Genomic DNA, 72,089 nt, shown 5'->3' on the forward strand with positions numbered 1-72,089 from the left:
ATCTTCTTTTAAGGAAAGTAGAATTGTAAAACCACCCGACAAGATCGTCGAGTGGGGGAGGTAAAAAAAAAGATAAGAGGAAGGTGGTTCCCCCATTTGCAAAACCTCTTTCACATTATCTTCGCAGGGGGGTGAGGATAAACCTTGCCCCCCATGATCGATGGGTAGGGTGAGGTTTATTCTCACCCATCATGAGGGCCCTATAAAAAGCCATCATAGTAAGCATTTCACTGCTCGATACATAGAGCGAGGGAGCATGAGGAGAGGGGAAAAAATGAGAAAGAGTTACAAAGAGAAGGGGAGGGGCTTACCGAAGCTCCTCGTCGACAACCACTCATGTTGTCGAGAGAGAGAGATGGTCGGCTCTAGCTGCCGACCCTCTGCAATAAAGGGAGAAATAGTCAGAAGGGGTTGTGCCCCTTTTGCCCTATACCAGTGACCAATTGGGTTAGTTTGGGTGTGACCCAGACCGAACCAAGCAGTCTCGGTCACACCCAGACTGAACCAAGTAAAAAAAAGAAGACCAAATCGGTTCAGACCTAATCAGTTTGACTTGGTCGTACCGAATCAGACTGACTAAGTCAGATCAAATCAGTTTGGGTGTGAACCAGACCGAATCGGGTTTGATCAGAACCGACTTGGTCTAGTTTAGTCCGAACAAGTCTAGACAATTGTTTTAGACTCGACTTAGTTGACCAAACCAGTTCTTATCGAATTGGATCGAGTCGGGTCTGACAGGGTCTTGATTCCCTGTTTGGATCTGGTCTGATCTGGACCAAACTGAATATGGGTCCAACTTGATCCAGTCGGTCTAAACCAATCCAAATTAAATTGGATCTAGACAAAATTTAGGTTTGGATCTTGTCTGACAAATCTGGATTTAGATAAGAATTGGATCTATTTCAGATCAGTGTTGTATCCAGATTAGATATAGTTCTAACTGAATAGATCAGTTTTGGATCCAAATCAAAATTGAGTCTAGATCCAGTTTGATAGTTATGGATCTAGATCAGAGCTGGATCCAGATCAACTCATAGCTGGATGAATCGGTTTTAGATCCAAATTAGAACTAGATCTAGATCTAGTTTGATAGTTTTGAACCCAGATCAGAACTGGGTCTGGATCCAGTCTGACAGTTTTAGATCCAGATCAAAACTGGATCAGGATCCAGTTTGTGATAAATTATAAATTTTGAGAATCCAATCAAGTTTTTAAACCAAACCCAGATGGGTTGAGACTAGGTTCAGTAAACCTAGTACTCTAAACTTAAACCAAACATGTTTTAACCTAGGACGTGTCAGGTCAAATCATAATAGTTGAAATAACCAAATTACCCCTAGGTGTACCCAATATCTAATTAAGTAAAATGATGATAATGTTGTACTCTGAACTCATAATTGAGTGTGGTTTGGTATGTTGGACTCATGTCGTAGAGGGGAATCTCTTTTTTCTCTGGTTTTGGTCAAATCAAGGGCATAAAAATTAAGGTATGATAAGTCAAGTTGAGAGAAGTATTTTGATAATTTTGTTAAAATATAAAGAAGGTATGTGTATTAATATGAACATGTTGTTGTGATGATCATATTCTATTATTATAGTCTCTTGAAACTCGATTGCGATCAGAGTACATCATTCATATTTGAGGTAAGAGATATTATAAGTAATCTTAGTTGTGAACAAACCATATTGCATTGCATGTTATTATTAACATTATATATTAGCATGTTTAGAAATGTTTACGGTGGTTTGGACATATTCGGCGAAGGCCTAATGATGCTCCAGTTAGAAGGTTGGAGAAATGGGAAAATATATTAGTTAAAAGAGGTCGGGGTAGGCCTAGGAAGACTTGGATGGAGATGATAGGAAAGGATATGAATGCTTTGAACCTCACCGAGGACATGGCATTGGATAGAAATGATTGGAGGAAAAGGATTCATGTGGAAGACCCGAAATAAATTTCTTTTTTGGTTCATATCGCTGACCCCAATTGTTTTGGGATGAAGGCGTAGTTGTTGTTGTTGTTGTTGTTGTAGCATGTTTAGAAATGTAGCGCTTGAATATGAACATGATATGCATAAAATGACCATGAAAGAGATTATTGTAATGAGATGATTATATGCACATGTTACTCATGATATATCATGCATATTAAAAAGAGATTATTTTTGTGATAGCATATCTATGTTATAATCTGCAAATAGCATGCATTGTGATTAGACTTGAGTCCCTTTAATCTAGTCATGCCATGTAAATTTTACATTGAGATTATCATGCATAACCCCTTAAATCTTGAAAGTAGCGACCTGTGGAAAGAACTACATGGTTCGTTGCAAGAGTGCAGCTACCATGAAGAGTGAGCCATCGGTGATTTAATGATGTAGAGACTCTACCTTGTTGCATGCTTTGTATGATACAAAATATGAACCCTAATGTCATTCTGAGATTGAGAGTGAGATACGTCATGATTATTTCACGATATTAATCATGGAAGAATGAGTGAAACACGAGCTTGAAAATAAGGTTCAAAGTAATAAACTTAAAATATGACTTAGGATTATATTCATACAATATCTGGGTCTCTAGACAACCATGGATAGTTGAAAGCCAATATGATTAGGATGTAGAATGAACCATGTCGAGTTTGAGTTTGAGCCTGACCTTCCAGCTAGCTACCGGTGGGGTCTTCCTTGTTGTTTCACTGCAATGACTGGTGATTCAGAAATCACTGAGAGTGTATGGTTCATAGTCTAGCCAACAATGTATTATTGGGTGTTCTACGCCGATTGTTGTGCCTATAAACGACTATGACTAGTATAGCCAACCTAGTGTTATAATTTTGTGTGAGTGAGTGTTTAATTGAGAGAGTTAAGATAGAAAATTAAAACATACAAACTTTGTGTAGTGTGTCGAAAGCTAAACTCAAACTAGGGGCTTAGAGCCCACTAAAATTGTAAGTTAAAGTCATTATTTGCTTATAAATATTTTTTACTGAGTTATAGACTTACCCCTTCTATAATTATAACCGTAAGTTCTAGGCACACTAGCACAGATTTGACGTGATCGGCTACTCCGACTTTGCAACAGAGTACTTATTAGTTTACTTTCTTGTCATTGAATACTTACATAATCATTATTTTCGTATATTGTGAATGATGAACTTTGTGAAAGAAATTAAGTTATTAGAAAAAGAAAAAAAAAATTAGCCATGTTTTCTCTATGTGAACACTGTATACTTTCTTTCTGGGAAGTAATACCAACTGGACTTAGACTCTCGAGGTCCCAGATCAGGGTGTTATACATCACTAGCTGGTAAAATCACTCGTACTTTTCTCTGGTTTCACTAGCCTTTAGAAAATGTTGTGACTGTGATTTACAATAAGAGGATCTTGAGAAAATCCAAGAATCACAGGGTATTGCAAACATGTTACACTCATGTGTCCAAAGAAATGAAAGAAGTTGGGATAACCTATAATTTCTTAATAAAAATTTTCAAATCATCGCATTATTCAAATAAATATTTCAGTGTTTGATTCCATGAATTGTTTCTCTTATTATTATGTGCGGAAAGGAGCCGTATGAGATGAAAATCTAGTTATGAAACTAAGATAGTGCTTCCAAACAGTAGTTAGGACCCCTATGGGATCAGATCCCCATTATACCACACGCAATCTGATCTTGGTTTATCCGGTTCTGCTTTTAAATATTCACTTGGTTCTAGAAAATATCTATTCAAATTAATATAAACTCTTCTTAGACCAAACCAGGTTCTGGTTTTGGCATGGTCTAACAACCCTTAACCAAAGCATATAGCCTATGTCGCAAAGACATGAATACGACCTAGGAAGAAGCTTTCGGTAACTACCAACAAGGTGGATCCTAGCCGTCTAACGAATGCATCTACATGGCTAGGATCATATGTACGAACGGGTGAGAGAATGTTGATATTTAGGACATCATTCAACTCGAGGACTAGGATGTAACATATGATGTGCAGCATTATGTATCAGAGGACACGGTCCATTTTCCCTACTTGGATGAGGGCCATGAATATTGCCATACTTTCATCAAAAGGGCGGGGTTTTTCCCTTGGCCTAGGCCACCCCCCTAAAAATAAAAATGCAGCAACTTGTGGTATGACTTAGAGCTGTCAATGGGTCGGATCAGGTCAGGGCTGACAGGACCGGCGGGTACAACTAATAACTGGGTTCGGGTTTTGTCGGGTCATGAAAATAGAATCTAAGACTCAGACCTGAATATTTTTGGAAACTTGGTATATATCAAATACTCGGGTCAGGTACCTGGCAAAAATCATGAGCCAACCTGAGAATTCAGGTTCGGGTTGGGTCAGGTACCAAATACAAACTGGTCCTGTTGACAGCTCTAGGTATAAGACGTATCATAACATGAAATCTCCTTATTTGCAGCCCATTATTTACTATAGTTAGGCAGTGTCATCTTTGTCGTGAAATTGTGAAGAAACATCTTTAAATACTGCATACATTTCTATCTCACAGGCTTAATTAGTTTGAAACTGGGTTGAGTAGCCCTAGGTCTTGACTTGCTTATGACCAGCTCACTCTAACATGAAAACTTGGCTTGAGCTTAGCACTTGGATCTAGTTTTCACGCTTAAGCAATCTTTAATTACAGTTTGTGGATTAACTAGTATTCTATGGGAGAACCAACTTACCTTATTATCCCAACTGATGATATGTAGCCTATTATTTCGGGGGTAATGTTTGCTACCCTCGAGGGTAATGAACCCTTCAATGAAAAAACGCAATATTTTTAGGGAAACTTTCAAATACCCACCAAAGTTTTTATTTGGGTTAATCAAATGACCCCAATTTAATTATCATTAATTAATTTGGCTATAATTTTTTTTTTAAATACCCACAATACCCATATGTTTTGCCATATGAAAAGCCTTACCTATTTTGCTTGGCAGCTGCAGGGTCGGCTTTCCATGCGATGGTGGCTGGTTGTCTCTCTGTTTTCTTCCATCCTGGTTCAGCTTACACAGTATACATGGCATTTGCCAACGCACTATTGAAAGTATTCAGTATTCATCCCAGAAAAGATGACATTGGAAAAAAAATGCTAGCATTGAGGGAAGGTTTATCTCCAGAGGCGGCGAAGATCATGAGAGAGCAGGGGCTGATTTATGCAGACCCTCGGTTGAGATTAGAAACAACAGTAGTTGTGGCCCTTTTCATAGCACAAGTGCCCCCACCATCTAAGAATGGCAAAAGCCAGAGTGGCAGCAGCATCCTTGGCACTTGATGATTGAGAGCTTACACAGAAATTAAGTTTCATCTTCAAATTTTAATTGAATTATCTCCTTGAATAAAAAATTATATGCCTCTCTTTTTCCCTTTAAGACGCTACTGAAATATACTAACCCATAGGATTATATAACAATGGTCCTCTTGGGAATAATCTGCATAGCTTTCCAAACCCAAAGCCTGTGTATGTTAATGGATCCAATACTTCATCAAATTAAGAGTTAACATTGGCCTTCTCTAAGCTATCAGGGCAATTAATGCGGTTTCTATTTTTCTCCATAATTAGCTGAATTCCTTCAGTAAGAGTGGATGTGGCTTTCTTATCTAGCAATTGTATCCAACAATTAACCACGAGATGGAACTAATATATGTAATATTTTTGTAGAAGTTCATGCACAACCTTACTTGATCAACCGAGCCAGAAGGGTTAACTCAAGCCCCATAATGTGAGATATGATAAGATTAACAGGGCACATCATACTAGAAATCAATCGAGATCTTGCAATAAAAAAACTTTATTATCATTGATATTATTACCATATTTTCTATTATTATTATAATTACACATGATTATGAGTTCAAGATCCCTCCATTAAAATGCTACAACTACTAACTAATATTTTTTTAATACGCAACTGCTAAGTAATAATGAAAGAATATATATGGGGTATATATGTAATACAATTGATTGTACCTAAAGTCTAATTAGAGTCTCACAAGTCACAATACATGTTTTGACTTGATCAAACCTCGTAGATGTGTAAAGCATAATTGATTTAGTGGAGATCAACACTTGGATCATGTTTTTTCAATGAAAAATGTGTTTTTGAGTCAAGAAAAATCTGTGCATTTACAACCATCTACTTTTGCATCACCAGAAAAACCTGTAAACAGTTCAGATTCCGGCAATCCAAAAGCCAGTTCCTACTAAAAAATAACATATAGTTCACATCCATAAGTGCAATTTGGATTAAAAAAAATGTGCCAACACATTTGTACATAAAAGTGATTGTAGCAAGCTTTAACCTATATGTGTTTGGTACAATTTTTAGAACATTTAAAAAAAAAATCTATTGTAAATCTAATCTTACAAATATGATCTACATAGTTTAGTAGGAAATAGATTTTGGATGCTGCGTTTGCAACAAGCAAGTTGGTTTTCCCAAGGGTTTCAAAAAATCAACGGGCACACAATCTACCAAAATATCATGAATGAAAACATCATATTTTATTTAAAAAAATATGATCCAAGGTGCAATCCCGAGCAAACAAATCATGCTAAACACATCTAAGTCGGTTAAAACAGGTAGGTTTTAGTATATGAGGTAAAAGGTTGGTAGCTAAATGGAATTCCGGGGTTGAATAAAATTGCTGGATGGTTAGATCGCACAATCATAAACAATGGTTCTCAGGTTCAAACTTCAAACCACATGGGGGTTCATCTCCTAGTTTGCCTCTCAAAAAAATGCTAAATGAATTTTTCTGGTGATCAACGACTGGCATAAAAATTAAAACAACAAACGGATCGATACAAAATCATGATGATAATAAAAGTCAAATAAGCATCATACGCATGTCTGTGTGTGTGTGTGCGTGCGTGGGGTTGTGCATGCTCATGCATGCATAAGCCTACTTGTCATGTTTGCAGTGATAATAACAAATCAAATACTAATTGCTATTAAGATATAAAAAATGATAACTGTATTATTGACAAATCAGTGTCATAGTTATCACTCTCCTGCTGAATTAGACCCTCCTGATTAGAGAAAGGGATAAAATTTCAGAATTGACCACAGGACAGAAGCTAGTGTATGTTAACTTGGCTTTTCTTTTTCTTTTCTTTTTTTATGATGAAGAACCTGCCTAGGAACGGGGATCACTTAATGGGCCCTACTCCTGGATAGTAAACACCGGGTGAGTGCCCTAGCCAGCAAAGAACATCCACCAGGAAAGCTAACAGTATGTAAAGCACATGGTTTCTTGAAATGGGGATGTGCAACAATCCATCATCCAAGAACAGATGATAGTGGTTGTTCTTTGCCATCAAGATTCATTGATTAGTTGCCAGATTATATATAGTAAATGTAAGCAAGAAAACTGTAGTAATTTCTATTGTAAAACTCTGGCCTATTATACTGTATAGCCAGGAAAGAAGAATAGCATGCCTAATCAAGAGGCTAACATAACTATTGCACAAAATTTCACATATGCAACATGAAAGAAGATAACATCCAGACATTTGGTTACTCACTGAGGAACTTCTAAGGTTGGTCCCCCCTTTCTCCTCCTAGCAGGCTTCTTCATATTCACAGAATCTTCTAGATCTGTTTCACTGTTCGTCAACATATGCTCTTCCTCAACTTTGGAATTTGTTGAACTTAATTGCCTCCTTAACCGCAATACCTCGCCCTTCATTGATGCAAGCTCTTCTTCAAGCCTCTTGGCTCTCTTTGCTAACTGCTCTTTCTCCTTCCCAAATCTTACAAGAACATTGTGGGTGTTTTCTGCATTCTCCTGAGCTTCTTTGGCCAATAGCTTCTGTTCACGTAGAGACTTGTATAACAGTTCCTTTTCTGCTTCTAGACTATCAGCTCTGGATCTGAACATCTCTACTTCCTTAGAGAGCAATAACGCATTCTTATTCATTTCGTCGAGAGATTTGGCAGCCTCCTCCAAGTCCCTTTCTACACTTCTTCTTGCCTCATTGTCTTCTGACATTTGTTTTTTGAATGCCTCGAGCTCTCTGTTCAATAAAGAGACCAACTTCCTTTCTTCTTTCAAATCTTGAGCATTAACTTCTGCTTTTTTATATATTTCAATCAGTTCTTTCTCCAAGTTTTCACGTGTCTCCTTGATGAACTTCAACTCATCATACAGACATTTGAGTTCTTCTTTGCTTTTCTCTAGATCATCTTTAACTGATTTAAATTCATGAGACAGAGTTTTTGAAGTTGATTGTTCCTCTTCCAACTTTCTCTGAAAACTTTCTTGCACTTCTGAAAATTCAGACTGAATCCTTGTAATCTCTGAGGCAAGGTCTTGGGATGCCTTTTTAGAACTTTTGAGATCTTTCACCAACTTCTCTCTTTCATGCAAAGAAGCCTGCAAGTTTTGTTGGCTTGCTTGAAATTCATGCTGCAAGTTCTTATATCCACCATCCTTTTTATGCAACGTAGCTCTTAAGCCATCCCTTTGCTGTGTCAAGTTTTTGATCAAATCATCATTTTCCTTTGCTTCACAGAAGCATCGCTCAAGTCTCTCTTTCAGCTCTTGCAGCAGTCTCTCTTTCTCAGATGCAAGCTCAGAATCACAAGCTGCCTTTTTTTCCGAAGATGACTTGAAATTATTATACTCTTTTTCTAGAACAGATGCTTTTTTACTCAAATCATTTCTTTCAGCAACTACCACTTCAATTCTTTTGTTCAAATCATCTAACTCTGACTTACTCATGACCAATTCCTCTCGAGATTTCAAGAGGTCCTGTCTCAACCCTTGTATTTCAGAGCTAGCTTCCTCAAGAGATATTTTGGCTTGCCCACAAACAGACACCAATTCTTCATATTTCCGTTCCTTTTCTGCAAGAGACAACTTGATGTTGTTGATATTGGTCGCCTTCTCATTCACTTCAGAACTTAGCAAATTTATTTTTTCATTTAGTACATATATTAAATCTTGTTTCTCCCTTAAATTGGAATCGAGTTCCATTTTATCTTTTCTTGTTTGTTCAAGGTTAGTATCAAGTCTCTCCATCTGCAATTTCAGTTCTTCGACAGCGTTCTTCTCAAGTTGCAGTTCCTGCTGTAAGCATAACACTGTGTTACCTGCAGAAGCCAATTGTTGTGAAAGGGACAACTGCTCTTCCTTGGCTTTTCTGATTTGCTTTAGTCTTTCCTCCTGTTCAGCCAGCACCTTTTTCTCAACGGACTCCTTTAGCAAATTTATAGCAGCTTCTTTCTCATTGAGGTTGGTCTTCAACTGTATGTTAGAGTAGAAATTTCAGTAATACTCCATCTTATCTCAGAATATATTGAAAGAAGAACGATCTTCTGAAATTGAAAATGTTGCTTACAGTTTCAATGGTTGATTCTATGGCCATCTTATCCTTCCAAGACAATGTATATAATGCACCAAGTACACCAGAGCCAATGATTCCAAGTTCATTTAGAATAGAAATGACAGTGCTTGTTTGCTTCTCTTGTTGATCCACCTTCTGGCATGAAAGTAATTGTTGTTGTAAAAACTAGTAATGGCTATGGGATACTTGTGTTATTTTTATCAAGCAAAGCGCAATGGAAGTCCGAACCTCTTCTGTAACATCTTGAGAAAGTATATTCTTGACATCTGGATTTTGAGATAGTGAAACCTGAGGCACTTTATCTTCTTGTGCTTCTGGAGACCACAAGATATTTAAAATTAGAAAACTTAAAAAATTCGAAACCTGCGGTGAAACCATGATTAGTGTATTGAAGGATTCCCTCTTTACCTGGCTTTTGAGGAAATGAAATCGGAGGCATGCCATCTTCTTGTCTATCTGGAGTCCAGAACATAAATGTCAGACAACTTAGAAAATTTATACACAATAGTAAAAGTTTGAAAATCATGATTCTCATATTGAAATATTCCATCCACACCTGGCGTTTGAGGAATTGGAATTGAAACATCAGGCATGCTATCTTCCTCTCTGTCTGAATTCCACAGCATACATTTAGTTAGCAAACATACAAAATTAAAGCATGGAATAAATACAATGCTTTCAAGCAACCATGTTCAAGGTTAATATATTAAAACACAATAGCACTGGAAAAAAATAGATATTGTTAAATGATCAGTTTGTCAGAGAAAATAATGATAGAACACTTTATTTTGCAAAGGGAGACAATGTGTCCAATGCATATAACCCTGTAAATACTGCATCATACATAAGACTTACAGGAATAGACATACGAGCCAGGTGCTAAAAGCCCATGCTACAGTAAACTATTTAGTGTGTGTGTGTGTGTGTGCACGCACATGTGCATGCCTGTAATGTCCTAACCTGATGCACTGCGATCTTTGGGCACTTGACGACCCTCAGCTCGTGACCTACGACCAACAGCCCTCGTGACTGCACTCCCATTTGCTTTGTAAGTAACTGACAAAATTAAGGTCAGAATGTCAGATAAATCATAAAATACTCAGAACTTCATTAAAAAAATCAGATTGCCTGTTACTTTATACAACAACAACAACTACGCCTTCATCCCAAAACAATTGGGGTCGGCGATATGAACCAACAAAGAAAATCATTATGGGTCTTCCACATGAATCCTTCTCCTCCATTCATTTCTATCCAATGCCATGTCCTCGGTGAGGTTCAAAGCATTCATATCCTTTCTTATCACCTCCATCCATGTCTTCCTAGGCCTACCCCGACCTCTTTTAACTAATATATTTTCCCATTTCTCCATCCTTCTAACTGGAGCATCATTAGGCCTTCGTCGAATATGTCCAAACCACCGTAAACGATTCTCTCTCATCTTATTTTCAATGGGTGGGCATAAATCTTGCTTACTACCTAGCAGATTATCAACTCAGTATTTCACATAGATATCCAGTGCAATATCATCCAATAACTGTAGGGACAAAAATATTACAATATGCATCAGGTGATATAGATCTTATTAGGATTCCGTGAAGCCCACAATTAAAATCCAAGGGAAACTGGAAATTCAGATCATTTTATAAGAGGTTAGAAATTCGAAAGCCTAGTCATATTAATTTCAAGAATAGAATATTGGACTTACCAATAGCTCAGTGTGCTTATGTCACCAAATAAATCAAAGAATGTGTGCAAGAGCTAAAAAGTCATATAGGTTGGACCAACGTAATTTCAGATATCATGTGAATATCAAGTACACTTGGGAGGGGAGACCATTCATTTTGACATGCTTTGGGGAGATATGAAAGGCTGTGTACTTCCCAACACTTGGTCTTCAAAAAACTTTAAAGAAAGACTTTTTATTCATTATTCTCCTCACAATTTCTAAAGAATGTAAAGTTGGATGTGCATGTGAAATGGTTCTTATTTGGAATCCCTTTAGTGTTACATCTATTTTCAGAAGATCTCTGATGACATTCTGCAATGTATTCAACAGCTTTTTTCTAGTGAACACGTATTTCATCAAATTTTCCTTGTTCTTTAAACCAGCAAGGCAGAAACAATCTCTTCATCTAATTGTAGAAAGAAGCATGATTCCAGTGACCTGAAACAACCATATACTGATCTGCAACCAAGTAAACCTTCAAATGTCATAGGATACTGAAGTAACTCATGGATTACTAGAAATACAAAAACCATAGGAATCATCAACAAGCAATACAGATGCTCTTTCTTTAAGAATGAGCTAGCCCCACAATTAAATTGAACAAATATAACAAAATTGGGAAAAAGAGAAAAAAAAGCCTAGTCACGGGAAATTAGATAATCAACATGTACGCTATCCGTGATCAACTTTAAAAATTACAAAAGTAAAAAGCAAAAGACAAAGAAAAGGAAGTCCAACAACAATTCTGAACAATAAAAACAAACAGATTTTCAGAAAATGTCAAAAAAGAAAACGTACGTTTCTCTAATAAAGAATCAGATAAACCAAAAGAAACAAAAACCAGCGTCCATCATTCTCATGACAAATGAAACCCAAGAATGATAAAGACTAATAAAACAAGAAACAATATCACTAGCTTCCCAGAGAAACTCAATTCTCAACAAGAAATCAGCTAAAAAGAAAACCTCCCAAAACCCACAAAGCCCACAAAATATTACACCCTGAGAAAACCATATAGGCCATGAAACCCAAGAATTACAAAGACTATTCAAACAAAAGAAATCACCAGCTTCTCACAAAAACTCAATTCACAACAAGAAATTAGAGAAAAAGAGAACCACCCAAAACCCACGAGGCCCATAAATTACACTCTGAGAAAACCATAGAGGCCATGAAACTCAAGAATCACAAAGACCAACGAAACAAAACAGATAAGTAGCGTCTCAAAGAAACTCAATTCCCAACAAGAAATTACCAAAAAAGAAAACCACCCAAAACCCACAAAATCGCATGATATCACGCCCTGAGAAAACCATATATGTGACATGAAACAGGGACAGAAACAACAAAAAGAAAGGAATGAAACCCACTAACCATTCACCAAGGAGCCTTCAATGGCATTGGCTCTAGACTGAAGGAATGGGATTGCTGAGAGACCCAAAAGTAGAACAACCCTCCTGTTCAAGAAGATGCTGTTGCTGTTCCCATCTTTACCAGCGTCACCGTGATGGTTGTTTCTTGTGGGTTTCACACAATCCATCACAATAGTGGGCCTTCTTGAGTGAGTTTTAGGGGTGGTGAGGGAGAAGTTTGGAAATGGAGAGAGCTGCAAGGAGCTCGCATTGAGGAACCCCATCACTCCTCCCTCCCTTAGCACCTAATAGAGAGAATAGAAACTGAACCAAAAGACTAGAAACAATCAACAGGACTCATTTCTAAAAACAATTGAAGTTGGGAATATGGTGGAAGCCACCCCATTTTACCATTTTATTGTCGGGGTTTAAATCACCCAGATGTAAAGGAGTATTTGCGGAAGTGCCATTTACATTTTTCTTTTTTTTTTCCTGATTATGTAGTTCATGTTAACAGGTTTATACTTTATATGGTAATGGAAGAAATGATATCAGGTGCAATGTGATTGCACATTTTTATGTGCCGCTTCAACTGATCACCTATGATCTGCTGTTGAGCTCTACAGCTGACAGGCTGTACCTCAAAGATGCCGTGGTCAGGTGCAGCAGGGTGCAATCACATTGCACCTGATCTTCTTTAATTGGGATAGGATTAATGATGATTGATGATGATAATGATGGTAAAACTTCACGAGTACACTGTTATTATTTTACTTTGTGGACCTGATAATTATATAGTCAACATGACACCTACTGGCCTGAGCAGAAATGTCCAAACCATAGCAGTCGTTTCTCTATGCTAATAAAAAAGTCATTTTTCATGATCGCTGCATGCCTACCATGCAGTGGTGCCGCATATAATGTGAAGTCTAAAGAAAATGTGGTTTATGTTATAGGTTGGATAAGATTTTTTTTCCTTATAATTGGATATGTACCATGATAAGGAACTCATGTCCAAATGATCTTTTTACAATCATATCATAAATCTCATTATTAAGGAAAATTATGCAAAGTAAAATATCATGATATATTGAAAAACTTTGTTTTTTATCTATAAAATATATTTTATATAATATATAAAGCAAACCAAAATTTATAATACAAAAAAATACAAAAAGGTTGCTTTTATTGCAATAACATTTTGATAAAAAAAATACACTATCTTAAAAACAGACAATATTGTGAAAATGTCACATTTTCTTCATGATTATATTGTCTTTTGAAGATATCAAGATAAAGTCTTGATATTTTCAAAACACTTGTAGCATACTTCATCCCGATAGCAGATCAGGTGCAATATGATTGCGCACTTTTGGTATGCTGATCACCCACCATCTTGGTTCACACTCTAGTTCTCATATTTCCTGTTCTCAGTTTTTGTTTTTTGGTAGATGACATAATATCTAGTTAAAAAACCACTACATTTTTCATTTTTTTGTACATTAAAACCCTACAAATGTGATCTACATTGTTTGTTCAGCAGAAAATGACTTTTGGATAACGTGAATATGACTTGTGAGCATGTTTTCCAAGAGCTTTAGGAAACAATGACCACTGGAAAATGTAACAGGTCATTTAAGTCCACCCTTTTCTACTATTGAAAACCACACACACACACACACACATATATATATATATATATATATATATATAGAGAGAGAGAGAGAGGAGGATGAGGAGGTTAATGTTACGACAATGAAGCCGTACATGATACTTCAAGTACAAGGTTTTGATGATGAACAAGTGAATCAACTGCATTTCATCTAAGGCAATGAAGAAAGATGACAATCATTGAAGAATTTGATGAAGAATCTTTAAAGACTAGTGTGCAAATGTTAAATTCATTAAAAGTCTTAGATTCTTGTAAGAGCCTTACTTAGAGTGCATATTTCGGTTGCATTTCAACTAAAAAGTCTTTAGAAAAACTTTTATAAAAGAACCCTTCATGAAAATCTTTTTAGAAAACTCTTTATTTAATTTTTCGTGTTTATTAGTCGACCAATAGACTCACCAGTCGACTAATCCTTTCGCGCCAAATTTTCTAAGCCAAATATCATTTTTGTCAAATTAGTCAACCGGACATAATGTCTGTTTTCTGGAAATTTAGCAGCAGTCGACTAATGATTTTATCAGTCGACCGAACAGAACATGTATTTTCAGAAAAAATTAGCAGCAGTCGACTGAAAGGTTTTTCAGTCTACTGATGATATTATCAGTCGACTAATTTTTTCTCTAGTCGACTAAGTTTCAAAACTTCAGATTTTCAAACGGCTTGATAAACATATTAGTCGACCGCCGATAACTGTCAGTCTACTAATAGTTAATTATCAGTTGACTAATTATTGTTCCAGTCGACTAATTTTGTCATTTTTCCTAAAACTTTTAAAAGGCGTGCCTTTTCATTTTTCAAACATTTTGATTATTCAAAATGGACTGTTTTGACACCCTTTCATACCCTCAACGTATGGAATCTTTCAACTATAAATATGAGTGCATTCTATACTAAAAAACAATCAATTTGAATGCAATTACATTGAATTACTCTTTGCTTTTTACTCATATTCATTTTCTTACTCACTTGATATTTTTCACTTCAGTTTTTCACTCAAATTCCTTTGAGAGACAGTGGATTCGTGAGTAGAGTATTCCAACAACCTCAAAAGTCAATTGCATCTCATTTGCATTCATAAGAAGGGCTCATAGGTTATTTTGTAAGTTGATTACTTATTCCATTTTTTTTGTAAAAGGAAGGACTCCTTGGTTTAAAGGAGTTGTTTGCTTTCAGTAGGTGTGTTACTGAAAGTGAGACCAGATTTGGTTTGTATGATCTTGTAGTTACACAAGGTTGATAGTGGAAATCTCAAGCGGGTTTTGCTTGGAGACTAGATGTAGGTCAGGAAAGACCGAACCAGGATAAATTATTGTGTTCTTTGTGTGATTGCTTTGTGAATTTTCAAAATCTGTCAAAATTCTGAAGATATTATTTAAAAGCACTATTCACCCCCCTCTAGTGCTCGTTGCCTCGATCCTACTGCACTTTCATTTGGTATCAAAGCAGGTTTGCTATTATTTTAATTTGACCATCATCTAGCATGGCAACAACATCATCTCAACACAAAAAAGGATGTTCCTCTGTTCGTCCTCCTCTCTTCGACGGAACAAACCATGGATACTGGAAAGTGAGAATGACAATATTCTTACAATCCATGGATCTCAAAATTTGTAAAGTTATTTCAGAAAAGTACCAAATGCCATCAACTGATTTGAGTCAATGGACCGATGAAGAAAAGAAGACTGTTTCACTTAATGCCAAAGTTATGAATGCATTGTATTGTGTTGTTGACAAGATAGAGTTCAATCGTATCTCTCAATGTTCTACAACAAATGAAATCTGACATACTCTTCTCGTGACTCACGAAGGTACGTCAAAGGTAAAGGAATCTAAAATTGCTTCTTTAGTTCATAAATTTGAATTGTTTAAAATGAAGCAAAATGAATCTATATCGGACATGGTAACAAGAATGATCGATATCACTAACACTCTAAAATCCCTTGGAAAAGAATATTCACAAGTGGATTTAGTCAGAAAAATCCTAAGGTGTTTAACTCCTGAATGAGAGAGAAAAACCACAGCTATTGAGGAAGCAAATGATTTAAACACTCTCATTCTTGAAGATTTGATCGGTAACTTAATGACATATGAAGTCCAACTTCAAGACAGACAAGAAGAAGAACCCACGAAGAAATCTCTTGCTTTTAAGGCTACTTTTGACTCTGAAAATTCAGAAGAAGATGAAGATATTGCCCTCATCACAAGGCAATTCAAAAGATTCATAAAAAGAGAAGATTTTAAAGAAAGGTAAAGAAAGTGGATTCTTCCAATCCTAATGAAGTCAAGTGCTTTAACTGCAAAAAGGCAGGACACATCAAGAAAAATTGTCTTCTTCTCAAAATCAAGCCCAAGGACCAATTTAAGAAGAAAAAGACATTTCATGCATGTTGGGACGATAGTGACTCCTCTTCCGATGAAGAAGTCGCCAACATGTGCTTTGTAGCACAAGAAGACTCGGTAAGTCAATTTGAGTATGATAATTTATTAGAAGCATTTAATGATTTATATGCTAAATTTAAGAATCTAAATTCTAAAAACAAAGAGTTAAATACTGTAAATTCAACTTTTGACTCTCAAAACAAAGTGTTACTTCAAGAGATAGAAGATCTCAAGAAGGAAAACTCTTGTCAAACATTTGAGATAAAAGAAATTGGAATTAGAACCAATCTCTTACAAAAAGAAATAACTAGTCTAAAAGAAAAATCAAATGATCTTTTTTCTATAGTGACCAAATTAAAAAATGGTCAAGAGAATCTAGAAAGACTTCTTGGTTCTCAAAGATGCCCGGTTAATAAAACTGAATTGGGATATAGCTTCTTTGATACTCAAAATAGACCAAACTATGTGGTGAAGAATCAAAGACAATATTCTCAACCATTTGTTCAAAGAACTAAATTTTCTAGTTATAATAGAAATGCATCTAATCATGGAGCTTATAATGCTTATAAGCCTAGACATGATTACTCTAGAAATGCTATATCTTTTTATCAATGAAAACCAAAATTCAAATGGATATGGGTTCCTAAGACTAACTCTTATGGACCCATAAATAGAAAAGAGTCAAATGCTTTGTCTTCTAATTTTGTTGTAAGTACACAAAATAAGGAGCAAATGGATATTGAACAACGGTTGTTCCAAACATATGACTGGAAGGCCGGAGTTATTTTTCACCCTTCAAAGTAAGGATAGAGGAACCATCACCTTTGGTGACAATAACAAGGAAAAAGTAATCGGTATTAGTAACATTGGTAATCCAAAATTTCCCTTGATAGAAAATGTTCTTTTAGTAGATGGTTTAATGCATAATTTATTATCCATTAGTCAATTATGTGATAAAGGTTTTCTTGTTTCTTTTGAACATGATTTATGCTTAATTTCTGATTTTCAATCTAAAAAGATCATTTTTAAAGGTAACAGAAGGAACAATGTGTATGAACTTTATCTAGATGAGTTACCCACTTTTAATGAAAAATGTCTTATTATTTCAAATGAAATTCAATGGTTATGGCACAAGAGACTTGGACATGTTAACTTTAAAATTATTTCCAAGTTATCCAAGAATGATCTTATTAGAGGCCTACCTAGAATACCATATAAGAAGGATCACTTATGTGATGCTTGCCAAATGGGTAAAGAAATCAAGAGTTCTTTTAAAGCAAAAGATATAGTTTCAACAAAACGTCCTCTTGAACTTTTACATTTAGATCTATTTGGACCATCTAGAATTCAAAGTTTGAATGATAGCAAGTATGCTTTTGTTATAGTAGATGATTATTCTCGATTTACATGGGTAATTTTTCTAAAAAGCAAAAATGATGCTTTTTCTGAATTTTTCAAACTTTGTAGAAGAATTACAAATGAAAAATCTACATCTATTATTAAAATTCGTAGTGATCATGGCGGTGAATTTGAAAATGAATCTTTTCTAAAGTATTGTGATTTACATGGTATATCTCACAACTTTGCTTTTCCTAGAACGGCTCCACAAAATGGAGTTGTTGAAAGAAAGAATAGAACTTTGCAAGAATGTGCTAGAACCATGCTTCAAGATAAAAATTTACCAAAATACTTTTGGGCTGAAGCAATAAATACAACATGTTACGTTTTAAACCGTGTTCTTATTCGACTAATCTTACATAAAACATGTTTTAAATTGTATTATAATCGTATACCAAAGATCTCATATTTTAAAATTTTTGGTAGTAAATGCTTCTTGTTAAATACCAAAGATAATCTTGATAAGTTTGATTCAAAATCAGATGAATTAATATTTTTTGGATATTCTTCTAGAAGTAAAGCTTATTATGTTTTTAATAAAAGAACATCTTCCATTGAAAAATCTTTACATGTTGCATTTGATGAGAATTGTGAACAGGTTATTCCTCTAAGCGAAGGAGAAGAAGTAATACTTCAAGAAGAACCTTTGATAGAGAGTACTTCTCAAGAAAATGTTCCTCTTCAACCGGTTTGGAAAGAAGTTCACAATCATCCACATGAACAAGTTATTGGAGAAATAAAGAGTGGTGTCCAAACTAGAAGGCAATTACAATATATTGCAAATATTGCTTTCATATCTAAAACAGAACCAAAGAATATCAATGGGGCTTGTAATGATGAATTTTGGCTTTTGGCCATGTCTAAAGAACTTAACCAATTTACTAGGAATGATGTATGGGATCTAGTTGATAGACCAAAGGATCATCTAGTAATTGGAATAAGATGTGTCTTCCAAAATAAGCTGGACGAAAATGGCGAAGTCATTCGAAACAAAGCAAGGCTAGTAGCACAAGGCTATAATCAAGAAGAAGGCATAGATTTTGATGAAATCTATGCACCAGTGGCTCAATTGGAGTCAATTCAAATGATGCTTGCTTTTGCTAGTTACATGAATTTTAAGTTATATCAAATTGATGTTGAGTGCATTCTTAAATGGATACATCAATGAAGAAGTTTATGTAGAACAACCTCCAGGCTTAGAAAATGAGAAATATCTAGAAAAAGTCTACAAATTAAAAAGAGCTTTGTACGGACTTAAACAAGCACCAAGAGCGTGGAATGAAAGACTACGAAATTTTCTAGAACAATCTGGTTTTTCCATTGGTCGGGTAGACTCCACTTTATTTGTTAAAAATCTTAATTTAGATATTCTTATTATGCAAATTTATGTTGATGACATAATATTTGGTTCTACTAATGATTCTCTTTGTAAAGAATTTGCTAAATCTATACAGGAAGAGTTTGAAATGAGTTTGATGGGCGAATTAAACTACTTCCTTGGACTTCAAATAAAGCAAACTGAAGAAGAAATCTTCATCAACCAGACTAAGTATACAAAAGAACTTCTCAAGAGATTTGGGATGGACTCATCGAAATCAAGAAGAAATCCTATGAGTACAACTACTTCTCTTGATAAAGATGAAAATGGTAAAAATGTAGATACTAAGCTCTACAGAGGTATGATCAGATCTCTATTATACTTAACTGCTAGTCGACCTGATATAATGTTTAGTGTTTGTATATGTGCTAGATTTCAAGCTAATCCAAAAGAATCTCATTTAACTGCAGTAAAACAAATTCTTTGTTACTTGAAAGATACTTTCGATTTTAGTTTGTTTTACCCAAAATCATCTTCCTTTGATTTAGTTTCATATAGTGATGCAGATTTTGCAGGAAGTAAATCTGATCGCAAGAGTACTAGCGGAACTTGTCATTTCTTAGGGAATTCCTTAGTCTCTTGGTTTAGTAAAAAACAAAATTTAGTGTCACTCTCAACAACTGAAGCAGAATATATAGCGGCTAGTTTAGCGTGTTCACAAGTACTATGGATTAAACAGACCTTAAAAGATTTTGGTTTGAATTACTCCACAACAACTATTTATTGTGATAACACTAGTGCTATAAATCTTTCGAAAAATCTTGTTCAGCACTCAAGGACTAAGCATATTGAAGTTAGACATCATTTCTTAAGAGATTATGCGTTAAAAAGAGATATTTCGTTAAATTTTATATCCACTAATAAACAACATGCCGATATCTTCACTAAACCACTTAAAAATAAAGATTTTATGAGAATTAGGAGAGAACTAGGCATTTGCTTATTTTTAGATTTATAAAATGCTAATTTTTTGAACAAAATCTCAAAATCACACCTTATTAGTCGACCGATAAACTTTTAGTCGACTGATGTTTTAAAAAAAAAATTTACTAAAGGAATCGCACCTTATTAGTCGACCGATAAAATTTTAGTTGACTGATATTTTTTTTTAAAATTTCAACTGAAGGGACCCGATACCCCTTAGATTTTTTTTACACTCATTTTTTTTTAAAAAGGGCAGCATTTCATTTTTACGCTCATTCGTTTTCCCTTTTCTTAAACAAAACTCTCTCTCTCTCTTCCGAAAATCCCTCGGAGTGCGGGTCGCACCCCTCCTCGCTGGAATCCTCTTGCCGTGACAAGGTGCCTCTTCAGCCAACGCCGCTTGTGGCAGCCTCTTCTCACCTGCCGTCATCCACAACGTCATCTTCTGTTTCTGTAGCAGACAAACTCCTCCTCGCCTCTTCACTCTTGCTTAAAATCTGTGGAAACTCGACATCCCTTTTGATGGGTTGTTACTGCCGATTGTTTTGTCCACTATCAACGACCTTGATCGTAGAAGGCACAGTGTCTGCATTGCACAAAGTGTTTCTGTTGCATTGGTTCTCCGCCACGACGCCAGACAACATCTTCCTCCCGCCAGACATCATTTTTAAAGCATTTGGAAGCTGACATCAACACCATCTCCAATTGTTCCTCTCAACGACTGTGTTGATCAATCACTCTCTGCAACTACGAATTTTTCTTTGACAGATGAATCTGTTTCGTTCCTTATCAACCATGCCTCGTCAGAAGACTGCATCCGCATAAGGTTCTCCTCCAACTACACCACAAGCACGTCATGGATTTTCTCTCAGACTACTCAGAAATCCTCTTTTATATGATACTTTTGGATCGATTTCTGCACTTCCTATTTTACTAGGCTGAAATGTCCTGTTTCACCTATTTTCTTGTTACAAAATCAGAGAATTATTCCCAGGCATTTCCCACCTTTTGACGCTGGTGCAGACCCTTTTCATTATCCTTTACTGATCCACTTGTTTTACACAAATTTACAAATTGATCATGAAACTGGATTTCTTTCCTCTCTTGTTCGCGATGTTGAAATTGAGTTTGATTCTAAAGTGCTTGGACAAATCCTAGATATACCACCTTCAGACACTCTTTTTAATACTATTGAACTTAATGATGAAAGAATTTTTGAACAAATTCTTCTTCCAGGTGCACCTCATTGTCCTTCTTTCAAAAATACCAATCTTCAAACTCGTGCACGCATTGCTGGATGAATTCTTGCCCACAATGTTTCACCTAAAACTGGTTCTTTTGATTACTATTCCATAGATCTATCTACGGCTATTTATGTCTTATTTATAAATATTTTGGTAAATTGGGCCAACGTGTATTTTACGAATTTGTGGAAATAAAAACCTTTTCTTTCGTATGAATGTCTTCTTACTCGTATTTTCAGATATTTTAAAGTACCCTTAACCAATGAAAAATATATTGAACAAAAGAAGTTCTTTGATCAAACTATTTTTAAACGTATGAAAATCAAATATCTGCCTCCTTTAAACTTTGATCAAACTGAACCATCTGAACCATCAATCTCTGAACCTTCACCATCTTCTATGACACCTTCATCTCAAGCAAAACGAAAGAAATTCTCTACTAGTTAAGACAATGATGAAGTTTTGCAGCGAATAGAAGCTTTGGAGCTGCATCAACACACTTTTCGTGAAGATGTGACTCAACAACTTTCTTCAATTCAGAAAGATATTGTTGAACTAAAGGAGATGATAATGCAACACTTCTCTTGATCTTTGATTAATGTCCTTACTAAACTTTGTTACTTTATGGGTTGTAATATTTTGAACTTGAATTTGCATTTTGCTTATGCTACTTCTGCCCTTACTCTTTTTTATTATGACAAAGGGGAAAAAAAAGACAGAAATTACATGAGAAATTGCATCACATGAAAATGAGAAAAAGATAGAACTTGCATGAGAAATTAGGAGAAAATGATAGAAGTTGCATGAGAAATTAAGAGAAAAAGATAGAAATTGCATATTGCATCATGACATGGAAATTACATCATGTGAAAACATTGAAAATTGCATTTATGAAAAAATTTTAAAAATGCATGAAGTAATGATGGAAATGCAAACCAATCAATATGTGATATATGTGCTTTGAATGTACTAACTTTTAATATTTTGCATCATATTGATAGGGGGAGTAAAATCTCCATCTATGCATCTAAATGCTCCATCTTTGATTAGTTTGTCATCATCAAAAAGGGGGAGATTGTTACGACAATGAAGTTGTACATGATACTTAAAGTACAAAGTTTTGATGATGAACAAGTGAATCAACTACATTTCAGCTAAGGCAATGAAGAAAGATGACAATCATTGAAGAATTCGATGAAGAGTCTTTAAAGACTAGTGTGCAAATGTTAAATTCATTAAAAGTCTTAGATTCTTGTAAGAGCCTTATTTAGAGTGCATATTTCGGTTGCATTTCACCTAAAAAGTCTTTAGAAAAACTTTTCTAAAAGAACCCTTCATGAATTTTTTTTTAGAAAACTCTTTATTTAATTTTTCGTGTTTATTAGTCGACCAATAAACTCACCAGTCGACTAATCCTTTCGCGCCAAATTTTCTAAACAAAATATCATTTTTGTCAAATTAGTCGACCAAAGGTTTTATTAGTCGACCGGACAGAATGTCTGTTTTCTGAAAATTTAGCAGCAGTCGACTAATGATTTTATCAGTCGACCGAACAGAACATGTATTTTCAGAAAAATTTAGCAGCAGTCGACTGAAAGGTTTTTCAGTCTACTGATGATATTATCAGTCGACTAATTTTTTCTCTAGTCAACTAAGTTTCAAAACTTCAGATTTTTAAACGGCTTGATAAACATATTAGTCGACCGACGATAACTGTCAGTCTACTAATAGTTAATTATCAGTCGACTAACTACTGTTCCAGTCGACTAATTTTGCCATTTTTTCTGAAACTTTTAAAAGGCGTGTCTTTTCATTTTTCAAACATTTTGATCGTTTAAAATGAACTATTTTGACACCCTTTCATACCCTCAACGTACAAAATCTTTCAACTATAAATATGAGTGCATTCTATACTAAAAAACAATCAATTTGAATGCAATTACATTGAATTACTCTTTGCTTTTCACTCATATTCATTTTCTCACTCACTTGATATTTTTCACTTCAGCTTTTCACTCAAATTCCTTTGAGAGACGGTGAATTCGTGAGTAGAGTATTCCAACAACCTCAAAAGCCAATTGCATCTCATTTGCATTCATAAGAAGGGCTCATAGGTTGTTTTGTAAGTTGATTACTTATTTCATTTTTCTTGTAAAATGAAGAACTCCTTGGTTTAAAGGAGTTGTTTGCTTTCAGTAGGTGTGTTACTGAAAGTGGGACCAGATTTGGTCTGTATGATCTTATAATTACACAAGGTTGATAGTGGAAATCTCAAGCGAGTTTTGCTTGGAGACTGGATGTAGGTCGGGAAAGACCGAACCAGGATAAATTATTGTGTTCTTTGTGTGATTGCTTTGTGAATTTTCAAAATCCGTCAAAATTCCGAAGATGTTATTTAAAAGCACTATTCACCCCCCCTCTAATGCTCCTTGCCTCGATCCTACTACACTTTCAGTTAAGACTAGAGGTGGGCAACCGACCCGATCGGAAGTCAACCTAGCTCATCGTGGGCCAAGTTTGGGCCATAATTTTAGGCATGGATCCATTAGGTACTGGGCCGAAACCCGACCCGTTATATAAGTGGGACTGGCCCAACCCAACTCGTCGACTACCGGGCGGGCCCGATGGACTTGAGTTATTTATTAATTTATTTAATAATATAAATTTTTTATAATTTAACTATTACATTTAATTTATTTTTTGTTAATTTAAAAATGGATAACTATTATTAGTTATTAATTTTATTTTGTATTTAATTTAATTTTTTAATATTCTAAAAATTATTATATTAATTTTATTAAAAACTCACCTACAAATGAGTTTGGACTGGGCAGAACTCGACTTGCTTTACATTGACCCATTGGGCTAATGGGCCATGCCACGGGCTTCTTTTCAAACTTGGGCCCGTTAAGAACCTGGCCGGCCCCATGCCCACCCCTAGCTAAGACCAATTAAAAACACTTTATTCATCGGTTAGATCATATGTATGATGGCAATGTAATTTGCCGAGGATTTTAAGGGCAAACACCAGCGAGGGATCCAATGTAACAGTTGGACCGAGGATCATTAAGTCTCAAGGGTCTCGGGTTCCAAATATCTCACTGTGCACCATCCCATGTTGGTGTGAATAAAAAAATCAAATTATATATATATATATATATATATATATATATATATATATATATAGAGAGAGAGAGAGAGAGAGAGAGAGAGAGAGAGAGAGAGAGAGAGAGAGCTATCATGTTTTCCTTATCCATTGCCTGCGTAGTTCCAAAGAGTTGGATTCTCTAAACTGACATGTTTGGGCCTTACCCAATAATTATACGTGACAAAAGTTTAAAACAGGAAAACAACAGCCAAAATATCGTGATAAATTGAAATTTTGTGATTTTCTTGTGTTTTTATGAAAAAATATCGGTGAAATAAATAACTTAAGAAATAGGAGCAAATGCATGAAAAAAGCAACAAAAATAAAATAAAAATACATAAAAAAAGAAAACAACAGATTTTTTTCTTTGAAATATCCAATAAAAACATATATAATAAAAAAAATTCATGATATTTTTCATTAAAATGATATTATCATGATATTTTGGCAGTTTAAAACATCAACAAGAATATCATGTTTCTCTCACGATATATTCAAAATATCATCAATATTTATCACTTATAAACCGTATCCATACACAATTCTTTTTCTCTTTTCCATTGATGGGAATATCTCTTTCTGGCCTCATTAATTACAAAAGTACCACATTCATAAAATTGTTTGAAAATTAAATTTTAGGTTATTTTTTTGGAGAATTATGCCTCCATATAGTAGACTGGCAAAAATCTGTGAAAACTGGTAAGGAAATTTATTAACACCTTATAAGTAGCAATAGCACATATTGGCAAATTCTTTTCAAGTATTCCCCTTGTCCACAGAGGTAGTTTTCTGTTGATTTTGACAGTGGCAAGGATGCACACATGGGATATTAACCTTGCCACATCAATCAACTTAAACACCTTAAGCTGGCCCACCTTGCCAGGTGTGTGGAGCCCTTGTTTGCATGGCCCGCTTCTTAATATTGTTACTACTAGGACTTCATATCCAAGCCCACAAGGGTTCGACTCACTTGGTAGGGGCGCGCAACTTATGAATGTCACCAAGTTGACTACATCACAAGTTTGAAACCTACTGGTGGCATCCCTTGCTGCAAGGTTGAAGCTGAGTGTATTTTCGGGTGGTCAGAGGGATGTCAAGAGTTTTAGCAACCAGAGGCCAGTCAATATAGTGTCAGTGATGAGGTTTTTTTTTTTCCGGTGGGGTATCCAAAAAAAAAAAAACATCAAATCCAAGGGGCAAACTTTTGCTGAAGATTCTCTATATCTATTCATGCAAAAGAAAAGATAAATACAAATTTAGGAACGAAGGGTGTAAACGGATCAAATCAATCAGATTTCTTTTATAAACTCCACCATTTTCTTATCTAGAAAAAGTCATCTTGGATTGCAATATAAATGTATTGAGATTTTCATTTTTTTTTTGTATGAATCTAAGTTTATCGTGATATGGAACGGAACCACGTTCTATGCATTTTTTCATCCCTAGCAATTGAATCGTTGACATAGAAGTTTCATTTAGAAAAGAAATTTAATTTTATTGAAATTATATTTGAAAAATCAACAAAATATTTAAAAACAATTAAATTTATGGAGCAACACATTCTTTATTTTATAAATCACTCTGACGTGGTTGTCTATGTATCCAAATCTCAAGAGGTCATTTACAAGAAAAACATGATTACTTTGAAGGTATGAACTTCCATTAGCAGCTATGGATGAGGTTCCTTCGAAGTGGATCCAACTTTTGTTTCAACCATCTACTCCAAATCTATTTGACCCATGTTACTTTGAAGGTATCTCACATGATTTTGGATGGTTTGGAAAGAATGCTCATGGTTTCAGCATGCATGATGGGGTACATCTTGCTTGGATTGGTCCGTCTAAAGAAAAACAGTGATATCTGGTTCCATATTGTGAACCCATAGCCCACAAGGTAGATTGAAAAAAGTGCAAGTGAGATTCAGACTTGAGAGTAAGTCTTCTCCAACCCGAGAAGAATGATGCATGAGCGGAGTAGCTACAATCCAGGTTCATAAGAGACCCATTTTGATCCAGTTTAGTTTAGGGTGATTTGAGTTTGTTTATTTAGATTTTGATAAATCCTATTAGAAATAGGGTTTCTCGTATTCACTATAAGTATGTATTATAGGGATTGTTAAGGGAGGTTGGATGATTGATATTCTTATTTCTATTGAATTTTATGCATTGTTTTCAGTATTTTCCATTGTTTTGCTTTAGTAGCATAAATACGTAGGAGTAGCTGGTAACATAGTTTTGCTCGTAAATCAAGCCCTCTCAATTTGCATAATGTGATCTTGGTTTATGATAGAATGGTAAGTCAAGGAATTGCCCCTAGCATTCAAGCATTCTGCCTAATTCTTCGTGAGTGTTCCTTCTTTCCATAGTGCTGCAAGGAGCAGAAGTCCACGGTAGAATCGTGAAAATGGGGTTCGAATCAGATAGGATTTCGAGGAACAATCTGATGAATATGTATGCGAGATTTGGTGAAGTCATCCAAGCTCGCCAAATGTTTGGCAGAAGTACTGAGAGAGATGTTGTTTCATGGAATATTATGTTGTCCTGCTATATTCGGTTGGGTTGCACATAGGAAGGACTGAAGCTCTTTCGGTTGATGGAGATTAAACCTGATAAGGTGACCATGGTCACTGTGCTTTCTGCTTGCGTGAGATTGAATGATTTGAAGATGGGAGAAAGCGGACACCAGTATATTGAGGAGAGTGGTTTGAAGATTTGTGGGAGTCTTCTTAACAGTTTGTTGGATATGTATGCAAAGTGGGAAAATCAGTACTGTCCGCCAACTCTTTGAAGACAATAAGGCAAAGGCTGATGTGGTCGCATGGACCACACTGGTTAGTGGATATGCAAAATGTGGGCAGATAGAGACTGCAAGGAGGCTGTTTGAAGATACGCCAAAGAAGAATGTGATCTCTTGGACTACAATCATTGCTTGTTATGTTCAGGGTAGTGGATTTGATGAAGCTTTGGATATGTACTGCAAAATACAAGTTGCAAATGTTGAACCTGACAAAGTTACTTTAGTGACAGTGCTTTTAGCATGTGCCCATGTTGGCAATGTAGAACTAGGCAGATCAATCCATGGATCCATCGTTAAAAGAGGCCTTGAACTGGATGGGTTCCTTGGGAATACTTTGATAGACATGTATGCTAAATGCGGGTTATTGTCTAGTGTACATGATGTTTTCTGCAGCTTAACATGCCAAAATGTTGTTTCTTAGAAGGCCTTGATCAGTGGATATGTGGAATGTGGAAGCATAGCAAAGGCAAGAATGCTGTTTGATGAGATGCCTGAGAAGGATGTGATCTCTTGGAACACTATGATCACCTGCTATGCTAAATTTACCATGATAAAGGAAGCCATGTCTTTGAGAACGGTGTGATATCTTAGAACAACATGATCACCTACTATGCTAAATCGAACATGATAAAGGAAGTCATGGCATTGTTCCATGAGATGCAGGACAGAGGGATGACACCAGATAAGATCACCATGGTTGGTTTATTAATTATCATCTTGTTCTCAAATTGGAGCACTGAATTATGGGAAATGGATTCATATATATATATATATATATTGAAAAGAGTAACATGAAGCTGGATAATGTCTTGGACACTGCTCTAATTGACATGTATTCCAAGTGTGGAAGCGTAGAGAGAGCTGCAGTGGTGTTTGCAAAGATATCAGAGAAGAACGTCCATGCATGGCCTGCTATTATTGCAGCATATTCAATACATGGAAATGCCAAACTGTCAATCAATCTCTTTTCTGATATGGAAGCATCAGGGACAAAACCTGTTCATGTAACATTCATTTCTCTTTTATCTGCATGTAGTCATGGTGATCTAGTCATTGAGGGTTTCCACTATTTCCATAGAATGAAAATGGTGTACAAGATTGAGCCCAGAATCCAACACTATGGTTGTATTGTTGATCTTCTTGGTAGATCAGGGTGGTTAGCTGAGGCAGAAGAATTTATCGAGGCTATGCCTATTGAAGCAGACATTTCCATATTGGGATCATTGATGAGTGCTTGTAGGATTCATCGGAATGTCCAATTAGCCGAGTGTCTGGCTCAGCGTCTTTTGAAACTGGGCCCACAAACCCAATCTACCTATGTTCTTCTTTCAAACATGTATGCAGAACAAGAAAGATGGGAAGATGTCAGCAGGGTTAGAGTAATGATGAAGGAAGCAGGGCGCCACTAAGGTTCCAGGATGTAGCTTGATTGAAATTGATGGTGCTGTACATCAATTCACTGCAGGGGATCGACACCATCCATGTTCAGAAGATATCTATTCTCTGATGGTATGAATAAAAAAAAGATTCAATCATCTCTTGATACAGATGAAAATGGATCTATGGTCTCTCACCACAGTGAGAAGCTAGCTGTTGCATTTGGACTCATCAACAAGAGTGTGACATTCATTCAGGTTGTGAATAACATCCGAATATGAGAGGATTGCCATTCTTTCATGAAACTAGTATCACTCATATATGACCGACAAATTATCATCAGAGACAACTATAGGTTTCACCATTTCAGCGATGGTTCATGTTCATGCAGAGATTATTGTTGAAACTGAAGAAGCTTCCCAGTTGTAGTTCTTTTCAGTTGATCAATGAGAAGCAGTTGTTTACTAACACATGGGAATGAGTGGTATTTGTTCGTTACATGCATGACAACTTTGGATGTTTGGCATACTGGAGGCTTTTGGTTCTCTGTATAGTGTATCATTCCATATTAGCGATACACTCCAAATTAGCGCACTGTAAGTAATAGAGCCTATAGGATACCCTCCAATTTAATGTGAATTGCCTTGTAGAATAAATTGAACGATGCCAAAATTTCAATCTCTTTACCATGATCACTCTTATAAACGTGGCGTTCTTATGATTTGCAGCATTTAGAAGTGCAAAATGATATGTTGACCTAGAACAAGGTTCGAGGAGTTCATCGAATACACACGTCAATCATGTGAAGTCATTCCTCTTCAAGCTTGCATAATATATACAGAAAACATCATCGTCAGTTTGCTCTGCATGACAGGAATTCTATTTGCTTTGTAAGCAACTGCATCTAACCAGATACATCATAAGCCTATTTTGAACTGTTTCAGAAAAGACTCTTTGAACCTAAAGATACCATCAGCAGAGGTGGGAAAAATCCATCAAATGCTTTGGTTTGTGAACTTGCGGTATTGCCACACAGTTCTTCAGCCTATCCAGGGAATGCACAAAGACTACCAAAAGCAAGCATTCTATGTAAAACTGAAACCTTAGCATCATGAACAGGGAAGACCGGAAGAGTGTTTTGTTTGTTTTCTTTCAAGAGTTTCTTGTATGTAAAACTGAAACTTTAGTATCATGAACAGGGAAGAGTGTTTTGTTTGTTTTCTTTCAAGAGTTAATCAAAGGGCAATTAGGCAAGTTAATGTGACAAGCATTCGAGGCATACACCATCTAGAGTGTCATTACCTAACAGAACACAAGAAGGTACATCTTGATGTGTAAAAAGATTAACACAAGTTATCAATCAACCGAAGCCGAAACTCTGGCTACTGGCACCTTGCTACTCAACTCCATGGTTTAGCTCAACGATGAGTTACTGCTGTGACATTTAATTGGAGCTGATTAACCGATTGATACACACACGTGCAAGCATTTGGCCAGATAAAGCATCTTGTTCTTGAATCTAAGATTACATGTAATTTTTGTTACACTATATATATATATATATATATATATATATATAGAGAGAGAGAGAGAGAGAGAGAGAGAGAGAGAGAGATGCCAGTAATGCAAGTGCGTCATCCAATTCTGAATGCCTGGAAGCACAAAGTGGAGGGTAACAAAAATTGTCAGTTCTGAACATTATTAGTCATTTCTTTTTATAAAAATGATTTAACAAACATTAGGGCAAAAAATGAGGAGATGCTTAGACGTGTAGCAAAGTAGCATTTTTTCAATAATTAGAGTTCAGGGCTTATACATAGTCTCCAACTTAAAACATAGAAGGGGAACCGACAAAACTAAAAAAAAATATGCAAAGGAACCCTAGAGCCTGCTACCACCTTTTCTCTAGAACCATCCTCACGGCATAAAGGATGCTTATCCGTTTTAAACATGCGCAGTAAACAACAAAAAATGTACATAATGATCATCCGTGGCTGCCAGGGATAAACGTATACAGCTCTTTATGAACAGACAATCAAATTGTTTACCTCTAAGTTCAGCATATTAGGATTGTGGTTGCTCTGCAAGTAATCTTCAGTCCTACTTTGCCACTGCCAAGCCAGGGAAGAAAATTTCATCACAAGAGGCAAATTTAGATGGAGGAGATGAACAGATTGTGGTTTCCTCCATTTCCTCATCAATTATAATATCTTGTGAGCAGGAATCAGAGCTGCAAAATGCTTTCTCCCCTCTGTGACCAGGCAGAAACAATAAACTCAGATAATCATGCACCCTTTTGTTTAGATCCAAATATATCATGAACAGGAATGAGGAAACTGTTACAATGTAACTAGATGCTGGATATATAAAATGCAACTGATAGGAAGGCACTATACATTAATGCAACCAATTTTGAGTAAAAACCAATAAAAGGCAGGAAGTAACCATTTTGATGTAACCAAAAAAATCTGTACAATTCAACTTAACAGGTTGAATCCAGGGCAGGACAATAAGATAAATGGAGTGATGAGAGATACTATCCTTCACTGAGGGAGTCTGGTTCAGATTCCATTGGGTGTTAACCCCTGGCTTGACTATCAAGAAAAACAAAGAATAGAGGGAATCTAGAGTCCCACGCATATGCAATCTCCGTATAAAGCAAGCTTGAACAAGCTCAAAATTTTACAAGAGACCAACCGAACATAGGTTTAAACTTTAAATCCAAATCCATTTCAAAACAATGTATGATACATAAAATATAAAGAATAATAGAAAAAAAATTGTGAACTGGTTACATAGTTCCTATATAACCTAGTAACATATATTGTTATACAACAGAAAGAAAATCATGAACTGGTTACTTAGTTCCTATGTAACCTAGTAATATTATACTGTTATACAACAGAAAGAAAACTATGAATTGGTTACTTAATTCCTATGTAACTTCATAAATCTAGTTATCCATCTAAATGATAGAAGGATATACCAAAACAAAAATCTAGAACATAATTTGTTAATGACTAGAAGAAGTATATGGACAGCTGCATGCAAAATGAAATGCCAGCAAAAGCCATGGAAATTGGACACATTTTTCCTGAGCAATACTTGTAACCAATACAATGGGTAAACAAAATTGAACTTGAAATAAACTATCAACCAAAACCATTTCGTATAATTAAACAACCAATATCAAGATATTAAATAGATAAAGAAGCCTTCATTCAAAAAGTATTACGTATAACAAATAAAGGCAGCCAATGGAAACTGCAGAACCATACAGTGTTTGATGTAACTAAACTCACACAAACAATCAATACCTAAGACAGAAAGTGAATGCAAAAAGAATACCATTAAGATTATCAGCAAAAGCTTACCATTCTTTCAATGCATGTTTTCCTAAAAAACGAGAAGAATGAAATAAATTAAAATGGATCTAAAGAGAAACCTGTACATGTAGATGTCTTCCCCTTGCACCAATTTCTTTTTGCATGTGTAACAGACGCCCAAGAACTCATCCATCGGGAAAGACTTGCAACCTGGTGATGTTGCCCCCATCCCCAACTCTTCTGGCTTATTACTAACAGGAATCTCAAACATATGATTCTCCTCTAAGATGCAATCTCCATAGATATGTTTTGTCCTAGGATTTGGGCCATAAGTTATTACACATGTATAATCTTCAGAAAGCTCAATCTCGCTTGCAGATAGACCACCATTAAGACTATGGCTTGAACTAGTAGAAAACTCATGAGCTCCCACATTTAAATAAGGAAATCCCAACGTTGTATTCACATCCAAATCAGAACAGAGTGAGCTGGTTTGTGTAGACTTCGATAAGAACTTGGCACTATTCACGATGGATTCAGATGAACATGATTGACATTTGTTGGATTCTTCAGCCTCCACCGGAGAAGCATTTGATTCTAATGCAAAATGGGAACATCCCAAGTGTGAAAGACCAGACTTTATCCTACTTTGTGCAGAGAAGACATAGTTTGGTAAGGACTTGGGACTTGTTACATAAGGACCTATCTTCTCCAAATAATGGTTTCGGTTTCCTTTACATTGAGGGACGTTAATCCTCAACTGTGACCCAAAAAGTATGCTCTTGCTCTCTGATTTCCCTACAAAATTTTCAGGCTGATGGATCTTCACATCAGTGAGTGAGCCAACAATACCAAGGCCAATGCCTTCAGAACACCAGCACTTCCTTTGATTTTGGAGACTCTCAAGGTCTGACCTTTGTGGCCACAATGAGTTTCCAAAACCAGTTAAGACCCTACAATCTAGAGGGGAGGTAGGACTTCTAGCAGAATCAGAGTCCGATAAAGCCTTTGCACTGAACCCCACAAATAAGCCAGGGATGCTGAAAAAGGAAGTGCTCCTGTGCTTCTGTGCTAAATTTGAACAAGAATCAGACATGAGTTCGCCCTTACTCTGGTCTTTCATAACCTTCCTCAGCATTATTAAAAACCTGAAAAAATCAGATTTTTCAAACTTGCATGGATCAACGGCAAGAATCAGAATTTGGTTACCGAAAACCCACAATGACGAATCAACAGCAAAGGAATGAACAACGATAGGATCAACCGAAATGAGATGGTCAAAACCGAGACGATGGCCCTAGATTGCAGATAGCCAGTTCTCAGTTGAAAAAGCAAAATAAAGATGAATGCATAGTCACAAGTTTACGGAAAAAGGACCCACAGTAAAAAAAAAAGCTCTCTCTCTCTCTCTCTCAACAAAAGTTTTTGCTTTCATGCACACATCAACCAAAAAGAAAAACTCAAAAAGGATCATGTGAGGCTAAACTGCAATTAGCACAAACCCACACACGCAAATCACATTAAACAGAGACAGGTAAAGGAAAAAAAAAGGACCCCAAATTGAAGAAAGTAATAAAACCCATATAGTAAAAGGAAAAGGGAAGATCCTTTCTTTTCCAGCACAAACACCAAAAGAAACCCAGATTTTCTCCATCTACAAATCTCAGACAAAAAATATATGAATCTAATTGATCAAACCAAACAAAGACTAATAAAAATGGTCTTAAATCTTTAAAAAGGAAGGTTTTGTCCCATTTTAGGAAGGCAACAACAAAAGTGCAATAAACCCATCTTGAAATTACCACAAGCAATGAAAGAAGAAAACCATCTCCTATTGAAGAGGGAACTCCATATATTAAGATCAAAGGAAGACGAAGGAAATCAAAAGATTAGCACAAACACTGAACAAAAGTACAAAACCCACCTCATGGATAAAAAGAACTCAGAAAAATCACACCCAAATCACCAAATAAACTAAAACAAACTAAAAGATCATGCAAATGCAATGCTAAACACCAACACCCACAAAACAAAAGCATGATTAGAGGTGATTGGAAGATCACCCACTCAAGAAAACAAACACGCAGGAAAGTAAAAGCTGAAAGGACTGCAACACAGAAAGGAAACAAATAAACCATGTCAAGGACCACAACAAACCCATGAAACAAGCATGAGATCATCACAAGCAGGCCAAGATGATCCAAACTTCAGAACACCAAGAAGGAACAATCTGATGATCAATGCCATATGGGAAGAGATTTCTGTGCTCTTTGAGAATGTGGGTGAGTCCACTTCAAAAAAAGAATGTGGGTGTGTGGGATAAGAGCCCAACCTGGATTTTTCAGGTCGGTGAGAGAGACGAGAGTTACAAACGTGGGTAACAATAGGATAGTAGTATATATAAGAAAGGATTGAAGCTTGTGGACTACTACTCCTGTTTTCCCTTTGTTTTTAAAAAAAAATCTTTTGCTCCTGCGTTCTGCATCAAAATCTGCGAAATCATACCGAGTCTTGGCTTATAAGGCACCATCCGCATGGATTTTTGCAGAAATACGTATAATGTACTACAGTATACTAGTTTTATACGGTTAACTTTTGGAAATACTTGGATTTTCAACTAGTGACGAATATGATCTTATCTTTTGCACCCATTATGTGGAAAACTTACGTTGACCCACCTCAGGTTTCAAATATTTAAAAAGAGCTCCTGACTTTTTAAACTATAGCTCAAATGAGCATTTGAGATGTTTTTTCATTCACGCAACTCTGGTTTTCTTTATTATAGGCTCACCTAATTCTAATTTAACTCATGAAAGATTGACACTTTTGACCTTTTTTTTCTTTTAGCCATTGAATGTAACTTTTTCTTGGTAGCGCTTTACTTTTGTAGCTGCAATTAAGGGTAAATAAGTAATTTCAAATAGATAAAGCAATTCACAGCATCATGGCAGTGAGGCCGTCCGGGGGACAAGGTCTCCACCCCCGCCCCCCCCCCCTCAAGATTAGAACCTCCATCCCTCGCGGGGATGGATTTTAACCTCCACCCCTGCCTTCATCCCCGTTTCATGTCCTCCATCCCCCATCCCCGGTTCAAACGGGGATGAGGCGGGGCGGGGTGAGATGAGGCGGGGAAAAGTGGCAGGGATGGGATCCTGGGGCGGGGATCGGGCGGGGTGGGAAAAAGGGTACGTCCATCCCCGAACAGGGATGGATTTTAACCTTCGTCCCCGCCTCCATCCCCATTTTATACCCTTCATCCCCAGTCCAAACCGTAAATTTTCCACATGTGAGGGGTCTATATGTAAACTACCTATTTTGATCTATAATGGTTAGTTATAAGGTGGAAATGGATCATGTTGGCGGACCTCCTTTCCAAATATGACACATTATTTTAGGATATGGATCTTAATATAAGATTAGAACGTATATTCAGTTAGCATACCGACTTACATTAGCCAAATTTTTTTATTCAAATTTGAGCCAGTACTTTCTCACATATATTGTTTGATCGAGAAAAAATCTGATCCATTTGCAGATTTTACATGTAAACCTTCTCTCAATCTCTTTTTATATCGGATCTAGTGTGTACCATAATTAAAATTCAGATCTGGATCCTATGACTATGGCTTGGATTCAGATTCAGAACTCTTACTGGTCCTACTATGAACTTGGTTGTCTACTTGTACATACAATGTTTAAAAATGGGCTCCAGTTCTGCATTGCAAACGGTTCATTTTAGGACAAAGCATGGTCCGCCAATGAAACAAATGGTTCTTAATTTAATCATAGGTTGTAGACCTTATGAATACAGTGACAGTTTTAGTATATAGCGTGTGTTTTCTTATGACAAAGTTGAGGGATTGAGGCCCCTCTTTTCCAGCGAACAAGCCCAACTGGTGGTTATACAACAAGACAGTTATTTAATGGGTTCGAACTTGCAACGTCCCATCAAATGGTGACTTTCACAAATTGCTCCCACCAAATAGGCGCCCCCCGTTAGTTCTAGTAACTTGGCTTGAACCATTTGTTTGTAATGATGGTAACTCATTATATAAGTCAAAAGGGTTGGAGATGTGTTACATGTCTTAAAAGAACATATATATGTGAGAATGGAAACCTCCTCAATGAAAACCCTCCCAAACCTCTCCTTTAAATTTTTTTTGGTGTTTTTTTTTTCAAAATTCTGACCATACAGATGCGTTCAGCATGATTGATTTACTATAAATCGATACTTGAATCATGAATTTTGGATAAAAAATAATATTTGGAGCCTCAAAAATTTATAAAATTTATATGCCGTTGATTTAGAAACTTGTAAAAATCTATCCATGCAACGGAATCAAATGCTCCAAGAACTGAATGGAAACCTCCTCCTCAATGAAAACCCTCTCAAATAGAATTTTTTTGGTGTTTCAGCATGATTGATTTACTATAAATTGATACTTAGATCATGAATTTTGGATAGAAAAATAATATTTAGAGCCTCAAAAATTTATAAAAATTGTATGCCGTTGATTTTAAAATATGTAAAAACCTATCCATGCATAAGAATCAAATGCTCCAAGAAATGATTTCTATAAAAACAAGCAAATAGATCACATCTATATGGTCAAAATTTAAAAAAAACAACAAAAATTCAATAAAATGCAGATTGAAAAGGTTTGGGAGGGTTTTCCCATTAGAGAGGTTATATATATATATATATATATATATATATATATATATATAGAGAGAGAGAGAGAGAGAGAGAGAGAGAGAGAGAGAGAGAGAGAGAGAGAGCATTTGGTACTGGCATCATTACATTCAAACACCTCTGATCTTTGTGGCGCAGGTTGTTTTAATTCAAACCAACCTCATGGATGAATTCATTACACAAAAAATAATGGGAACCGGTTATTGGATAATGTTTTATCTATGATCTTATGACTTAAGAAAGTATCACACATTATGTCATTGATTTGTTAAGCCTTATAAGAACATGTCAAAATGATTCAAGAGCATATTCTCACTAAACAAAACATATAGATCACATCTACAAGGTTAGTTTCATGGAAAATAAAACAAACAAGTGTTTGTATTTGTGACATTATCCAATATTAACTCATATATGTTAAGACAAGGAAGTTGTACACAACAATTCAAGTACAAGATTTTGATGATGAACAACTGAAACAACTGAATTTCAGCTAAAGCAATGAAGAAAAATGAAAAGAATTGAAGAATTCGTTGAAGAATCTGTGTAGACAAGTGTGCAAATATAAATTTCTGTAAAAGTCTTAGATTCTTGTAAGCGCCTTACTTTGATTGCATATCTTGCATTTTACCTAAAAATACTTAAGAAAAACTTTTCTAAAAGAATCCTTGGCGAAAATCATTTTAGAAAGCTCTTTACCCACATTTTCAGGTTTATTAGTTAACCAATAGACTCATCAGTCGGCCGATTTTTTTGCGCCAGTTTTTCAAAGCAAAATATCAACTTTCTGATTAGTCAACTAATCGACTCTTAGTTGACCGACCCGAGAGTTTGATTTCTGGAAAGATTAACAGCAGTCGACTGAAAGTTTTCTTAGTCGACCAGACAAAATGTTCGATTTCTGAAAAAATTTAGTAGAATCGACTGAAAGTTTTTTTCAATCTACTGATGATTTTCATTAGTCGACTAAGTTTCAAAATCCAAAATTCAAAACTGTTTGGATAAATACAGTAGTCGACTAACGGTAACAGTCAGTCTGCTAATATTTGATTTTAGTCGACTAATAACTATTTCAGTTGACTAATATAGTCATTTTCTGAAACTTTTAGAAGTTGCGTTCTTTCATTTTTTAAATATTGTTTATTGTTCAAAAATCTCTGTTTGACACCCCTTCGTACCACCAATGTTTTGAATTCTTTAACTATAAATAAGAATGAGATCTATACTCAAAATTGTCAAGAGAAACATCAAATCCATTGTTTTCACTCCTATTCATTCAAGTATTTGTTTTCTCACTCACTGAGTATTTTCACTCTAGTTTTTCACTCCAATTCTTTTTGTGAGTTAGTGAAATTGTGAGTTGAGTATTTCAGTATCCTTAGAAGCCTATTTCACTCCATTTACATTTATAGGAAAGGCTCATAGGTTAATTGTAAGTTGGTTATTTAAATTTTTCTGTAAAAGGACAAAGTCTCCTTGGTTTAAAGGAGAAGTTTGCTTTCAGTGGGGTTGTTGCGAAAAGTGGGACCGGTTTTAGTCTATTTGATCTTGTGGTGACACGAGTGTGATAGTGGAAATCTCAAACTGGTTTTGCTTGGGGTCTGGATGTAGGTCTGGAAGACCGAAGCAGGATAAAATTCTTGTGTTCTTTGTGTGTGATTGCTTTGCAGTATTCAAATTCCTTCAAATTTCAAAGACGAAGATTAAAAGCACTATCCACCCCCCTCTAGTGCTTATTGTATCGATCCTACAACACTTTCATTTGGCATCAGAGCAAGATTTGTTATCTTTTGATCTTATCATTATCTAACATGGCAACAACATCGTCTTCTCAGCACAAAGAAGGATGCTCCTCAGTTCATCCTCCTCTATTTGACAGAACAAACTATGACTATTGGAAAGTAAGAACGACAATATTCTTATAATTCATGAATCTTGAAATTTGAAGAGTCATTTCAAAAAAGTACCAAGCACCATCAACTGATTTCATCCTATAAACCGATAAAGAAAAGAAAATTACTTTACTCAACACCAAAGCTATGAATGTGCTATATTGTATCATTGACAAAGTAGAGTTCAATCGTATATCTCAATGTTCTACTGCAAATGAAATTTGACATACTCTTCTCGTGACTCATGAAGGTACATCAAAGGTAAATGAATCTAAAATTGCCTCTTTAGTTCATAAATTTGAGTTATTTAAAATGAAGCAAAATGAGTCAATTTTTGACAAGATAACTAGAATGACCGATATTACTAATACTCTCAAATCCCTTAAGAAAGAATATTCGTAAGTGGATTTAGTTAGAAAAGTCCTGAAGTGTTTAAGTTCTGAATGAGAGAGAAAGACCACAACAATAGAGGAAGCCAATTATTTAAACACCCTTTCTCTTGAAGATTTAGTTGGTAATTTGATGGCATATGAAGTTCAACTTCAAGATAGACAAGAAGAAGAACCAAAGAAGAAATCTCTTGCAATCAAAGCCACTTTAGACTCTGAAGATTCTGATGAAGATGAAGATATTACCCTTATCACTAGGCAATTCAAAAGATTCATCAAAAATGAAAGATTTCAAAGAAAGGTGAAAAAATTAAACCATTAAATCCTGATGAAGCCAAGTGTTTCAACTGCAAAAAGGCTGAATATATCAAAAAAGATTGTCCACTTCTCAAAATCAAGCCTAAGGACCAATTCAAGAAGAAAAATGCATTTCAAGCAAGTTGGAATGAAAGTGACTCTTCTTTCGATGAAGAATCAAATGAAAAAGTCACCAACATGTGCTTTATAGCATAAGAAGACTCGGTAAGTCAATTTGATTATGATGACTTATTAGAAGCTTTTAATAATTTATATGTTAAATTTAAGAGTCTAAGTTCTAAAAACAAAGAGTTGAAAACAAAAAAATTGACTCTTGACTCTAAGAACAATTTATTATTTCAAGAGATGAAAGATCTCAAGAAGGAAAACTTTTTTCAAGTATCTAAGATAAAAGAAATTAGCATTAGAACCAATGTCTTACAAGAAGAGATATCTAGTTTGAAAGAAAAATCTAATGATCTTCTCTCTATAGTGACTAAGTTCACTAATGGTTAAGAAAATCTAGAAAAACTTTTTGGTTCTCAAAGATACTCGGTTAACAAAACTGGATTGGGATAAGTTTCTTTGAAAATCAAAATAGACCAAACTATGTGGTAAAGAATTAAAGTCAAAATTCTCAATCATTGGTTTAAAGAACTCAATTTTTTAGACATGTATATCATGGTAGAAACATATCACATCATGGTACTTTCAATGCATATAAGCCTAGACATGATTATCCATCTTATCATTCTAAAAATGTTAAATCATTTTATGATAGAAAGAGTAATTATTCTCAAAGAAAACCAAAATCCAAATGAATTTGGGTTCCTAAGACTAACTCTCATGGACCCAAAAATTAAAAGGGGTCAAATGCTTTGTCTTTCAATTTTGTTGTAGGTACACAAAATAAGGAACAAGTGGATATTGGACAACGGTTGTTCCAAACATATGACTGGAAGGTCAGAGTTATTTTCCACCCTTCAAAGTAAGGATGGAGGAACCGTCACCTTTAGTGACAATACTAAGAGAAAAGTAATCGGTATTGGTAATATTGGTAATCCAAAATTTGCCTTGATAGAAAATGTTCTTTTAGTAGATAGATTAATGCATAATTTGTTATCTATTAGTCAATTATGTGACAAAGGTTTTTTCATTTCTTTTGAACTTGATTTATGCTTAATTTCTGATTATTGTTTTAAAAAGATCATCTTTAAAGAAAAAAAAGGAACAATGTATATGAACTTTATCTTGATAAGTTACTCACCTTCAATGAAAAATGTCTTATTGCTTCAAATGAAATTCAATGCTTATGGCACAAGAGACTTGGGCATGTTAACTTCAAATTAATTTCTAAGTTATCCAAGAATGATCTTGTTAGAGGTCTACCTAGAATATCATATAAAAAGAATCATTTATGTGGTGTTTGTCAAATGGGTAAACAAATCAAGAATTCTTTCAAAGCAAAAGATATAGTTTCAACAAATCGTCCTCTCAAATTTTTACATTTAGATCTATTTGAACCATCTAGAATTCAAAGTTTGAATGGTAGTAAATATGCTTTTGTTATAGTGCATGATTATTCTTGTTTTACTTGGGTAATTTTTTTGAAAAGCAAACATGATGCTTTTTCTGAATTTTCTAAACTATGTAGAAGAATTACAAATAAAAAATCTACCTCTATTATTATTATTCGTAGTGATCATGGAGAAGAATTTAAAAATGAATCTTTTCTAAAGTTTTGTGATTTACATGGAATATCTCACAACTTTTCTTTTCCTAGAACAACTTCCCAAAATAGAGTTGTTGAAAGAAAGAATAGAACATTGCAAGAATATGCTAGATCCATGCTTCAAGATAAAAAATTACCAAAATACTTTTGGCTGAAGCAGTAAATACAATATGTTATGTTTTAAACCGAGTTCTTATTCGACCATTTTTACATAAAACACGTTTTGAATTATATTATGATCGTATACGAAAGATTTCATATTTCAAAATTTTTGGTAGTAAATGCTTCTTGTTAAATACCAAAGATAATCTTAATAAGTATGATTCAAAATTAGATGAAACAATATTTCTTAGATATTCTTCTAGAAGCAAAGCTTATCATGTTTTTAATAAAAGAACTTCTTGTATTGAAGAGTCTTTACATATTGTATTTGATGAGAATTGTGAGCAGGTTGTACCTCTAAGCGAATGAGAAGAAGTCATACCTCAAGGAGAACCTTTGATAGAAAGCGCTTCATAAGAAAACATTCCTCAAAATCTTTCACCGGTTTGGAAAGAACTTCATAATCTTCCACATAAGCAGATTATTAGAGAAATAAAGAGTGGTGTCCAAACTAGAAGGCAACTGAAAGAATATATTACAAATTTTGCTTTCATATAAAAAATAAAACCAAAGAATATTAATGAAGCTTGTGATGATGAATTTTGACTTTTGGCCAAATCTAAAGAACTTAACCAATTCACTCAGAATGATGTATGGGATCTAGTTGATAGACCAAAGGATCATCTGGTAATTGAAACGATATGGGTCTTTCGGATCAAGCTGGACGAGAACGACGAAGTCATTCGAAATAAAGCAAGGCTAGTAGCATAAGGCTATAACCAAGAAGAAGGCATAAATTTTGATGAAACCTTTGCACCAGTGGTTCAATTAGAGTCAATTCGAATGATGCTTGCTTTTGCTAGCTACATGAATTTTAAGTTATACCAAATTGATGTTAAGAGTGTATTTTTGAATAGATACATCAATGAAGAAGTTTATGTAGAATAACCTCCAGGCTTTGAAGATGAGAAATACCCAAAAAGAGTCTACAAATTAAAAAGACCTTTGTACAGACTCAAACAAGCACCAAGAGCATGGTATAAAAGACTACAAAGTTTTCTAGAAAAATCTGGCTTTTTCATCGGTCGGGTAGACTCCACTCTATTTATTAAAAATCTAAATTCAGATATTCTTATTATGCAAATTTATGTTGATGACACTACAAGAAAAATGGTCATTAGCGACGAAATTTTGCGACGATTTTTTTTCGTCGCAACTTTATGGCGGATTAGCGAGAGAAACAAATCCGTCGCTAAAATCCGTAATATTTACGAAAATAGCGACGAAACAACTTCCATCGCCAAATCCATTGCTAATTAGCGACGGTTTAGCGACGTCAGGTTTATGTCGCAATACTCACGACGTTTAGCAATGGATTGGGCAACAGAAGTTTTTTTGGCGCTACGTAGCGACAATGTTAGCGACGGAAATATTCCGTCGCTAACTGGTCATATAAATTTGCGACAGAATTGCGATGGACGTAGACCGTCAATAAGTTTCCTGTAAATCCCTAATCAGAACCCTTCTTTCTCTTTCCTGTTTCGTCTCTCCTGCATGACGTAGTCCCCCGCCTGCCGCCCTCCTCGGCCCATCGTCCGTCGCCCGTCGCTCCCCGGTCCACCGACCATCGCAGCTTGTCCCTCCCCCGGTCCATCGCCCCCCGTTCTGCCGCCCGACGTCTCCCAGGTAATGGGTCATTTTTTTTTCTGAATTTTTTTTCGGCAGAGAGTCGCCCCCTGCCTGCCTCATTTTTTTTCGGTAGGGGTCGCCCCCCTGCCTGACCCATTTTTTATTTTCGGCAGAGGGGGTCGCCCCCCTGCCTCTTTTTTTTTCAGCAAGGAGGGGGGACCCTCTACCTCTCTTTTTTTTTCGGCAGGGGGTCACCCCCCTTGCCTCATTTTTTTATTCGAGCAGGGGGTCGCCCCCTGCCTCTTTTTTTTTTCGGGCAGGGGGCGACCCCCTGCCTCGCTTTTTATTTCCAGCAGGGGGGGTCGCCCCCCTACCTCTCTTTTTTCCGGCAGGGGGGGGGGACTCCCTGCCTCATTTTTTTTTCTGGCAGGGGGTCCCCCCTGCCTCATTTTTTTATTCGGACATGGGGTCGCCCCCCTTGCCTCATTTTTTTTTTCAGCAGGGGGTGGGGGGGGGGGGGGGGGCGACCCCCTGCCTTGTTTTTTTTTTCTAGCAGGGGGTTGCCCCCCTGCCTCATTTTTTTATTTGGGCAAGGGGTCGCCCCACTACCTCTTTTTTTTTCGGCAGGGGGGGGGGGCGACCCCCTGCCAGTTTCTGGCAGGGGGTCGCCCCCCTTGCCTCATTTTTTATTCGGGCAGGGGGTCGCCCCCCTGCCTCTTTTTTTTTTTGGCAGGGGGGCGACCCCCTGGCTCATTTTTTTTTCCGGCAGGGGGTCGCCCCTCTTGCCTCTTTTTTTTTTTGACAGGGGGGCGACGGTCCGGGGGGCGCCCTGCGATCGTCGGGTTCCTGAACCACGGTATCACCCTGTGCCTGCAGCTTCGGGGGATGATCACTGCCTTCGGAGACCTCGTGTCGCTGTCGTACATCGCTGACCTACTGACTGCTCGACTGAACTTGAAAACCTGTTGGGCCGAACGGAGAGGTGGTCGACGCCTGGGAGGCGTTCCGCCTCGCCTGAATCCCGTCCAACTTTGATATTTATTCTAATTTTTTTTCTTTTGGCAGAGGGTGACTTCATTTTAATACATTGTCTCTTACAGATTTCTCAACGGATCCCGCTTGTGCCCCGCCACCCGTGGTAAGTAAGTGACAAAAATAATGCAAATCAGGTAAATACCCGTGGTGAGTAAGTGATGCAAGCACATCACATGTTATTTAATTTATTGGATGCAACACTTTACTGTTCATACACTCACTTAGTTGTTGATATTTAGGACTGCTTTGTTGGAGTTTGGAGATCCTGCTGAGCATGATTTTAATGTATAAGAATAAAAGTGTTCTTATTTTTGAAGTACGGATTCCATAATAGGCTTGGTAGTAGTTAGCGGGATATTGGAGTGTGTTTGCTACAGGTACATGTTTAACATTTTTTCATATGAATATTTTCGATGTATTGCAATGTTTGATGTGATTGTATACATGCTTACATGTAGTTACTTTCAATTTGATTATGACTTATATGTGAAATTGTATAATAAAAGCATGCTTCAAATGAATGTATCGTGTTATGAATAGTTTGCACATGAAAATATTAAGTTATCAATACATGCATCATAATTCTTGTGATTGTATGACACCATATATTGCATGATAAATTTGATATTTTCTTTATCATAACATTTTGATGATTCTCTTTTAACTGGTTAGGATACTATTCGTAACATCATATGGCAAAAATGACTGCAAATCGTGAATGGATGTACCGTACGATAGTTGACAATGAGTTATCGCATGAATATATGGATGGCGTTGAAAGTTTTATTGAATTTGCAACGGCAAGTGTCAGTACAGTGGATCCCACAGGTCGGATTAGGTGTCCCTACAAGATTTGTAAGAACAATCGATTTGTAGAACCTCATGGCGTTAGACATCACCTATACAAGATTTGAATGATTTGCAGGTATTCAAATGATTTGAATGTATTGCAATACTTGATTTGAATGATGTGAATGATTTGAAATATATTGCAATGATTTGAATGATTTGCAGGTATTCTAATGATTTGAATAATTTGAATATATTGCAATACTTGATTTGAATTATTTGAATGTATTGAAATACTTGATGTGAATGATTTGAAACAATTTGAATGTATTGCATGACATTTTTTATTTGTTAGAATATGGTTTGTGGAGCTTATAGTGGTCGTTCATCCAGTAGTAGCCAGACTCAACCTTCATCTTCACAGGCTTCTTTGATAGGTATATCATTTAACTAATTGGATGCTTGATTAGTTGAAATGTGCATTCTGAGAATTTCTAACGTATTTTTTTACAGATAATGTTTCATCTGTACATGACCCACCTACACCAGTTGATCATACAAGTCAGAAGCCAACACAGGATGCAGAGTCTTCTCAGTCTGGCACAAGAAGACTCATTTGAATAATGTATATCGATAATCGACCATAAATATTTTATTTTCACTTATTGCATATCTTATAAATATTGTATATTAATATTTACTATGTACCAATTCATGTGCAGTACGAGGTTCGAGCCACAAGAAGTAGTACGCGATATTAGGAATTCACTACTTCAACATCTACCAGGACCGATCGCTCAATGAAAAGAGTATCCAAAAGAGGTGATAGATAGATTGTGGTCCTTATTCACTGTATACACTTGTTTGTCATAGTTAATGTGTTTCATATTTAATTATTTGTTATAGTCATGTCTACTAACTTTCTGAAAATATGTGTAGGCTTTGAATCGCTTCGCGACTACGATGGAGGAACATGATGCAAGAAAGGTGTGGCAGAAGATGATTGTCAATCGATTTGCAGACATGGTGCACAATATGAAAACTGCAGCAAGAAAAACATCTGGCAGGATAGATGATCCACTGCAGTGGAAGGGCCATGGACCTTCTACTATCAGGTCAGATGTTTGGGATGCAATGTGTGACAAGTGGGTTGGGGATGCATTTCGAAACCGCTCAGCGAAGGCTGCACAAAATCGAGCGAAAATGTCTGAAGCCCATCTACACACAGGTGGATCTAGGACTTTTGGGAGCCACCTGAAGAAAATGGTAACTCATCAATATATAAACAAATCAATTTTATAAGTATTGTTTCAAACATGTTAACTAAATCTTTTATCATTTCACTTCACATGAAGCAGAAAAAGAAGACATTGTGCCATATAAGGATGTGTTTGTTCAAACACATAAACGTAAGACCACGGGAGAGTTCGTATCGGAGAAGGCGAGAACGACAACTGTATATATTTATTGTATTAATAATCATTATAATATACAAGTTATCATAAGCATTGTAATTCTTAATTATTAATTCAAACTGTAAACATTATTTTGTAGGGGTCATATAAGCAACAGATGGTAGAGCGATATGGCGATGACTCTACTCAGCATCCATCATTTGATCATGCAGCATGGGTGACTGCATCAGGTGAACCCAAAAATGGTCGTGTATTCGGGTTTGGGAGTAATATGAACACCTCACCAATCTTTGCTTCCTCTAGTCACGACTCAGAGACTTCTCCCATCAACATCAACTCCAAGCATCCGACTGATTCTTGGGATGATGTACGTCAGATCGTTAAGGACACAATGCATGACTACTTCCATGAAACAATTGCCGACGTTCTCCGGGATGAGTTCAACATTTTTTTGCAGAATAGAGGAGCTTCGTTTGCAGGTGCCTCTCAGGTATGAAAGTTTCATGTGATGTATTACATGTCGTTAGATTTTATATAACTTTGATTGCCTTAACATAGGTGCATTGTATATAATTTATTTCAGTATATTTTGTTTGTCAATACTGACCTTTATTATAATATTTCAGTATAATATTTTTACTGCCTTGGAACACATATGAGCATGATAGAATCATATATACAGTTTTTTTTACTGCCTTTGAACACATATGAGCACGATAGAATCACATATATATTTTTTTTACTGCCTTAGAATACATATGAGCATGGTAGAATCACATATACAGTTTTTTGACTGCCTTAGAGCACATATACAGTTTTTTTGACTGCCTTAGAGCACATATGAGCATGATATAATCACATATACAGTTTTTTGTCTGCCTTAGAACACATATAAGCATGATAGAATCACATATACAGTTTTTTGACGGCCTTAGAGCACATATGAGCATGATAGAATCACATATACAATTTTTTTGACTGCCTTAGAACACATATGAGCATGATATAATCACATATACAGTTTTTTGCATGCCTTAGAACACATATGAGTATGATAGAATCACATATAAAGTTTTTTTACTGCCTTAGATCACATATGAGCATGATAGAATCACATATAAAGTTTTTTTGACTGCCTTAGATCACATATGAGCATGATAGAATCACATATAAAGTTTTTTTGACTGCCTTAGAGCACATATGAGCATGATAGAATCACATATAAAGTTTTTTTGACTGCCTTAGAACACATATGAGCATGATAGAATCATATACAAAGTTTTTTTACTATCTTAGAGCACATATGAGCATGATAGAATCACATATAAAGTTTTTTTGACTGCCTTAAAACACATATGAGCATGATATAATCACATATACAATTTTTTGCCTGCCTTAGAACATATATGTGCATGATAGAATCACATATACAGTTTTTTGACTGCCTTAGAGCACATATGAGCATGGTAGAATCACATATAGAGTTTTTTTGACTGCCTTAGAACACATATGAGCATGATATAATCACATATATAGTTGTTTGTCTGCCTTAGAACACATATGAGCATGATAGAATAACATATGCAGTTTTTTTGACTGCCTTAGAACACATATGAGCATGATATAATCACATATACAGTTTTTTGCCTGCCTTAGAACACATATAAGCATGATAAAATCACATATAAAGTTTTTTTACTGCCTTAGAACACATATGAGCATGGTAGAATCACATATACAGTTTTTTTACTGCCTTAGAGCACATATGAGTATGGTAGAATTACATATAAAGTTTTTTTACTGCCTTTAGAACATATATGAGCATGATTGAATCACATATAAAGTTTTTTTACTGCCTTAGAACACATATGAGCATGGTAGAATCACATATACATTTTTTTGACTGCCTTAGAGCACATATGAGCATGATTGAATCACATATAAGTTTTTTTTACTGCCTTAAGAACAAATATGAGCATCATAGAATCACATATACAGTTTTTTTACTGCCTTAGAACACATATGAGCATGATAGAATCACATATACAATTTTTTTACTGCCTTAGAACACATATGAGCATGATAGAATCACATATAGAGTATAATGTATTTCAATATATTTTGTTTATCAATACTGACCTTTCTTTTCTTGTGTAGGTTGCTGGCGATAATCAGCGTAGTGGAGCTGAAGGGACAGATCAAGACAATGAACAAGAGGACGCACAAAATCTTGGCGATGATTATATTCATGTGTTGAATTTGTTCTACCTTCTTTTTGTTTCAAAAATGTAAATGTTGAATTGTAAATAATTAGAACTTGCAAATTTTACAGTGGATCGATTAATTGTTTTAGTTTCCTTTTATATGTATTTTGATGTGTACTTTGTTTTTTATTCACAGGAAATATAAATTGTACAGGAAATATAAATTATATCACGAGACATTTTTCTCGATATTTAATTTTCAAATATTTTTTTAAAAATTTTTTCCTTGTTTGCGACGGATTAGCGACGGATATATCCGTCACTAATTACTATTAGCGTTGAATGTAGCGACAGATTAGCGACGACTATAAATCTATCGCAACAACAAAATCGCCGTATAGTAACGATGGCCTTGCGACGTATGTTGGCATTCGTTATTTCGTCGCAACTTAGAGACGGAACTGGCGATAGATAGATTCTGTCACTACTTAGCGACGGAATGGGGGACAGATATATTCTGTCGCTAATTAGCGTCGAAAAATTTGTGATGGAAACTATTCGTCTCTAATCCGACGTTAATCTGTCGCTAAGCTGTTTATCGATGGATTAGCGACGGATTTAGGTCATCGCTAATCCATGGGTTTCTTGTAGTGTGATATAATATTTGGTTCTACTAATGATTCTCTTTGCAAAGAATTTGCTAAAGCTATGCAGAAAGAGATTGAAATGAGCTTGATGGGCGAATTAAACTACTTCCTTGGACTTCAAATAAAGCAAACTGAAGAAGAAATCTTCATCAACCAAGCAAAGTATACAAAAGAACTTCTTAAAAGATTTGGCATGGACTCATCTAAATCAAGAAGAAATCCTATGAGTACAACTACCTCTCTTGACAAAGATGAAAATGGTAAAACTGTAGATACTAAGCTCTACAAAGGTATGATTGGATCTCTATTATACTTAACTGCTAGTCGACCTGATATAATGTTTAGTGTTTGTATGTGTGATAGATTTCAAGCCAATCCGAAGGAATCTCACTTAATTGTTGTAAAATAAATTCTTCAATACTTGAAAGATACTTAAGACTTTGGATTGTTTTACCTGAAATCATCTTTCTTCTATTTAGTTTCATATAGTGATGCAGATTTTGCTGGAAGCAAATCTGATCGCAAGAGTACTAGTGGAACTTGTCACTTCTTAGGACATTTCTTAGTCTTTTGGTTTAGTAAAAAGCAAAATTCAGTATCACTCTCAACTACTGAAGCAGAATATATAGTGACTAGTTTAGCATGTTCACAAGTACTATGGATGAAACAAACCTTAAGAGATTTTGGTTTGAATTACTCCACAACAATAATTTATTATGCTAACACTAGTGCTATAAATCTTTCGAAAAATCATGTTCAACACTCAAGAACTAAGCATATTGAAGTGAGACATCATTTTTTACGAGATCATATTTTAAAAAGAGATGTTTCTTTAATTTTTATACCCATAAATGCACAACATGCCGACATCTTTACTAAACTACTCAAAAACGAAGATTTTATAAGAATTAGAAGAGAACTAGGCATTTGCTCATTATTAGACTTATAATTTATTTTTAAAATCTTTGTTTTACTTAAAAATTTTCAAAACTGAACTTTTTAGTTGACTGACATTTGATGATTAGTCGACTGGTAGTTGGTTAATATTTAAAAAAAAAATAGAACCGACTTCTTACTTGTTTTTAAAACAAAGGGCATTCGACTTAGGTTACAAAACCCCTATGTTTCTCTCTCTTTCCCTCTCCTATATCATCCCTTTCCCTCTTTTCTAAAACCCTTGGAGAATCAACATCCTTCTTTCACTCGCCGGACGATGACAACAATCTCTGCAGCGCTGAATAACGTCTGCAGCGCCGGACGTCGCCACTGCAATGCCATATTTCTTACAGCGTTCCGTCCTTCACCACGGCAACACCATATTCTGCAGGTTCCATCTTCTTTGTCTCCTCTTTCTTGATGACGATGCCTCGTCAGAAAACCACCTCCAGACATGCTTTCCCTTCCTCATCCACACCCACAGCCAAGGCTCGACATAGATTCTCTCTTAGCCTTCTTCAAAATCCTCTTCTGTATGATAGGTTTGGATCTATATCTGCCCTTCTGATTTTACCTGGTCGAAATGTTCTTTTTCATGTCTATCAACAATATAATCTCAAGGCATTGTTTACAGAGATTTCATATCTTTTTTATGCTTCTTTCGATTGTGATTATTATCCTTTATTGATCCATTTATTTTACACAAATTTGCAAATAGATCACGATACCGGTTTTCTTTCCTCTCTCGTTAGAGATGTTGAAATCGAATTTAATTACAAACTTCTTGGACAAATTCTTAATGTTCTATCTTTTGGCACTCTTTTTAATTCCATTGAACTTGAGGATGAAAAGATTTTTGACCAAATACTACTTTCAGGCGCTCCTCATTGTCCTCCTTTTCAAAATACTAATCTTCAACTGCGCGCATAAATTGCAGGAAGAATTCTTGCTCACAATGTTCTTCCAAAGACAGGATCTTTTAATTATTTTTTCACTGATCTTTCTACTGCTCTATATGTCTTATTTGAAAATATATCTACAAACTGGGCACATGTCTTCTTTACTACTTTATGGAAGCAAAAACCTTTTCTTCCATATGGCTTAATCCTTACTCGAATCTTTAAATATTTTAAAGTGTTTCTGGATACTGAAAAGTCTGTTACTCAAAAGAAAATCTTTGATAAAATTGTTCTTAAACACATGAAACATTCCTATCTAGTACTCTCATCCTTTGGATCTCCTATATCTTCTGAACCATCACCATCTCCTATATCACCTCCATCTCAAGGCAAAAGGAAAAGATTCTCTACTGGAAAAGATGATGATGAAATTCTGAAACGCATTGAAGTCTTGGAACTTCAACAACATACATTTCGTGAAGATGTTACTCAACAACTTTCATTTATCCAATCTGGTATAGCTGAAATCAAGGAGATACTCAAGCAACACTTCTCTTGAACTTTGTTTACTGATATTGATTTGATAACATTTTGTTTGGGTTGTAATATTTTGAACTTGTATCTACCTTTTTTTTTATACTCTGACTTCACCTACTCCTTTTGATCATGACAAAGGGGGAGAAGAACACCAATATACAGAAGAAGAACACTAATATGCATGAGAAGAATATGTTTGATGAATGTGTTTAATATTATGCTATGTGTTTAATATTATACTAACTTCTTATGTTTTGACAACATATTGATAGGGGGAGTAAGTTTAAGTTTTTTATCTATTTATCAATGCTCTATCTGTGACTAGTTTGTCATCATAAAAAAGGGAGACATTGTTAAGACAAAGAAGTTGTACACAACATTTCAAGTACAAGATTTTGATGATAAACAACTAGAATAACTGAATTTCAGCTAAGGCAATGTTGAAAGATGAAAAGAATTAAAGAATTCGTTGAAGAATCTGTGAAGACAAGTGTGCAAATATAAATTTCTTTAAAAGTCTTAGATTCTTCTAAAAGCCTTACTTTGATTGCATATCTTACTTGCATTTCACCTTAAAATACTTAAGAAATTTTTTTCTAAAAGAATCCTTGGAAAAAATCATTTTAAAAAGCTCTTTACCCATATTTTCAGGTTTATAAGTCGACCAATAGACTCATCAGTCGACCGATTTTTTTATGTCAGTTTTTTAAAGCAAAATGTCAACTTTCTGATTAGTCGACTAATCGACTCTTAGTCGACCGACCCGAGAATTTGATTTATGAAAAGTTTAACAACAGTCGACTAAAAGTTTTCTTAGTCAACCAGACAGAATGTTCAATTTTTGAAAAATTTAGCAGAGTCGACTAAAAGTTTTTTTCAGTCTACTAATGATTTTCATTAGTCGACTAAGTTTTAAAATCCAGAATTTAAAATTGTTCAGCTAGATACAGTAGTCGACTGACGATAACAGTCAGTCTGTTAATATTTGATTTCAGTCGACTAATAACTATTCCAGTCGACTAATATAACCATTTTCTAAAACTTTCAGAAGTTGTGTTCTTTCATTTTTTAAATGTTTTTTACTATTCAAAAACTTCTGTTTGACACCCCTTCGTACCACCAACGTCTTGAATTCTTTAGCTATAAATAAGAATGAGATCTACACTCAAAATTATCAAGAGAAACATCAAATTCTTTATTTTTCACTCCTATTCATTTAAGTATTTGTTTTCTCACTCAATGAGTATTTTTACTCTAGTTTTTCACTCCAATTATTTTTGTGAGTTAGTGAAATTGTGAGTTGAGTATTTCAGTAGCCTTAGAAGCCTATTCCACTCCATTTGCATTCATAAGAAAGGCTGATAGGTTGATTGTAAGTTGGTTATTTTAATTTTTCTGTAAAAGGACAGAGTCTCCTTGGTTTAAAGGAGAAGTTTGCTTTCAGCAGGGTTGTTGCTGAAAGTGGGTTCAGTTTTGATTTGTTTGATCTTGTGGTGACAAAAGTGTGATAGTGAAAATCTCAAGCTGGTTTTGCTTGGAGACTAGATGTAGGTCTGAAAGACCGAACCATGATAAAATTCTTGTGTTCTTTGTGTGTGATTGCTTTGCAGTATTCAAATTCCTTCAAATTTCAAAGACGAAGATTAAAAGCACTATTCACCCTCCCTCTAGTACTCGTTGCATCGATCCTACAACACTTTCAATATATATATATATATATATATATATATATATATATATATATATATATATATATATATATATATATATATATATATAGATAGATAGACACTAACACCCTAGTATGGATATGTTGGTGACCTTGGTAGGAAAGGAACCTCCTAGTGAAAAACTATAAATTTTTAGAATCTTTTATTTTTTTTTATATATGACCCTTTATATCCAACTTGTTTGGTTTAGTAGAAATTGACTCTTTGGATAACTTTTTCTTTTGTGTATGTTGGATTTTTGGAGAGTTGAAAACTCAATGGCCTATAATGTTTTAAATTTTCAACCTTGAAATCATTTTTTTCATTGAAAAAATACAATTCAAGAGTTGAATCTTATTACTTTAAACATATTGAACACATCCATATGATCAGATTTTATTAAAACAACCTTTCCTATTCCAACTAGGTGATTCCTTACCCCATAAGGGTGGCAAATATGATTCAACATATAATGGATGGTACAGGACTGATTTTGCACTAACTATTTTTAAATGATGGTAATGCCAAAAACTGGTGGGGCTGGTGGTTGGGTACCATCTCTAAAGTCATGGTTCAGTCTACCAATATTTGGTCTTGTTGCTGCTGATAATTGACTGTAACATGTTCATTGGGCAAATATACCTTATACATGATGCCATTAATAAGTTATAGGCCCTATAGAGCCCCAAGGGGTTTGGTGCAGTGAGAGGGGGCCTTAGCCACTAGACGAGTGGACAGAGTCCTATTCTCATGGACATCATCCCTTTGCATATAAGAAGGGCCAAGGGCATTAAGTCTCTTGCTTGTGAGGAAGCAAGGCAACTCTCTAAAGGCAAGGGATATGTCATGAGTTTACACTGTCAGGAAAGCAACTGTAAGTCCGGTAAGCATAGCCAGTGAGACTAGGTTTTTTATTTCGGGGGTGGTCTCCCCATTTTTCATAGTAACAAAAAAAGTAATGAACCCCATGGTATAGGTTTTCAACCAGCACTAGATAGGGGTGCACAATGATCCGAGCTAGCTCGAGCTCGTCGGTGAATATAAATGAGTTGTATGTGTTTTAGAGGTTGGGGTTCGAATCTCACCTTCTCAATCTCTCTACCATTTGAAATGTCATTCAAGCTCGGCTTGGCTCGGCTCAAGCTCGAAACTGAGTCGAGTCTGGACAATCCTGTTCAAGCTTGGCTCCGAGCTTGAGTTGAGCGTGTACCCCTAGCACTAGATGATGCTGAGTCTGGACAATCCTGTTCAAGCTTGGCTCAGAACTCGAGCCGAGTTTGAACAGAAGCATTTTGAAGCTAGCCAAGTTCGAACAGCCCAGACTCAGCTTGTGTACACTCCTAGCACTAGATGATGCCAATAAATATTAGAGTATCTTATGAACATGATACTTTAAATTGTATACAACTTTTTTTCTAGAATATGAGAGAAACCCTCCATCACCTGCGGCACATTAGCAGGTCTTTAGTTGGTAAAACTCCTAAGAACCCCCTGCCTACCGGGGATTACACACAGTTTTCCCCTTCTTTCGGTTTGATGTTAATATTTTTATCACTTTTTTTTATTTTTTCTAATTGTGTCTACATTCTGAAGCAGTGATTTTTTTTTTTTAGAAATTTGAATACTTTGTGTCATTATGACATGAATAGGATGTTCTGATGCAAAAAATTTCACCACCATTTCCTCTTTGAGGAAATATGTTTGTTTCCAGTGTATTTCACACATCCCATCTAATGGATCATTAGGATTCATTTTCCTATGGACCATTTGCAATCACAGGTTTTGTTCACATATATTCTCATCCATTTTTTGTCGAGGTTTGAATTTTGCAATGAGGAATGCAAAGTTACAGATTAGTATCGACGGGAAGTTCCTGGAATTCAATATTTTCAGTGCCACCAAACACCAACCTGAAGCATTTGAGAGAGAGAGAGACGTAGCCGTATGTATACGGGTATACGTTACCATACGCCGTCGTTGTCTTCGTACCAGCAGAAAACGACAAAAGTTAATGATGCCGTTGAATTATGGAGTGTCCGATGTGCCCTCGCATTTTCAATTCCTCGTCAAATAATCGACGATTCTGGCTAGCCTGAAATTACGAAAAAAATACCCCTCCAGTTTGAGTTTTTTTTCCATATAACTCCATAAGTCTAGAAATGAAACGGGTCAGACATGGATCGGATCAGGCTTGACCCGACATTGCAGTTGTTTTAATCATGAAGAATGGGTAAAAATATAGATCTGGATCTGAGTCAGCTGTCAAAATGAAGTTCCGTATGGGCTTAATCTGAGCTTTTGTGGACCCAATCTGCTAAATATGGATTTTACCTTACGTGAAAAAGGTAAAATCTGTTGGGTTAGTCCCAGTTGAGACTTGGATCCACTTATCTTTGTTGAATTAATTCTGATGTGGATCTCAACAGATCCAATCGTATTTCTTTTGGATCTGGCTCAGATTTGTCTACATACTATCTGGGCCGCAATATTTTGCACTGACCCCAAAGCGACTTGGTCAAGTCAAGTTTTTATAGATAATCTCCTAAGATTCGATCCTCAGACCCCTCAGTTATTATGATAGTGCGACTCAACTTTCCAGCTAGCTCATTCAACCCCGTGCAGATCAACATAATAGAGAAAGTTTGTAGATTTGTAGTATAATTTGCCTTATAAAACCAATGTGCAACAATGCCCTAAAAATTCCTAAAAAATTATGCACACAAATATGAGATGTATAGCACGTTTAATTAACTAAATAATGCTTACGACTGTCTTTTTCCTATAAAGAATTGTGACAAATATTGCTGACATTTTGAAAATATTGCAAAAAAGATGCTATCAATCATTTTAAACGTTAAAAAATATAACATTTTCAAAACATCATGCTATTATTGTTTACATAAGAATATTACCATATAACCACGATATGTTTGTTTTCGCTGATAAAATCATGAAAAAAATGTTTTTTTATTTAAATTTAGTTATATATACATATATTTATGAATTTATGTAGTTTTATTTTTATTTTTAAGATTTTCTAGATAAACCATTTGTCAGATAAGCACATCTATAGGTAACACCTGCAGCTATGCCCTACTAGATACCATGTTGCTACCATTAGTATCAAAATACACATAAAAATTAGATCAGACCGACCACTTAAACCAGCACGTTGAGTCCGTTAACCTGACCGGACCAGCCTGCACCCAATAAATTTTGAGCTCTGACAAAAGCAGAAACGAGGCAAGGGCATCTTGTATAAACAAGGTCAAGGTCCAATTTCGTCCCGTTTAAAGATCGCCCCCCCCCCCTGAAATAATCCTCCCGATAACTCGGCGACTTCTTATCCCCGCGACCTCAACCATGGTTAAAGGCCAAACAGGGCCGCATCACGGCGGTTAGCAACTTAACAGACGTTTTAACCTACCGTTAACTAGACATCATTGAACGCAACGCTTTCACCCACCGCGTCAGCTAATCAGGGTTAGTTAACCATAGTTAGACATGAGGTACCAAAATTTCGTTTTTGTTATCAGGGGGGGACTTTAAAAAGGACACAATCGCAGTCGTACACGTGTCCTCAAAGGATTACAGGAACTCGATGGACGGTGGAAGATTGAGATTCTTTTTTACTTCGACGGACTTGATTCCTCACTCGTACGAAGATCCTCAGGAGCCCACTGACGTTGGGACCCACGCACGTGTAAACGTCAAATTACTGAAATGGGTGCAGGCTTCCTAAAAACTATTAAAACTGGGGTTTGCTTTGGCTTCCTGGTCGTAGCCCAAGGTATGTCAGGAATGACGTTGATGTCCCTCCTGTTTGAGATGACAAAGGTGACCCATGCTGACCTTGAGTCTTGGGATGTGCCAACAAATGAGTACATGGTTTTGGACCTAGATGTGCTCACTCAGCTACTTTTGTATAAGCTCAAGAGTTTTTTTTTTTTTTATTTCCATTTTTTCTTTTACATTTTTTGGGTTAAAAATCAATTATATATGTGCTAATTTTGCACAATGACGTGATTCGATGCATCATTTGTAATGCTAGTTTGTATTGCAATGGAATTAATCAATTAATAAGCATTTTGGCCCAATATCATTCCGCGAGACTCCATATTGAGTTCAATAACTTTTAACAAGATAGGTATTTAAGCATTATTGGCAAAATTTATTTAGCTTGATAGATCACGGTGTAAGTAAGCACTTATTTAACTACATTTTGATGTCATTGGAAAAACTAGAATTTCATAATCTTCCTTGTTTACTAATATTAATGCTAACAAAACATTTTCAATTTATTTAGCTTGATTGAGTGGCTTTTTTTCTTTCTTTTTCTTGATGATGAAGTTGTCGGCAGAAGCAGGTAATCTCTGGGTGAGGTCACCTACACCCAAGCCCTTACGAAGTCCACCAGTGAAGATCGAGTGTCATTTTGGTCATTTAGAAAAGTCAATGGCCGTTGACCATAATGCTGGAGAGGATCATGTCTTGTCCTCCATCATCAAATTTAGGTCAGTTCACAATTCCTATTTGGGGTTTAAAGTTTAAAAGATATCAAGGGTTTGGGAGTTGGGAAGTAGGGAACGTTTCAGGGGACAACAAACAAACACATAAAAGTTTAATTTTCCAAAGAAAATATTTCCTCTAGCTTTGCATTTATTGTCACACTATGTCCCCCCGACTTCACGGGTGACGAAAAATTCCTGCCCTCGTGGAGAATTAAAAAGAAAAAAGGAAAAGAAAAAAGGAAAAAGGGATGCCCATTATTTTATTCTGACCAATGATATTGTGTCATGGCACGTGCACCTCAACGCGTAGTGTGCATGCCTTGCACTTGTGTGTACTAACTTGCACTTGTGTGTATTAATTCTAAAATAATAAAATATACAGTTAGTATAATGATAAAAAATATCAGCAATTGTTTTTTGAAAAAAAAAAAACGAGAAATTACCTAACCTATAAGAACGTAAATACAGCATGAAATTGATTGTTTTTATTTTAAGTTTTTGATTTTTTTATTGGTAAATTTTAGTTTGTTTAAAACTAATTTTTTGTATATATTTTGCTGAGAAATGCAGAAAAAAAATGAAATTTTCAATTCCTCACCAGATTTTGGTCTATGACATATAGGTTAATATTTGATCATGCGGCTATTATCTCATAATGACAGTGATAAAATGTCTTTCTTCACATTTTATTTGTTTTTGGGCAGATGCGATCCTCTAAATAGGAAAAATATTTGGTATCGACGAAGGTAAGAAACTATTAGAATGGAAATCATAGAAGTATCAACTCAATGTAACCACAAAAGGGAGGGATCAAGCTTTGGATCTGGAATAAGAGCCTAATTTTTTGAGTTTTGAAATTTTGATCCCTTTAAAAACCTACTTATTTTGTCAGAATCACTTTGTTTAACACATGTTTCCTACTAAACAAATCACATCTCTAACATTTGATCTATAAAAAAAGCTGAAAATTTTTTAAGAAGAAAATGCTTTTTGCTTAATAGTTAGTTACCTTTGTTAGTGCCAAAATATTAACTAGGCTTTGAATTGTGCAATTACTAATGTGTACACGTCATGCTTTTAGACTGCATCATAAATCAACGGTCTGCAACAATAAAAAATTTCACGACTCAACAAAGGACACGGCGATAGTGGTGTGGGGCCTTGGCTGCCAAACGGGCAGTCAAGGTTCGATTCCCATGGGTGTCGCTCATGGCAGGTTGAGCCAGCATGACCAGGTCTTTGTGCTGGGTGTGGTTTCTTAGGGTTATAAAAAAAAAAGTGTTTTATAAAAGATACTATTTTACATATCCCATAACAAACAGACCATGTCAATGCATCGGTGAATATATATATAGTAATGCACTGGTTCTGCCCAAGGTTGTTAAATGCCATGAGGCAAAGCGAGGTGTAAGCTTCATGATCAAAATAATAAAATATATAATATTAATAAAATAATAAAAGTTTTAAATAAGAACTACTAATTTGCTTTTAGTTATTTTAGTAAAAAATCATAAGAAAATTGATTTTTGAAGGAAATTGACCGTTTAAACCTTTGCCAAAACCATTTTGCTGAAACTTAAAAGCTAAAGGCTTCTTGTCCTCATCAGAGTCTGACTCAGTTTTAATAGAAATACCAACAGGATTTAAAGACTTCATTGTTACCCTCAAAGCCAACGGTTTATCATCTTCAGATGATGCCTTTGAACTTATCTTTTCTTTTTTCAGATCCTTCAAATCATCAGGCTTATGTTTAGCAACCACCTTTGGAACTACTGGTCTTCTGAAATTCAATGGTTTGTTATCATCTGAATCATCAGAATCCATGCTTGGTATATTAGGAGACCTGCTCAAAACCGTCGACTTGCTGTTGCTTATTAAGGTTTTATTTGATGAATGGTTTGAATCTGACCGAGCAGATACTTCAGTTGAAGCCTGTGAACCTGCAGTATGTATCTTCTTTATCACTATCTTCGTAGGTGATGCACCTTTATCCATTTGCAAACTTGAGTTTTCGGGGTTTAGGAGCCCTTATATCAGGGGCAGGCTTTTTCTGAGGCGGCTTACTCATCGATGGATCTGATTGTTTTGTTTTGGATAGTGTATTGGTTCTCTTGAATACCAAAGGAACATCATCATTGTCAGCACTGCTTACAATTAACCAACGCTTAACAGGTCCATGAACAACCATTGTTTCACGTCTCTATTTTCACGCTAATAGTGGTATGTTTAGAATACCATTTGCATTTATAACATATAGGAAACATAAAAAAAAGAGGAACTACCTTCTCACAAGCCTTCTCAAAGCTGAAAGAAAAATAGAAAGCTTGCATTTCACATGAGTGAAAGTGTTTCAAGCCTGAAACGCCTCAGTACCTTGAGCGTGTGCCTCGCCTCTGAGGCGTGTGCCTCTCACAACACTGGTTTTGCCCACTTTCTCGTTATGCTCCTTCAAAATCATAGTTTTTAGTATTTTCCTCACATTTAACACCATAGATGTGATCTATAGGTTTTGTTAGGTGAGAACCGGCTTTTAAATCATCAGAATCTGACCTATATATAGGTTTTTTCGATGATCCAAAATCAATGGCTATGAAGGCATCAATTTTTTTTTGACTCATAAAAATACAGTTTTCCAACAAAGAAAAATGATCCAAGAGTCTATTCTCACTAAATTGAGCATGGTAAATACATCTAACTGTTCAGATCTATTATAAATACTTCAAACTATGGGGCAGAACAAGAAAATAGAGCCTACAATGTTCATTTCTTATCTATCTATCTCTCTCTCTCTCTCTCTCTCTCTCTCTCTCTCTATATATATATATATATATATATATATATATATATATGTGTGTGTGTGTGTGTGTGTGTGTGTGTGTGTGTGTGTGTGTTTGCATAAAATGTAGCCATGCATGAATCGTGCATCCTCCACACAGCCACCCATCTCGGCATTTTTTTCAAGATGGGCGTGGTCTCAATCTCAAGAAATGTTTAGATGGTTGGTTATCAACAGTGCTGCATACAAAATAAAACATGCTAAATGAGTTTTTCTGCTCTTCCATTTCTTTATGTTTTTGACCCCATAAATGTGTTGGGCATGGTCGATTTACTAGCTAGGATTCCACACCTGAATCATGTGCTTTTGATGAAAAAATTGATATTTGGAGCCTAAAAATTTACAAAGATTTTAGACTGTTGATTTTTCAATCAAATGCTTCTAGAGCTGATCCCTATAAAATCAAGTTAATAGATCACATCTGTGCTGTTAGAATTTTAAATAAGACAAAAAAAAGCTTGAAAACCCCATTTAGCATGAATGTGTTTTCATAAATATATATATATAATGGGTAGGTGTGAAATGATACACACTAAACGAGTTTTTTCAAGGTTTTTTCATTTTATTTTTAAATTCTGACCATACAGATATGATCTATGTACTTGATTTTATAAGGATCAGCTCTTGAAGTGTTCCATTCCGAGGGTTTTTATAAGGTTTGAAAAATCAATGGTCCAAAATATTTGTAAATTTTTAGGCTCCAAATATCATTTTTCATAAAAAAATGCATGATCCAGGTGTGAATTTTTCGTAAATTTACCATACCCAACACATTTATGGGGTCAGAACTGCAAAAAAACATCAAAAGAACAGAAAAACTCATTTAGCACGTATCAATTTCGTACAATATATACATGCACAATCCATCAGGGATCTCATAGCTGCAAGTTGTTTAATTCATTCTGATTTGCTGGGGATTGACATTAGAATTGTGAGTTTTCAATGAAAACACATTTTTTAAATCATGAAAATTTAGGGTGTTTATAACTGTTGATTTTATATCAAGGAAAAACTATATATACATCAGAATCTAGTGATTCAAAAACTATCCCTAGTTAGATCAATAATTTGGTTAAATATAAGCTTCTCATATCTAACTGGTCAATACCACATTTGGAAGAGAGAAAAACTCTCATAAGAAAAGAAAGTTTTGCCTATGAGAGTTTTTTATATGAGTTCTCCAAAAGAAAGTTTTTTGCTTGTTTGTGCAGCACGAGAAAAATAGAGTAGAAAAATATGAAAAAATGAGAGAGGAGGTGGGTGGTGGTGGTGGTGAAGAGAGAGAGGAAACCAATGAAACTCCAGATGGCGTAGGCATTGAAAGACAAAAAATAAAGCTATTGATGATGATAATGACAACCACGGTTGAAAGATGATTTGGAATTAGTAAACTGATTAACACCAAAATTGAACAAGGCGTACACAAAAAGAGCATAAATATAGTAAAATAAATCCAAAAAAACAAAAAATAAAAAATAAACAAATCTCCGAACAAAGTAGAACTACCATACAAGATCATGGTGGATTTGAGCATCATCCTCTTTGTCATCATCTTCATGAGAAATAAGTAAAAAAATTTACCCAAAAACGTTAAAATTGTGACCAAGTAGAGCAAAAGCAAGTGGGTAGTGGTAGATGGTGAAGAAAAATGGAGAAAATATATGCAAAAAAATGGGGAAGAAAAATGGAGAAAATATCACAACGTGAAGAAAGAGGGATGTTGGTAGATGGTGGTGGTGGTGGGATGCAGAGAGCGAAAACAAAATATCAAAAAGTGTACTTTTTAGAAACACTTTCTCAGAGAAAAATTCTCTCTTGTTTGGAACAGTGAGAAAAAATATATTGTTTTCCTATCTTGGTTCACTTTTCCTACATCTTTCTTGCTTTCAAACGTGCCTTAAATTCAAACCCAAACCGGACGGTTGCACGTATTGGCAGAAGTAACAAACTTGAACTGAGGTTCGTTTAATGCATTGACAGCCCTAGCCTGTTAAGGGGGTCAGTTAGGTTTGCAACAGGATTGCTAAAAGCGGAGGAAAAAAAGAAGACTTCACATTATATGCAGCATCCTTCATGGTGACCATGCAACGACATTGCCTGACAAACATTCATCTTGGTATTTCTCGAGATGGATGCCTTGTCCATCTCGAGAAATATTGAGATGAATGGTCAGCTGTTGTGGAGCTGCATAAAAAATGGCTTAAAAAAAGGAACAATGAAAGTGTATTAAGATGAACAAATATGCTAACTTAAATAAAAAAATTAAATTGTTTTTTAGAATATTGTAGATTTGCAGGCTTGCTATGAATATCTATATAAAAGAAAATTTGCCCATAAAATCTGATACCTTAATTTCTTAAAAGACAAAATCTTTCACTGCTTGACTATGAAAAAAACAAAGGATAATAGAATTCCCCAGCATACACCAAAATGTTTATGAACCCGTCCATAAATAGAGGACCCCAACCATCATGATGTGAATACTGTTAAAATAGAGCATGCACATGGATCTAGATCTGGATCCAGATCCATACGCATGTCAATTCCTTTAACTATGCAACTGACGTCTTTCTCATTAATGGCACTAATGTAATATGAATGTTATGGTGTGATATTTTAGTCCCCATTGTAAGAGCCTTTTAATGTAAAGAGATTAGGGCTTGGAAGTCGTGTCTAACGTACGCCACTCCAGCCATTGTGCATCTCCCTCTCTCCTTTTTCTTTGTTTCCTGTGCAGGCTGAACAGACCCCTCACGAAATCTCATATGGTATCAAAGCTACGGTTGTGAAACCCTACCAGAAGCGTGTTCAACGAGATCTGAAGAAGCAGGTTTTGATTCATCTCTTCGTTTATTCTTCCTCTTTCCTCTTTTTTTTGTTTCCTTTTTAACTTTTGCTACTAGTTCATTCTTCTTCTTCATAGTACTCTTCATTGTCAACATCATATGTCTCTCCTCTTCATCACTAACGACTGCAACTTCTTCTTCACCATTAACGTCTTTCTTCGACATCAACAACTGCAAACAAAACGACTGCAGCCTCTTTCTCCTCTTTGATTGCAGCTTCTTCCTCCTTTTTTATTCCTTTTCTTTCTGCAATAAATCTTTACCTCCATTCTGAATTTGTTAGCTTCGTGCTACCCGATTCCTTTTTTTTTAAGTCAAATAAATTCTGGTTGAAATCTCCATCTCAATCTAAGTTGTGAATCTTTTGCTTCCCATATTGCTGAAGTTTCTTTTTTATTGTTGAACATTCATATCCTTTTTTTTAATTGCTGTCTTAGTCTAGCATTCATCATTATATCAAATTTTCACAAACTTGCATTGTTGTCCTTCCTCCTTTTCAATCAGTAGTAAAATTAGTGTTTTCTGTGCAACATCTATAAACAGATTATAACAGTTTACAATCTCAATTCTCAAAGTTAAAAAAAAGGATTTCCTTTTAGGGTATTGGTAGCACAGGTACATGCTTTATTGAAGCTTTGTTGATTGAATAAGTGATCTCAAATTTGTTTGTTTCTTTTCATTCTTTTTGTTTACTTATTTGTTGTCTCATTGATATGGATTACTCCTCGTCATTCGATCCCTCTACAAATTTCTTGAATCAGCTCATTACGGAAAAACTTGCTCATTCTAATTTCTTGACCTGGAAGAGACAAATACTTTCGTTTATACAGAGTCAGGACCTCGATGAACATCTGGATGGTTTTGTTCCTATGCCACCACGGCTTATTTTGCAGGAAACCAAGGATGAAAATGGTGACACAATTACTAAATCTGCTAAGAATCTAGAATATATAGCTTGGAGGAAGCGAGATCAGTCTTTGGTTGCTTATATTACGTCAACACTCTCTCAAGAAGTGTTGGCTACTCGGCAGATCTATGGAGTAAGTTGTCTCAAACATACTCTCAGATATCAGAAGTCTGAGTTATGTACTTAAAAAATGAGTTTCGAAGTTTGAAGAAAGGCTCCATGACAGTTATAAAATACATAGGCCGCTTGAAGAGTATTACTGACCAATTGGCGGTTATTGGAAGTGATATTTCAGATAAAGATAAAGTTCAACAACTCCTCAATGGATTGGGCCCTGATTTTGACATGTTTACCATAGCTTTGTCATACCTTCCCCACTTGCCCACCTTTGACGACCTTCAAGTGAAACTTCTCCAGCATGAGATGATTATGAAACAAAGGGCAGAAGGAGATGAATCAGCTTGTTCTCATTCAGTTTTGTCCATGGATACTTCTGTAGGTTTTGGATGAGGGAATAAAGGGCATCAAGGAGGCAGAGGCTGCGGACGTTTTGGGCAGGGAGGACATGGTATCTTTCCTATACCTAATATTTTAGGTGTTTTTAATGCAGGGAATCAGAGGAGAGTGCCCACTTGTTTCTTATATAACAAAAGAGGACATGTGAAAGCTGATTGTTGGTTTAATCTGCAGAACAAGGGAAAAATAAACAAAATTGAGAATAAGTCAGCTACTACTGTAGACACGAAAGTGTCATCTACAGATGTGCAACAACTTTTGCTATCAGCATTATCACAGATGACGATCAAGCAAAATGAACAAGGAGAATGATATGTTGATTTTGGTGCTGCCACACATGTCACGGGTAATGTGAGTATGTTATCTCACTTATTGCCTTATCTAGAAAAAGGTAGTATAGTTACGGGAGATGAAACTTATCACTCCATTAGTCATACCGGCAGTGCACATATTCTTATGTCAAAGTCCTCACTTCACTTGTCCAATGTCTTTGCTCCTAATATTAAAAAGAACATTGTCTTTGTAGCTAAACTTGTTGACGATATGAATTCTTTAGTCGAATTTACTCCCTCTTCTGTTTATGTTAAGGATCTACGAACGAAGAAGATGTTCGCTAAGGGGAGTGACGAGGAAACATGTACGTCTTTAAGGAGATTCCCTCAGTTCCAGTTCTCCAGTTGAAGTCGTCCAAGCATTCTTCAGTGTCTTCGTCTTCAGAGTCTTTGTCTTTCACTCCATTGAAAGTTTTTAATTCATCTCATTGTAATAAGCCAGATATCTGGCACAGTCGCTTGGGACATTGTAGTCAGGGTTTCGTTGAAAGTCTTGTATCTGATGGTCTTCTTTCAAAGTCGAGTTTATGTTCCTTTTTAGAGAATAAAAAATGGTCATCTTGTGACCTCTACAAAATTCATGTTCTTCCTTTTCATATTATTAATAAAAGAGCTTCAAAGCCATTTGAAATTGTTTGTTTCGATGTTTGAGGACCCACACCTATTCCTTCTCTCGCTGGCAATCGTTACTATGTTATCTTTATTGATTCTTATTCCCGCTATACTTGGATATATTTCTTAAAACACAAGTATGAAGTTTTCCAAATATTTCGAGAGTTTCATTCGATGGTCAAAACAAAATTTTCCTGTGATATTGTGCACTTCCAATGTGATGGTGGAGGTGAGTATTCATCGAACAAGTTTATTGCCTTTCTTCGGGATAAAGGAATAAGTCGACAGGTTTCTTGCCCTCATACCCCTCAACAAAATGGGGTTGCAGAGAGAAAACACATGCATATTGTCGAAAGTGCGATGAGTATGTTACATGATAGCAATGTGCCCATTAGTATCTGGACAGAAGTTTTTCACAAATGTGTTCATGTCATAAATCATCTTCCTATGATACTTCTGGATCATAAATCCCCTTACTATATTTTATTTAGGCAACATCCCTCTTATGATGAGCTGCGTGTTTTTGGTTGTGCATGTTATGTGCATATTGATTCATCTTTGCGAAATAAGTTTTAGGACAAGGCTGTTAAGTGTAGATTTGTTGGGTATGCAGATGAATACAAAGGCTATCTATGTTATGACCCTACTACAAAACGTATTAGGACTTCCAGGAATGTTGTTTTTGATGAGCAAAATTTTCAGATCAATGACTCTGAAGCGTTGCCATCTCGAGAAGTAGAAGTATATAATCTATGGATGAGCGTAGATCTTTTTGCCAATACAGAAGAGACATGTCAGGCGACTTGCCCTTCCTTCGACTTGAGTAGGGAGTTTGATGACTCACAGATGTATGTTGAGCCATCTTTAGTTGAGCCACCTCCAGTTACACGCTTCTCTGGACATATATACACTAGAAGGGACAAAAATACATAACCGAAGGATGTGGAAATCATCTCTAATGCTCCAGCTCAAAGGACGTCACGCGTCAGGCATCCTATTCAGCGATGGGTGAGTTATGAGACCTTTTCTCTTAATTTTAAGTTATTTCTATCTCAGCTCACAAAGCAGAATGAACCCACTTGTTTTAGTCAAGCTCTTCAATCTCGTCATTGGATTAAGGCTATGAATGAAGAAATGGAAGCTCTTCATGAGTGTCAGACTTGAAAAATAGTACATTGGTCAGAAGGAAAGAATGTAGTTGGCTCAAAATGGGTTTATAAAACAAAATATAAGCTCGAAGGAAGTATTGATAGATATAAAACGCGGCTTGTTGCTCAAAGATTCACACAACAATATGGTGAAGATTACAATAAAACTTTTAGTCCGGTAGTCAAAATGGGCACAATTCGTGTCATCATATCCTTAGCAGTCGATCGAGGATAGAAGCTTAGTTAGATGGATGTTAAAAATGCATTCTTGCATGGAAATTTAAAGGAGGAAGTATATATAGAGCAACATCCTGGGTATGCCAAGAAGAATCCTACTGCCTGGGTGTGCAAGCTAAGGAAATCTCTGTATGGGTTGAAACATGCGTCTCGTTCTTGGTTTAAAAGTTTCTTCATGCAAATTCAAGGCTATGGTTTTAGAAGATGCTCTTTGGACCACTCACTCTTTATTTACCAGAAGACGGACATCGTTACACTTTTTCTTATATATGTTGATGACATTGTGATCACTGAGAGTTCAGATAATCATGTGCAAGACGTGAAGCGGTTTTTGATGAAAACTTTCAAGATGAAAGATTTAGGGGAGTTGAGGTATTTCCTTGGTGTGGAGGTTGACAGACAAAAAGTCACATTGACACTCATGTAATAGAAATACACTCTTGATCTTCTGGAAAGAGCCGGGATGACGAATTGCAAACCAGTGAACACTCCGAGTGTATTACATCAAAGGTTGAGTTTTGAAGATGGCCACCTTTGTGTCAACCTTACAACGTATAGAAGCCTTGTAGGGATGCTACCGCATTTGACCTTTACCAGACCTAATATAGTTTATGTTGTCAATCAGGTATCCCAGTTTATGCATGCACCAACGAAAGGTCATATGGAAGCTGTGAAGCGCATTCTACGCTATTTAAAAGGAACTATAGGAGACAAACTTGTTTATCGCAAGAACAATAACCTACATAAAGGACATGAACTCATCACTTATGCAGACACAGATTGGGCAGGGAATCCAGATGAGAGACGATCTATCTCTGGATATTGTGTATATATTGGATACAATTTAGTGTCTTGGAGCAGTAGAAAACAAAAGCCAGTGGCACGATCGAGTACAGAGGTTGAATACAGGTCGATGGTTGCAAGTACGGTAGAAGTTACATGGATTAGACATTTATCGAGTGATCTTAGGGAGACAAGTATTCGATTATTTCTTCTATGCGACAATCAAAGTGCAATAAACTTTGCTTGTAATCCTATTCAGCATAGCATAACGAAGCACATTGAGATTAATCAACATTTTATACGGCAGAAAGTCGAGATGAAAGAGATAGAACTACGTCATATTCGAACAGAAGATCAAGTGGCAGACTTGTTTACCAAAGGGTTAACATCACGTCAATTTTGGCTATTGAAGAGCAAGTTGTACATGCTCCAAAATCATGCACAACTTGAGGGAGAGTGTTAAAATAGAGTGTGCACATGGATCTGGATCAAGATCCAGATCCATACGCACATCAATTCTTTTAACTATGCAACTGATGTCTTTCTCATTAATGGCACTTATGTAATATGAATGTTATGGTGTGATATTTTAGTCCCCATTGTAAAAGCCTTTTAATGTAAAGAGATTAGGGCTTGGAGGTTGTATACTACAAGAAAAGTTGTTTTTGCTGTCACACAAATAAAGCTGGGAAAAACCTTGGCTGGTGCAAGAATGCACCAGGAAAGGCATTGCCGTTAATGTATTTCCTGGCACAACTTTACACTGCCAAGAAAAATTGTTTTTCCTGGCGTAAATTTGCGCTAGAAAAAATGTATACTGGCGCAATTTTGCGCCAAAAAAAAGCTTTCATGAAATTGAAAATAACTTTTACTGTCGCACATCGATGGCAGCAAAAAGTATAATACTGCGCCAGAAAAAATCTTTCATGAAATTGGAGAGCATAAGTAACAAAGATGTTGTTTACTGGCGCGGTTTGAAACGGCGCCAATAAAAACGTTTTCTTTTTTTTTTTGAAAAGCACATTTCACCTAGGAGTACATGCGCCAGTGAAATGAAGTTAAACATATAAAAAAAAACAGAGTAGCATTCATAACCTGTCCCATAACACTGAGCTTTAATTAGTAGAAATATATTAAAATTAGACTAAGTAAAAAACAACAAACTGATGAAATAGAATAAGCACGACTCGCGCAGCCAACAAGATGTGTTGATCCAAACAATTGATTGTGTACATGCACCACATTCTTAAGAAGTGACTCCTCAATATGGCTCCACTCATCCTCTAGAATTTTCTGTTTCATTTCCAAATAAATTATAAGTGTATCTCAAAAGATATATGTTCTTACAAAACAAGTCAAAAGACAAACAAAACAAAATAGAGGACTTAGAGAGCACACGAAGATGAGCATTTTCATGTATCGTTGCTACTTACAGCTCATACCAAGACATCATTCTTCCAGGATAATTAGAGCCTAGAGAAACAAAATTAAATATAGGCATCTTCGAATACAAATTTGATAAGGAACGGAATAAGAATGCATTAGCTCAAAGATACAAGATAGAATAAAAAAACATGAGTGCTCATAGCATGCAAATCCATTATGCCTTGCAATCCAAAACTCAGGAGTTAGGAAAGAGGGCGTGCTATAATTCTTTTGGTAATGCATCCGGCAGTGGTGCATTCTTGGCATGTATGTGTATGTGTGCGTGCGCTATTGCGAGCGCATGATGATGCACAGTCCCATCATATAACGGCTGCTTAACTCATCCAATATTTAGTTTAAACAGGTTGGATATAGGATCAGTCTGTTAAAAGGGGCATTATGATGACCCAACCTTTTCTATTGTTTTGATCTCTCTCTCTCTCTCTCTCTCTCTCTCTCTCTCTCTCTCAAGCGTGCAAATCCATTAGCACATGAATAGTTACCTGTAGTATGGCACAACAGAGATTACCCCCACACCGAGTTTAAACTTAAATTCTAGAAGTATGCCTGCAGGTAGTCCAACAATATAGTAGCATCCAATGTTTATATAAGCAATCACAGCTTGCCATCTAGTTCCAATAGCAACCCTGAAACGTACAAAAAAATCATCGACTAAGTAGGAGATGATAACGTATTGTCCAAAGATTTATTGGTGAACAAATGAAAGAACTAACATGGTCCAAGATTTGGGTGGATACCTGATAAAATTGGTTGTAGACTGTTTAGGGCCACAGTGATACCAAGCAAGCTGGCAAGCTTTGTTACTTTCTTTTGAACAGTGCTGCTGGTGAAGAGGGCAGGGAAGATATCCCTGGTGCTCAAAACAATGATCATGATGACAATCCCAACCAATACTGAAGTCACAGAAACCACTCACACTGCAAATTTTGCTCCCTTTGTATTTCCTGCTCCCAGTTCATCTGACACTCTCACACTGTTCATTCAAAAAAGGAAATATGATAATTATTGATTCTCCTCTAAAAGGGAATTAGTGTTGCTAAAAGCTTTTAGAGTGCCTTCTGATTATAGTTATTTGCATCAATGCATAAACTATATTTTCAAGCAGGGAAACATAAGCATCACCTGGTTGTGGCATTAAATCCGAGTGCGATCAAGGCATCCCGCCCATTGATGTTCAAAACAAATATTGCACTTGTAATCATGATTCAAAAATCTTGTATATAATAACAGTTAGCAAATAATGAATGAACAATCCAGTATAATTTTGCTTATTGGATTTTTTATGTATCTCTCTGGGTTGTAACACGCAACATGATTTTCCTATGGGAGACTTGTAACCTTTGGAGATGGCCATTCCTAAATGTTACCTTATGGTCACAACCCAACATCTTTCATTTGGCCATAAGAGGCGAATAATGTCACACAATTTTCTTCTATTCATTGGCTTATCTTTGTACACTAATGTTACTTGTATGCTAGTCATGCATTGTGCACTTTTTTGCATGATGAAGTAATGGACTCACACACGTGAAGGAATCCATGTCTGGAGAGGAGTCCACACTCGAACACCCATATTTAGGAAAAGTTCAACCTAAAGGAGTCCTACATAGAGTAAGACATTGCAAGATCAAGAAGTCTAAATGTAAGTTGGAGTCTTGTAATCAATGAAATCCTAACCAACGTTGGATATATATATATACACACACAGAGAGAGAGAGAGAGAGAGAGAGAGAGAGAGAGAGACCTTCTTCATGGATGTAGGCACATTGTGTGATTCATGAAATACATTTTGATGTGTGTGTTGCTCAAGAACCGGTCCGTTCAAATCTTTACATTTCATACCTACCTTATAAGACTAATATTACTTGTATGCTAATCATACATTATGCAGATTTTTCATACAATCCTCATAAGGCTTTTATTCATACATGTTAGAGTTTTCTCCTGCACACATGTCTTAAAGGTCGTTTGCTTACAATCTTTCTTAATCAACTTTTATATTACATAGAGATAAATAGCGCACTGCTATTTATTTTTCATTTTCATATCATGCACAAAACAAATGGTTAATTATCTAATTATGAGCCATAATTCACATGCCATGAAATTATCTATGATATTAATTATACTAATCATCATCAATATACCTCTCATAGGCACATGAAATTTTATATTCATCTCAAACTTGTCATTCCATGAATAAAACAAAATTTTCACAATATCTTGAGAATAACTATCTTTAAGATATATGAATTCTTATGTTAACATGCATATTTATGATTGAGGCTTATTCACATACACTATGAGTTTTTTTTGACATTATGAGGTCTTTAGATAACATATAACTATCATTATCTAAACGATGTCTATCTCACATAGATATATAAAACTTTCAATCATATTTTTATCATAACCTTTAGTGCAAATAATTCATCAAACTTATGCATTCAAAATCTTAATAAGGTAAATAAACATATGCTTTTATCTAGAAGAGTACTACCATGGCGAATTTCATCATGTTTTTGCTCACAATTTGATGTTATCTAACCTCATAAAATCAATTTTGCATGAATCTCACATATATAAATTATTCAACTAGAGTCTCTTATGACTCTCCCATGACCTTAAGACATCTTGTGCTAATATTGACATAGTATGAAAACAAGTCAGTATGCCATAGGTATCAGTTATATGTACATTAGTGATAAACATTCATTACTTGCATGAATTCATGACAAATACACTTATCATTTTTACTGGTAAACCAAACTCCCACTATCCACGTGCACAATTCAAAACATCAAAGAAAATCAACATTATGTGCATTTCCAAACATCTCTAGATACCTAGAATCAACCATTAAGTAACATCTCTAGGTACCTAGAATCAATCATCAAGTTAATATGCACATTTTTTTATCTTATATTT

The 72,089-nt window shown here is 35.7% G+C and overlaps 3 protein-coding genes and 1 pseudogene across 4 annotated transcripts; 2 read left to right on the plus strand and 2 right to left on the minus strand.

The window, feature by feature from the left end:
• Nucleotides 1–7,367: 7,367 nt before the first annotated feature.
• Nucleotides 7,368–12,821, minus strand: LOC149820497 (uncharacterized). 2 transcript variants are annotated; one of them, XM_089982786.1, is made up of 7 exons: nucleotides 12,463–12,821; nucleotides 10,320–10,415; nucleotides 9,916–9,969; nucleotides 9,768–9,815; nucleotides 9,588–9,673; nucleotides 9,354–9,491; nucleotides 7,368–9,259 (listed from the first exon to the last, which is right to left on the minus strand). In XM_089982786.1, exons 1-7 carry the CDS (start codon nucleotides 12,722–12,724, stop codon nucleotides 7,532–7,534), a joined length of 2,412 nt encoding a protein of 803 aa, XP_089838912.1. In that variant the 5' UTR covers nucleotides 12,725–12,821; the 3' UTR covers nucleotides 7,368–7,531. The 2 variants fall into 2 exon arrangements, with proteins under 2 accessions (XP_089838912.1, XP_089838911.1); XM_089982785.1 differs by having other exon boundaries at nucleotides 9,354–9,494.
• Nucleotides 12,822–27,175: 14,354 nt separating this feature from the next.
• LOC149820498 (pentatricopeptide repeat-containing protein At1g50270-like) lies at nucleotides 27,176–27,962 on the plus strand. Its single transcript, XM_089981811.1, has 3 exons — nucleotides 27,176–27,284; nucleotides 27,373–27,752; nucleotides 27,801–27,962. Exons 1-3 carry the CDS (start codon nucleotides 27,176–27,178, stop codon nucleotides 27,960–27,962), a joined length of 651 nt encoding a protein of 216 aa, XP_089837937.1.
• A 208-nt stretch (nucleotides 27,963–28,170) lies between these two features.
• LOC149820499 (pentatricopeptide repeat-containing protein At5g48910 pseudogene) lies at nucleotides 28,171–28,788 on the plus strand (annotated as a pseudogene).
• Nucleotides 28,789–30,856: 2,068 nt separating this feature from the next.
• On the minus strand, nucleotides 30,857–33,220 carry LOC149820500 (FCS-Like Zinc finger 8-like). Its single transcript, XM_089981812.1, has 2 exons — nucleotides 32,202–33,220; nucleotides 30,857–31,007 (listed from the first exon to the last, which is right to left on the minus strand). Exons 1-2 carry the CDS (start codon nucleotides 33,218–33,220, stop codon nucleotides 30,857–30,859), a joined length of 1,170 nt encoding a protein of 389 aa, XP_089837938.1.
• Between the last annotated feature and the right edge of the window lie 38,869 nt (nucleotides 33,221–72,089).

The sequence above is a fragment of the Nuphar pumila genome, chromosome 12 (genome assembly GCF_984573655.1).
Source record: "Nuphar pumila chromosome 12, dmNupPumi1.hap1.1, whole genome shotgun sequence".
Taxonomy (NCBI): domain Eukaryota; kingdom Viridiplantae; phylum Streptophyta; class Magnoliopsida; order Nymphaeales; family Nymphaeaceae; genus Nuphar; species Nuphar pumila.

Coding starts and splice junctions, on each gene's coding strand:
- LOC149820497 (XM_089982785.1), bottom strand. CDS start 12,724: ATGGGGTTCCTCAATGCGAGCTCCTTGCAGCTCTCTCCATTTCCAAAC. Junction 9,816..9,915: donor TCCAATTCCTCAAACGCCAG/GTGTGGATGGAA, acceptor TCTGGACTCCAG/ATAGACAAGAAGATGGCATG. Junction 9,260..9,353: donor TAGAATCAACCATTGAAACT/GTAAGCAACATT, acceptor TCTAACATACAG/TTGAAGACCAACCTCAATGA.
- LOC149820498 (XM_089981811.1), top strand. CDS start 27,176: ATGGAGATTAAACCTGATAAGGTGACCATGGTCACTGTGCTTTCTGCT. Junction 27,285..27,372: donor CCAGTATATTGAGGAGAGTG/GTTTGAAGATTT, acceptor AACTCTTTGAAG/ACAATAAGGCAAAGGCTGAT. Junction 27,753..27,800: donor AATGCGGGTTATTGTCTAGT/GTACATGATGTT, acceptor GTTGTTTCTTAG/AAGGCCTTGATCAGTGGATA.
- LOC149820500 (XM_089981812.1), bottom strand. CDS start 33,220: ATGCTGAGGAAGGTTATGAAAGACCAGAGTAAGGGCGAACTCATGTCT. Junction 31,008..32,201: donor GAAGACATCTACATGTACAG/GTTTCTCTTTAG, acceptor GCCTGGTCACAG/AGGGGAGAAAGCATTTTGCA.